This window comes from Coregonus clupeaformis, unplaced genomic scaffold (genome assembly GCF_020615455.1).
Source record: "Coregonus clupeaformis isolate EN_2021a unplaced genomic scaffold, ASM2061545v1 scaf0014, whole genome shotgun sequence".
NCBI lineage: Eukaryota > Metazoa > Chordata > Actinopteri > Salmoniformes > Salmonidae > Coregonus > Coregonus clupeaformis.
The window spans coordinates 436,647-508,735 of record NW_025533469.1 but is presented as its reverse complement, the minus strand read 5'-3'; the positions used below and the strand labels follow the sequence as shown (position 1 = coordinate 508,735).

The window sequence follows — 72,089 nt, the reverse complement described above, 5'->3', positions numbered from 1 at the left end:
GTCTTGAAGAGACATTAGACTGTCTGACTGATATCTAACCGAGCCCAGAGGCTTGAAGAGACATTAGACTGTCTGACCTGCACTGCCTCCTCCTGACTGATATCTAACCAGCCCAGAGGCTTGAAGAGACATTAGACTGTCTGACTGATATCTAACCAGCCCAGAGGCTTGAAGAGACATTAGACTGTCTGACTGATATCTAACCAGCCCAGAGGCTTGAAGAGACATTAGACTGTCTGACTGATATCTAACCAGCTCAGAGGCTTGAAGAGACATTAGACTGTCTGACTGATATCTAACCAGCCCAGAGGCTTGAAGAGACATTAGACTGTTTGACCTGCACTGCCTCCTCCTGACTGATATCTAACAAGCCCAGAGGCTTGAAGAGACATTAGACTGTCTGACTGATATCTATCCAGCCCAGAGGCTTGAAGAGACATTAGACTGTCTGACTGATATCTAACCAGCCCAGAGGCTTGAAGAGACATTAGACTGTCTGACTGATATCTAACCAGCCCAGAGGCTTGAAGAGACATTAGACTGTTTGAGCTACACTGCCTCCCCTCCTGTGAGAGCCACGTCAGGGCGACACTACACCGTCCCAACAATGCAAACACACATCCTGGTCGAGGTCACTGGAGACGGGGGACACAAAGGCCACCATGGCAACGCTGGAAAGACAAAGATAACTCGAGGTAATTTTCTGTTATTTAACGTTCCTGAATGCCATTGACAATACCCCAATTTGATAAATACTCCTATTTGATAAACCATTTCTTTGTTTTTCAGTTAGAGAAACTAAACTGTGAACTGTGTGTGTCATGCTTAGGAAAGTGACACTGAGGAGGAGGAGGAGGAGGAGGAACGGGGGAGCTTCTGTAAAAAGATGAAGATGCAAGTTATTAAAGTGGAAGAAGATTCTGCTGAGGAGAATTCTGACAAACTATTGAGGAGGATATATGAGCTAGAGCAACAGAACAGAAACATCGATATAGACTTGAAGCAGGAGAACTCTGAATTACATAAAACTTCTAAGGACTTGAAGCAGAAGAACTCTGAGCTAGAGAACAGTTCTGTAGACTTAAAGCAGAAGAACTCTGAGCTAGAGAAAACTTCTGAAGACTTGAAGCAGAAGAACTCTGAGCTAGAGAAAACTTATGAAGACTTAAAGCAGAATAACTCTGAACTAGAGAAAGACTTGGAGCAGAAGAATCAACAGGAAAAGTCATGTTCTATAAATTAAGCTCAGACTACACTAAAAGAAGGCACTACCTAGAACCATAATGGTTCTTCAATTATCTTCGTAGGAGAACCCTCTGAAAATAAACATTTGTTGTTACAAGTGGAACCCTTTCACCACTAAAAGGTTCTAAGTATAACCTTTTTCACCACCCAAGGGTTCTACCTGAAACAAAAAAGGGTTTTCCTATGGGGACAAAACGAAGAACCCCTTTGCGCGTAGTATCAAAATAACTATAAATGGGAATTCTCTTCTTGGAGATAAGTGTCAGAATCTGGGCACTAAACTCGCTGTTTTTGTGTTTTAATCACTGTTTATATCCATTTCTACTCGGAACAGACTAATAATACCCACCCAGTCCTGTAGATGAATACCTCTCTGAGTGGTTTTACAGTGTCCCAGTCGTGTAGATGAATACCTCTCTGAATGGTTTTACAGTGTCTCAGTCCTGTAGATGAATACCTCTCTGAGTGGTTCTACAGTGTCCCAGTCCTGTAGATGAATACCTCTCTGAGTGGTTTTACAGTGTCCCAGTCCTGTAGATGAATACCTCTCTGAGTGGTTTTACAGTGTCTCAGTCCTGTAGATGAATACCTCTCTGAGTGGTTCTACAGTGTCTCAGTCCTGTAGATGAATACCTCTCTGAGTGGTTCTCCAGTGTCCCAGTCCTGTAGATGAATACCTCTCTGAGTGGTTTTACAGTGTCCCAGTCCTGTAGATGAATACTCTCTCTGGAGTGGTTTTACAGTGTCCCGAGTCCTGTAGATGAATACCTCTCTGAGTGGTTTTACAGTGTCTCAGTCCTGTAGATGAATACCTCTCTGAGTGGTTCTACAGTGTCCCAGTCCTATAGATGAATACCTCTCTGAGTGGTTCTACAGTGTCTCAGTCCTGTAGATGAATACCTCTCTGAGTGGTTTTACAGTGTCTCCGTCCTGTAGATTAATACCTCTCTGAGTGGTTTTACAGTGTCTCAGTCCTGTAGATGAATACCTCTCTGAGTGGTTCTAGAGTGTCCCAGTCCTGTAGATGAATACCTCTCTGAGTGGTTTTACAGTGTCTCAGTCCTGTAGATGAATACCTCTCTGAGTGGTTTTACAGTGTCCCAGTCCTGTAGATGAATACCTCTCTGATTGGTTCTCCAGTGTCCCAGTCCTGTAGATGAATACCTCTCTGAGTGGTTTTACAGTGTCCCAGTCCTGTAGATGAATACCTCTCTGAGTGGTTTTACAGTGTCTCAGTCCTGTAGATGAATACCTCTCAGAGTGGTTTTACAGTGTCTCCGTCCTGTAGATGATTACCTCTCTGAGTGGTTTTACAGTGTCTCAGTCCTGTAGATGAATACCTCTCTGAGTGGTTTTACAGTGTATCAGTCCTGTAGATGAATACCTCTCTGAGTGGTTTTACAGTGTATCAGTCCTGTAGATGAATACCTCTCTGAGTGGTTCTACAGTGTCTCAGTCCTGTAGATGAATACCTCTCTGAGTGGTTCTACAGTGTCTCAGTCCTGTAGATGAATACCTCTCAGAGTGGTTTTACAGTGTCTCCGTCCTGTAGATGAATTCCTCTCTGAGTGGTTTTACAGTGTCCCAGTTCTGTAGATGAATACCTCTCTGAGTGGTTCTACAATATTTCTCCACTGTGTTTAATCTACATGATATATCAGCTTGTCTTATTTCTTGTTTGTTTCACAATAAAACATATTTTTCATCTTCAAAGTGGTAGGCATGTTGTGTAGATCAAATAATACAAACCCTAAAAAAATCAATTTTAATTCCAGGTTGTAAGGCAACAAAATAGGAAAAATGCCAAGGGGAGTGAATACTTTCGCAAACCACTTATATATATATACATTTATAATTAAAATTAATATGTTTTGTTTAACTGATTGAACAAGCGTTTTTTTTTTTTACTTTTATTTGTGGTGTGGTTTTCATATCAGCCCTTTTGAGCAACCCATCCTCACCTGAACACCGTATTTACCTGTTTATTTATCTGCAGTGTTTTGTCTTTCACTTCTTTTCTTTGGTGTGAATAAAACCTAAAACCTAATTGAGAAATGGTTTCACTTGCAATGACTTGTTATGTTTAAACCGTGATTTAAACTGAGACTCGGTGATATGACATGTCAAATCAAATCAAATCAAATTTTATTGGTCACATGCGCCGAATACAACAGGTGCAGAGCATTACAGTGAAATGCTTACCTACAGCCCTTAACCAACAGTGCATTTATTTTAAAACAAAAAGTAAGAATAAAAACAACAACAAAAAGTGTTGAGAAAAAAAGAGCAGAAGTAAAAATAAAGTGACAGTAGGGAGGCTATATATACAATAGAATAAAGTGACAGTAGGGAGGCTATATATACAGGGGGTACCGTTGCATAGTCAATGTGCGGGGCACCGGCTAGTTGAGGTAGTTGAGGTAATATGTACATGTGGGTAGAGTTAAAGTGACTATGCATAAATACTTAACAGAGTAGCAGCAGCGTAAAAGGATGGGGGTGGGGGCAGTGCAAATAGTCCGGGTAGCCATGATTAGCTGTTCAGGAGTCTTATGGCTTGGGGGTAGAAGCTGTTGAGAAGTCTTTTGGACCTAGACTTGGCACTCCGGTACCGCTTTGCCGTGCGGTAGCAGAGAGAACAGTCTATGACTAGGGTGACTGGAGTCTTTGACAATTTTGAGGGCCTTCCTCTGACACCGCCTGGTATTGAGGTCCTGGATGGAAGGGAGCTTTGCCCCAGTGATGTACTGGGCCGTACGCACTACCCTCTGTAGTGCCTTGCGGTCAGAGGCCAAGCAATTGCCATACCAGGCGGTGATGCAACCAGTCAGGATGCTCTCGATGGTGCAGCTGTAGAATTTTTTGAGGATCTGAGGACCCATGCCAAATCTTTTTAGTCTCCTGAGGGGGAATAGGCTTTGTCGTGCCTTCTTCACGACTGTCTTGGTGTGTTTGGACCATGATAGTTCGTTGGTGATGTGGACACCAAGGAACTTGAAGCTCTCAACCTGTTCCACTACAGCCCCGATGAGAATGGGGCGTGCTCAGTCCTCTTTTTTTTCCTGCAGTCCACAATCATCTCCTTTGTCTTGGTCACGTTGAGGGAGAGGTTGTTTCCTGGCACCACACGGCCAGATCTCTGACCTCCTCCCCGGCTGTCTCATCGTTGTCGGTGATCAGGCCTACCACTGTTGTGTCGTCGGCAAACTTAATGATGGTGTTGGAGTCGTGCCTGGCCATGCAGTCATGGGTGAACAGAGAGTACAGGAGGGGACTGAGCACGCACCTGAGGCCGTGTTGAGGATCAGTGTGGCAGATGTGTTGTTACCTACCCACCACCTGGGGGGCGGCTCCGTCAGGAAGTCCAGGATCCAGTTGCAGAGGGAGGTGTTTAGTCCCAGGATCCTTAGCTTAGTGATGAGCTTTGAGGGCACTATGGTGTTGAATGCTGAGATGTAGTCAATGAATAGCATTCTCACGTAGGTGTTCCTCTTGTCCAGGTGGGAAAGGGCAGTGTGGAGTGCGATAGGAGATTGCATCATCTGTGGATCTGTTGGGGCGGTATGCAAATTGGAGTGGGTCTAGGGTTTCTGGGATTATGCTGTTGATGTGAGCCATGACCAGTCTTTCAAAGCACTTCATGGCTACAGACGTCAGTGCTACGGGTCGGTAGTCATTTAGGCAGGTTATCTTAGAGTTCTTGGGCACGGGGACTATGGTGGTCTGCTTGAAACATGTTGGTATTACAGACTCAGTCAGGGACATGTTGAAAATGTCAGTGAAGACACTTGCCAGTTGGTCAGCACATGCTCGGAGTACAGTCCTGGTAATCCGTCTGGCCCTGCGGCCTTGTGAATGTTGACCTGCTTAAAAGTCTTACTCACATCGCTACGGAGAGCGTGATCACATAGTCGTCCGGAACAGCTGGTGCTCTCATGCATGCTTCAGTGTTGCTTGCTTCAACGAAGCATAGAAGTGGTTTAGCTCGTCTGGTAGGCTTGTGTCACTGGGCAGCTCGCGGCTGTGCTTCCCTTTGTAGTCTGTAATAGTTTTCAAGCCCTGCCACATCCGACGAAGCGCCAGAGCCAGTGTAGTATGATTCAATCTTAGACCTGTATTGACTCTTTGCCTGTTTGATGGTTCGTCGGAGGTCATAGCGGGATTTCTTATAAGCGTCCGGGTTAGAGTCCGTCCTTGAAAGCGGCAGCTCTACCCTTTAGCTCAGTGCGCGATGTTTCCTGTAATCCATGGCTTCTGGTTGGGGTATGTACGCACGGTCACTGTGGGGACGACATCATCGATGCACTTATTGATGAAGCCAGTGACTGATGTGGTGTACTCCTCAATGCTGTCTGAAGAATCCCGAACATGTTCCAGTCTGTGCTAGCAAAACAGTCCTGTAGCTTAGCATCTGCGTCATCTGACCACTTTTTATTAGCCAATCACTGGTGCTTCCTGCTTCAGTTTTTGCTTATAAGCAGGAATCAGGAGGATAGAGTTATGGTCAGATTTGCCAAATGGAGGGCGAGGGAGAGCTTTGTATGCGGTCTCTGTGTGTGAGTAAAGGTGGTCTAGAGTTTTTCCCCTCTGGTTGCACATTTAACATGCTGGTAGAAATGAGGTAGAACGGATTTAAGTTTCCCTGCATTAAAGTCCCTGCTAATAGGAGGCTGCATCTGGATGAGCGTTTTCCTGTTGATTAATGGCCTTGTACAACTCATTCAGTGCAATCTTAACGCCAGCATTGGTTTGTGGTGGTAAATAGACAGCTATGAAAAATATAGATGAAAACTCTCTTGGTAAATAGTGTGGTCTACAGCTTATCATAAGATACTCTACCTCAGGCGCAGCAAAACCTTGAGACTTCCTTAGTATTTGATTTTGTGCACCAGCTGTTGTTTACAAATATACACACCACCACCCCTCGTCTTACCCGAGTCTGCAGTTCTGTCCTGCCGATGTAGCGTATAGCCCGCTAGCTGTATGTTATCCATGTCGTCGCTCAGCCACGACTCCGTGGAAACATAAGATATTACAGTTTTTAATGTCCCGTTGGTAGGATAACCGTAATCTTAAATCGGCCCATTTTATTCTCCAAAGCTTGAACGTTGGCTAATAGGGATTGATGGGAGAGGCAGTTTACTCGTTCGCGTCGGATCCTTACAAGGCACCCGGATCTGCGCCCACGATATCTCGTCTCTTCCTCACGCGAATGACGGGATCTGGGCCTTGTCGAGTCTGTAGAATATCCTTCGCGAACGCCTCGTTGAAGAAAAAAGTGTTCGTCCAACGCGAGGTGAGTAATCGCTGTCCTGATATCCAGAAGCTCTCTTTGGTTATAAGAGACGATGGCAGAAACATTATGTACAAAATAAATTACAAATAACGCGGAAAAACACACATAATAGTACAATTGGTTAGAGGGCTGTAAAACGGCAGCCATCTTCTTCCGGCGCTGTTTTCACAACATGTAAGGCTGTGTGTCTGCTTAATTTCATATATGGACCTGATTTCCATTCAGACTGCTTTGTCCAGCCAAGTGGCACTTTGTGGGATACATTGAATGTAATGGAGTTGAAGTTGTGTTCCCAGCTGTCCACAGGATGGCGCCAGAGCAGCATAACTGGACTGGTGGGACCTGAGTAATATACCAGGGAAATACACTAGATGTCAAATCAAATCAAATCAAATTGTATTGGCCACATGCGCCGAATACAACAGGTGCAGACATTACAGTGAAATGCTTAATTACAGCCCTTAACCAACAGTGCATTTATTTTTTAATAAAAAAGTAAAAGAAAACATCAACAAAAAATGTTGAGAAAAAAAGAGCAGAAGTAAAATAAAATAACAGTAGGGAGGCTATATACAGGGGGTACCGGTGCAGAGTCAATGTGCGGGGCACCGAGCTAGTTGAGGTAATATGTACATGTGGGTAGAGTTAAAGTGACTATGCATAAATAATTAACATAATATACACAAGTATGTGGACACTCTTCAAATGAGTGGATTCTGCTATTTCAGCCACACCCGTTACAGACAGGTGTATACAATCGAGCAAATATAGTTACACAGTGCTTTCGGAAAGTATTCAGACCCCTTGACTTTTTCCACATTTTCAGGCTTATTCTAAAATTGATTAAATTGTTTTTTTTTACTCATAAATCTACACACAACATCCCATAATGACAAAGTTATGGGTTTTTAGAACTCCTGTGTTGTCTTGGTTGTGTGCTTAGGCTCCTTGTCTTGTTGGAAGGTGAACCTTCACCCCAGTCTGAGGTCCAGAGCGCTCTGGAGCAGGTTTTCATCAAGGATCTCTCTGTACTTTGCTCTGTTCATCTTTCCCTCGATTCTGACTAGTCTCCCAGTCTCAGCCACTGAAAAACATCCCCACAGCATGCTGCCACCACCATGCTTCACCGTAGGGATGGTGCCAGGTTTCCTCCAGACGTGACGCTTGGCATTCAAGCCAAAGAGTTCATTCTTGGTTTCATCAGACCAGAGAATCTTGTTTCTCATGGTCTGAGAGTCTTTAGGTGCCTTTGGGCAAACTCCAAGCGGGCTGTCATGTGCCTTTTACTGAGGAGTGGCTTCCGTCTGGCCACTCTACCATAAAGGCCTGATTGGTGGAGTGCTGCAGAGATGTCCTTCTGGAAGGTTCTCCCATATCCACAGAGGTACTCTGGAGCTCTGTCAGAGTGACCATCGGGTTCTTCGCGGGTTCTTCGTCACCTCCCTGACCAAGGCCCTTCTCCCCCGATTGCTCAGTTTGGCCAGGCGGCCAGCTCTAGGAAGAATCTAGGGGTGGTTCCAAACTTCTTCCATTTAAGAATGATGGAGGCCACTGTGTTCTTGGGGACCTTCAATGCTGCAGAAATTTTTTTGGTACCCTTCCCCCAGATCTGTGTCTCGAGCACAATCTTGTCTCGGAGCTCTCACGGACAATTCCTTCGACCTCATGGCTTGGTTTTTGCTCTGACATGCACTGTCAACTGTGGGACCTATGTAGACAGGTGAGTGCCTTTCCAAATCATGTCCAATCAATTGAATTTACCACAGGTGGACTCCAATCAAGTTGTAGGAAACATCTCAGGGATGATCAACGGAAACAGGATGCACATGAGCTCAATTTCGAATCTCATAGCAAAGGGTCTGAAAACTTCTGTAAATAAGGTATTTCTATATATTTGCAAACATGTCTAAAAACCTGTTTTCACTTTGTCATTATGGGGTATTGTGTGTAAATTGATGAGGAAAAATAACTAATTTAATATATTTTAGAATAAGGCTGTAACTTAACAAAATGTGGAAAAAGTCAAGGGGTCTGAATACTTTTTGAATGCACTGTAGATATGGTGTGGACTGTATACTCAATACAATCTAAATATGATACCTCACTGTCTGTCTTGGACTGATACTGCTTTTTAAACTGCTCTGGTCAGTCTACTCAAATATTTGGACTATACATTTTTCTCTCTACAAGCAATACTTTGATAATTTGTCATTTCTAATAATGAAACATCCATTTATGAATAGATAGAGCAGGTTTCAGGACACTGATTTAACTGAAAATGTTGAAAAATATACTGTCAATATCTTCCCCACCAAAGAATAGCAGTGTGGTTTTTAATATGATTTGACTCTCTTGCAGGCTGTCAGGCTGTCTAGTCACAGAGGAAGGCTGTGCTTCTCTGATCTCAGCTCTGAGGTCAAACCCCTCACACCTGAGAGAACTGGACCTGAGCTACAATCACCCAGGAGACTCAGGAGTCAGACTGCTCTCTGCTGGACTGGAGGATCCACACTGCAGACTGGAGAAACTCAAGCATGTAAGAGGGCTTATGTCAAAGTTCATATCAGACATGTTGAGTTATCAGGCTAGTTAAGACAAACATTCTGACCACCACTTGGACTAAGTTATGCGATGTCCGTCTCCAGTCCTTTTCTGCCGTCCATGACGATGTTAACTCCAGTGGTGGAAAAAGTACCCAATTGTCATACTTGAGTAAAAGTAAAGATACCTTAACAGAAAATGACTCAACTAAAAGTGAAAGTCACCCAGTAAAATACTACTTGAGTAAAAGTCTAAAAGTATTTGGTTTTAAATATACTTAAGTATCAAAAGTAAATGTGATTGCTAAAATATACTAAAGTATCAAAAGTAAAAGTACGAGTATAAATCATTTCAAATTCCTTACATAAAGCAAACCAGACGATTTTCTTGTTTTTAAAATGTACGTTCAGCCAGAGGCAAACTCCAACACTCAGACAATTTACAAACAAAGCATTTGTGTTTAGTGAGTCTGCCAGATCAGAGGCAGTAGGGATGATCTCTTGATAAGTGCGTGAATTGGACCATTTTTTGTCCTGCTAAGCATTCAAAATGTAACGAGTACTTTTGGGTGTCAGGGAAAATGTATGGAGTAAAAGTACATTATTTTCTTTAGGAATGTAGTGAAGTGAAAGTAGAAGTAGTCAAAAATATAAATAGTAAAGTCAAGTGCATATACCCCAAAAAACTACTTAAGTAGTACTTTAAAGTATTTTTACTTAAGTACTTTACACCACTGGTTAACTCTCTTTCTTAGCTAGCTAGACTATGCACTTGCCTCTGCTATCAATACACTGTGCTAACATTAGCCTATTCTGTACCACAGAAAATAACAGTTTTAAACAGTTGTAAAAACCCACTTCTTCCAGACAGAATAGTTCCTGTAGATTCAGACTTACTCATCACCAATCTTTTGTTATGTCTCGTGGGTTTCATAACCAAGTCTGTATAACAATTCAATAATGATGAGACAGGAGACAGGAATCAGTTCAACCATTTATCTGAACGTGATCATCTCAACACATACAAACCCCCCATGATGCTCTGCAGCACAACCCCAATATACAACAAATACATACATAAGTAAATGGACACGAAACAAAACTCATAGAGGAATTTAAATATTCAGTTGTAGAAAGTAGGGCCATGGGATAGGGTCAGAAAGGTCAGTATGTTTGATAACTGGTTCCAGAGGTGACATAACAAGCATAAGGTCCATTATAACACAGTGAAGTAGAGGTGGGAGCTAAAAGCAGACATGGACAGTGAGACGGTGTGAGGAGGTCAGGGTGAAACACTAGATCAGGACAGGTAAATGGCAGGGCTGGAAATAGACACAGCAGACACATTCTGATCATGGCTCAGACCTGACCTGAGACACCCAAACAGAAGATGCCATAGCAAAGTCCTGTCCAGTAGGCTATATGGGATTTCCTTTCATCAAAATCCAACACATGGAAATGTGTCCAGTGTGTGTGTGTGTGTGTGTCCAGTGTGTGTCCAGTGTGTGTGATGTGTGTGTCCAGTGTGTGTGTTTGTGTCAGTGTGTGTGTGTGTGTGTGTGTGTGTCCAGTGTGTGTGTCCTGTGTGTGTGTGTGTCAGGTGTGTGTGTCCAGTGTGTATGTGTGTGTCGTGGTGTGTGTGTGTGTCCAGTGTGTATGTGTGTGGGTCCAGTGTGAGTGTGTGTGTGTGTCCAGTGTGTGTGTGTCCATCGTATGTGTTTTTGTCTAGTGTGTGCGTCCAGTGTGTGTAGTGTGTTTGTGTGTGTCCAGTGTGTGTGAGTGTGTGTGTCCAGTGTGTGTGTGTGTGTGTGTTTAAGTGTGTGTGTGAGTGTGTCCAGTGTGTGTGTGTGTGTCCAGTGTGTGTGTGTGTGTCCTGTGTGTGAGTCCTATGTGTGTGTGTGTCAGGTGTGTGTGTGTCCAGCGTATGTGTGTGTGTCCAGTGTGTGGGAGTGTGTGTTTCCAGTGTGTGTGTGTCCAGTGTGTGTGTGTGTCCAGTGTGTGTGAGTGTGTGTGTGTGTGTGTGTAATGTGTTGTGTGTGTGTGTCAGTGTGTGTGTGTGTGTCCAGTGTGTGTGTGTGTGTGTGTGTGTGTGTGTGTGTGTGTGTGTGTGTCCATTGTGTTTGTGTGTGTCCTGTGTGTGTGTGTGTGTGTGTGTGTTCAGTGTGTGTGTGTGTGTCCAGTGTGTGTGTGTGTCCAGTGTGTATGTGTGTGGGTTCATGTGTGAGTGTGTGTGTGTCCAGCGTATATGTGTGTGTCCAGTGTGTGTGTCCAGTGTTTGTGTGTGTCCAGTGTGTGTGTCCAGTGTGTGTGTGTGTGTGTGTCTAGTGTGTGTGTCCATGTGTGTGTGTGTGTGTGTCCCTGTGTGTGTGTCAGGTGTGTGTGTGTTTGTCCAGTGTATGTGAGTTTGTGTGTCCAGTGTGTGTGTGTGTGTGTCCAGGGTGTGTGTGTGTCCTGTGTGTGTGTGTGTGTGTGTGTGTGTGTGTCAGGTGTGTGTCCAGTGTGTGTGAGTGTGTGTGTCCAGTGTGTGTGTGTGTGTGTGTGTGTGTCCTGTGTGTGTCAGGTGTGTGTGTGTGTCCAGTGTGTATGTGTGTGTCCTGTGTGTGTTTCCAGTGTGTATGTGTGTGTGTCCAGTGTGTATGAGTGTGTGTCCAGTGTGTATGAGTATGTGTCCTGTGTGTGTGTGTGTGTGTTTGTCCAGTGTGTGTGTGTGTGTGTATGTGTGTGTGTATGTGTCCAGTGTGTGTGTCCAGTGTGTGTGTGTCCAGTGTGTGTGTGTTCAGTGTGTGTGTGTGTGTGTGTCAGTGTGTGTGTGTGTTCCAGAGTGTGTGTGTCCATTGTGTGTGTGTGTCCAGTGTGTGGGTGTGTTTGTCCTGTGTGTGTCCAGTGTGTGTGTGTGTGTGATCAGTGTGTGTGTGTCCTGTGTGTGTGTGTGTGTTCCAGTGTGTGTTTGTCCCGGGTGTGTGTGTGTTCAGTGTGTGTGTAGTGTGTACAGTGTGTGTGTATCAAGTGTGTTTGTGTTTCCAGTGTGTGTCTTGTGTGTCCAGTGTGTGTGTGTTCAGTATGTGTGTGTGTGTCCAGTGTGTGTGTGTGTGTGTGTGTGTGTGTGTGTGTGTGTGTGTGTCCAGTGTTTGTGTGTGTCCAGTGTGTGTGTTGTCCAGTGTGTGTGTGTGTGTGAATCTAGTGTTTTTGTGTGTGTGTGTGTGTGTCCAATGTGTGTGTGTCCAGTGTGTGTGTGTCCAGTGTGTGTGTGTGTGTGTGTGTGTTTCAGTGTGTGTGTGTGTCCAGTGTGTGTGTGTCCAGTGTGTGTATGTGTCCAGTGTGTGTGTGTGTGTGTCCAGTGTGTGTGTGTGTGTGTGTCCAGTGTGTGTGTGTCCAGTGTGTGTGTCCAGTGTGTGTGTGTGTCCAGTGTGTGTGTGTGTGTGTGGCCAGTGTGTGTGTGTGTCCAGTGTGTGTGTGTCCAGTGTGTGTGTGTGTGTGCAGTGTGTGTGTGTCCAGTGTGTGTGTCCAGTGTGTGTGTGTGTCCAGTGTATGTGTGTGTGTGGCCAGTGTGTGTGTGTGTGTCAGTGTTACCATGGTTATTATTTACAGGGACACTGAGGAGTCATAACAAACCCAAAACCTTGGATAGAGGGACTCAGTGAATGTGGAGTGGAATGTGTTCAAGCGGGTCAGTGTGTCAGAGGGAGACTCTGTAGAAGGACAGGAGTGCGGCTGGCCAGTCCAGATACACTCCTACTCTGGGAGCTGGAGGAGGGGACGTCTATGGTAGTGGACTTATTATTGTGACAGGCAGAGTAACTGTTGTCAGAGCAGAACAGACTCCAGGACTTGTCATTCCATCCAATCCCAAAGTCAGTCACCCCTCCTCTCCCTGCTGATTCCTTTATATGTCACTCCTATATCAGCCCCTTCTCCCCTCCACTCTACCTCCCAGTAACAGCGCCCAGTCAGACCCTCTCACACAGCACCTGTCCACAGTCCTCAAATCTCTCTGGGTGATCAGGATACGGCTGCTTCTCTCTCCTCCATGTCACCTTTCTGTTCTCCTCAGATCAGTTCTGATCATATGTTATACTGTATGGTAAAATAAAACACACTTATTCCCATTAATTACACACACACACACATTGAACACACACACATCCTGAACACACACACACACACACACACACACACTGAACACACACAGACACAAACACACACATCCTGAACACACACACACACACACACACAATGGACATGCATACACTTTCAGAATACACACACACACACATTTCTAACTTAAGATGAACATGCCACACACAAACACAGACACACACATTGTCAAAGCAACTCTTTGTAAACTTTCCTGATTTGTGCTTCTGTAGAACTACAGCTGATATTTAATGTGTGACTTCACTTGAATTAAGACTTATTCTTAGTCATATTCTTCACAGCAGTCAACACTCACATTTTCTAAGTCCAGGTTTCATTGTGTTCTCTCCACCATGTTCCACACTGTAGCGGTAAGCAGAAGAACAGACAGTCATTGAGGGGAAACACCTGAACTCACACACACACACACACACACGACACACACATTGACTACACACACACACACTCAGCATATAACTTTTGTCCAAGCGGTGGTAAGAATGCTTGTCTGTGTGTGTGTCCAGTGTGTGTGTGTCCAGTACGTGTGTGTGTGTGTCGAGTGTGTGTGTGTGTGTGTGTCTAGTCTGTGTGTGACTTGTGTGTGTGTGTGTTTGTTTGAGTGTCCAGTGTGTGTGTGTGTGTCTGTGTGTGTGTTCCAGTGTGTGTGTGTGTGTCCAGTGTGTGTGTGTGTGTGTGCCAGTATGTGTGTGTGTGTCCAGTGCAGTGGCTCCTGAAAAAATTCTCAGGAGGGCAATTGTTCTGATGATTTAGGTGACTCTACACATTTTAAAAAAGATATGTCCAGCAACAACATGAAGACAGGGGCAGCATATGTGTCAATACCAGAAGCGTTTATTGACTGATCTGGGGAGATGGATTCCAGTTTCTGTGACAGATTATAAATCATCTCTGATGCCTTTGTTATATTAGCTTTTGGTTGAATGTACTGTCGTAGTAAGATATATAATGTTATAGCTTGGTCTGACTAAAATCTTGTGCATGACCCATTTTGTGTTGGGCCTTTGTACTTCAATACAATGAACAAGAGTCCTATCTTGTCAGCCTTGTCAGCAGGTGGCTAAGGATAACACCCCATAGGTCTCTCAGTTCTTCCAACTCCGAGTTCTTGCCCTGAGGACACACACACACACACACTCCACACACACACACACACACACACATCATCACTGATAAACACACACACACACACACACACACACACACACACACATCATCACTGATAACAAACACACACACACACACACACACACACACACACACACACTGATAACAAAACACACACACACACACAAAATCCTCTTCTCTTAGGCTGAACATCTGAAGACAGAGAACCCGACTCAGAGCCAATGCAACAGTGACACTAGCCTGGAGGTGACCTCGCCCAACTCATCAGGACCAATCAGAAGATCAGAACTACTAGATTCAACCTACTTCATTTTATTGTATAAAATGTCAGCACACATGTTTAGGGGCTCTTCTGATAAACTCCTACGAGTTTGACTGAACGGGTCCGTGCATGCGATTCCAGATATCTTTACCTCTGAATAAACTGCCTTATATTATACAATTATCCACCCTGTCCAAAAGTCTCTACTTGGTCTCCGTTCTCCAGTAAACTTGTTTTATCAACAGTAGTAAGGTTCAATGACACAGAAAGCAGTTCAATGTCGGGGTACAGAGTCGCTCTCTTACCAGGATCGCGGTCCGCTCTGACCAGGGTGAAGCCGACCGCTCCACCTCTCTGTCCGGGGACTCTGTCATCCAGCCAAGTCTCCCCAACTGTATTGGGATTCCGCTGCTAGCAGCGTTTTGCATTATTTAGTCCGTTTAGTAGCGGTATGTACACGATCAACAAGATCAGTCCAAAACCGAAAGATCAGTCCAAAGCAGAATGTTTGCAGAATGTTTGTAAACTAAGTCTACAAATTAAAAACATAAAATAACGCCACACTGCAGGTCGTCACATAGACGGCTGTTAGCCGCCATTGTCTTGAGTTCGTTCAACGTTACGTCACGTATGATGAAGCGCGTAAGTGCATGCCCACAGACACCCTAGAGAATGTATTGAAAGCTTTGAAATTTGAAAAAAATAGATTTTGCATGACAGGCTATGAGAGACTTCTGGGCGATTTTCAACCTGACTGAAATCGCCAAAAAAAAAGCGGAGCGGGGCCATTTGAAGCACGACTTTAGCCTGATTTGACATTTAGTGGCTGGCAGATCAGGACGTGAACACTGATAACTGCTGTTGCCGTGATATAATTGATTAGAAAAAAAATCCCTTCCTTTTCCCGTTTGGCAGTGCGTCGCCCATATCGCCCTATTGAACAAGCCGTCCCTGGTCCAGTGTGTGTGTGTGTGTGTGTGTGTCTGTGTGTCCAGTGCCTGTGTGTGTGTCCTGTGTGTGTGTGTGTGTCCTGTGTGTCCACTGTGTGTGTCCAGTTTGTGTGTGTGTGTCCAGTTTGTGTGTGTGTCCAGTGTGTGTGTGTATGTCCAGTGTGTGTGTGTGTGTGTGTCATGTGTGTGTGTGTGTGTGTGTCTTGTGTGTGTGTGTGTGTGTGTCTTGTGTGTGTGTGTGTGTGTGTGTGTGTTTCTGTGTGTGTGTGTGTCCAGTGTGTGTGTGACCTGTGTGTGTGTGTGTCCTGTGTGTGTCCAGTGTGTTCCAGTGTGTGTGTGTGTGTGTGTGTGTGTGTCTCTGGTGTGTGTGTATGTGTGTGTGTGTGTGCAGTGTGTGTGTGCAGTGTGTGTGTCCAGTGTGTGTGTCTAGTGTGTGAGTGTGTCCTTTGTGTGTGTCCAGTGTGTTTGTGTGTGTGTACAGTGTGTGTGTGTGTGTCCAGTGTGTGTGTATATGTGTGTTTGTCCGGTGTGTGTGTGTGTTGTAATAGTGTCCAGTGTGTGTGTGTGTCCAGTGTGTGTGTGTGTGTGTTTGTGTTTCCACAAACTGAAACACACACTCACCCTGGACACACACGCCTGTTACACACACTAGACACACACACACACACACACACACACACACACACACACACACACACACGCACATGGCTCATATACACACACACTGGACACACACACACTACACACTGGACACACACACACACACCCACACATACTGGACACACACACACACTGACACACACACACACACACACACACTGGACACACACACACATCACACACACAGGACACAAACACGACACACACACTGGACACACACACTGCACACACACACACACACACCTGGACACATACACTGGACACACACACACATACACACAGGATACACACACACAAACACAACGGACACACACACATACACACACTGGACACACACACACACAGGACACACACTGGAGCACACACACACACACACACACTGACACACACACACACACACACACACACACACACACACACACACACACACACACACACAAACCACTGGATCCACAGCAACTCAAAAAGCTTTTTTCTGGGAGTGTGAGTGAGGAAGGATCTTTGGGTTCTCTGCCTCTCCTAGCAGCCTGTCATTCATCACTCCAAGCTGTTTGCTAACTCTGCTTCATGCGTTGCCAAAATAAGTAGCTCTGTTTGTGCTCAGACAATCCTACATTTCACACATACACACACGCACACCATTCACCTGCACTGCACAGGCCCCAGAAGCACTGAGAATACTGGGCCTCAATTGGCTCTCAGTCACTGCAGCAAATAGCTATCGCCATAATGAAAGGTATTTAATACGAGTAGCTGTTTTCCCCTGATGTGTCTTTGTCAAACTGTGGAAGTTTATTTAGTGGTGAAAGTCATTCTCAATCATTTTAACGTTCAACTGTCTCGGTAATTAGCAGGTTCAATGCAGCGAAGGGGGTATTTTGGAATGACACCCTCCATTATATGGTGTGCAAGGACTGAACACTCGTTGGTGCAACACAGAATGTACCGAGATAGAAGGAGAGATTGTGGGTGTCTTTATGCCAACAAAGTGTGATTCCAGAGTTTCTACAGTGTTAAGTAGCCTTAGTTATGTTATTTTAAGGACCTATCTTGTGCCTCCTCGCCACAGCGCTACCGTGTCCTCAAGCAACTCAGCGAGAAGAAGCTGAAGGGTTTTTAAAGTGGACAACTTAAACGAAAACCATTCTCTTTTTTCATGAGTGTTCCAGAAGACAGACCTTCATTGCCAGGACAAATAGTGATGTTGTTTCCAAACCAAACTTCAAGGTCTTTAAGTGAGTGTGTGTGTGTGTGTGTGTGGGGGGTCGGTCACATATTAACAGAGCTCTCTGCCTAGGCTTCCTCACGGCACCATGACAACCAATACTTACAAAGTAATCCTTATTTTGAATATTTTTGAAATAGACCAAATTTATTTTGGGCTGAGAATATAAGACTTATAACTCTGAGAGAGCATCCAAGGGCTAGAATGATGTATATAGAATGTATGACAAACAATAATTTTTTAATATAATTCTAAAATCTTCAGAATTCTGAGATTTTTGTCCATAATACAGAATTCAAGCCAACATTCCAATCTCATTATGACTCAACAATTAAGCTAGGCTACAACCATAGCATTTGGAATTAGAACTTGGCTACAACAAGTTCCAAACCAAAGAAAACAACCAGCATATCCATTCACCACACCATAACTACTCAAGTGTATATCTTTTTAAATCTTCAGAAGTGGACAGACATCGCGGAGGAGAGGTGAGTTAGAACATAATAATGTGAAAAAGTGTTTGACTTCTAAGGAAATCAGTGAAGGTAGGCCTACTTATTACCATTTAATAAATTATACCAGTTAGCCTGAAGGTAACTGAAGTTGGAAAACTGGCATGGCCAGACAGTTTTAAGAAAATGACATGGAAAAGATTCACACAAAATAAAAATAAATAAGGAATACATGTTTCTCCATACATATTGATGCAGAGAGAAGTCATTGAGATGGAGAAAGAGATGACTGAAAGTGAGGAGATGGAGAAAGGCAACAAGATGAGGGGGAAACGAGAGATAGAAAGACAAAGAGAAATGGAGGGGCTGCTGAGAATGAGAAAGGAGATTGAGACTTGTAACAAGGTAGACCACTACCGGTGGAAGCTGCAGAGAGAGGTGTTGGAGGAAGTCAACAAGGTGAGGGTGGAACCAGAGCAAGAAAGAGAAAGGCTAATTGAAGAGTTGCTGAGACAGATAAGGGAGACTGAGGCTTCTATTGAGGTAAACTGCTACCAATGGAAGCTGGAGAGAGAGTTGTTTGAGAAACAGAGAGAAAGTGCAGTGTCAGACAGAAAAAATATGGAGCTCAAGATGGCAAAGCTGAAGGTGCAGAACATACTGCACTTGGCCAAGATAGGGAAGTTGACCGTGGAGAACACGAGGCTGTTAGCTGAGAATGAAAGGCATCAAGAGGTGATGGACAAACAGAGAGAAAGCGCAGCGACCGACAAACAAACAATGGTGGACAAGATATCAAAGGTGAAGATGTCCTTGGCCAAGTTATGGAAGGTGACAGTGGAGAACAAGAAGAGACTGTTAGCTGAGAATGAAAGGGTGGGGAAGGAGAGGGTGAGAGAGAGGAATGGATGGAACCTCATAAGAAATGGTTTGGAGACAGCTTTGGCCAAAGCAGACCAGGAGAGGAATCAGACCCTAGTAGCCTGGAAGGAGGACAGGGGAGATGGGCCAAGGCCAAGGCTGGCCTACGAAGCCTCTTGGATCAACGGGGAAAGATGGATGAAGGAGAAGGAGGAGATTAAGAGGAGGAGCACGCAGGCAGCAGAGGAGTGGATAATTGAGCTGAGAGAGAAGGAGAGAGCGATAGAGGCTCTGGAAAGAGAAAAGATGAGGATTCTGTGCCTGAATGGACAAGAGAAGAAGGGATGGGAGATGGAAAGAGAGAGATGGAGAAGGAGAACTGGAAGATTACAGAGGAGCGGGAGAGAAAGAGTAGTGAAATTGAGAAAATGCAAAGGGACAAAGAGAGATGGGCAATAGAGAAGAGGGATGTGGTGGAGAGGATGAAGGAGGCGTACATAAAGCTGTACCAGATGCAGACTGTCCTGAGGTTCAGAGAGCAAGAGCAGGCACAGGTACAGTACTCCATTTAACCAGTCACAGTTCAGGGAGGTCATAAGTCACCTCCTAATGGTTATACTATCAGATTCAACAGATTAAGTTGACTGCATGCTAGAGAAGGAGTAATAATAATATTTCAGATCACTGACCAACATGTATGGACTTTCTCTTTCAGATGGAAACTAAACGCGCCCAGAGAGTCAGGGCAAAGCAGGAGAAAAAGGAGAGGAAAGAAAGAGACTTGTTGGAGAAGAACAAAGTAAAAGAACTGCTCAGAGCTAGAAAAGCAGAGAGTAAGGAAGAAGTGAGGAAGAATAAGGAGAGGGTGAAAGCCCACCTGGACGAGGTGGCAAGGAACTATAACGAAAAGAAACAGAGGGAGAAAGAAAGAGAAAAGCTGTTGAAAAAGGCATATGGCAAAGAAAATCACATGGTGTACATCCCAGACCTCATACTGAAGAAGATGTAAGAACACAACGCATATGGAAGAGTAAATATTATCAGCTAGCATTGGTCAAAAGTTCATTTCTATCATCTTTCATTTAGTGGAATACTTCATCAATAAAATAATATGAGCATTTATTTGTCAGCATTCATTCCCATATGGAAGAAAGAACACACAAAATATGAGAAAAGTATAAGATGTGGATTAAAGGTTGATGTGGTTACTGGATAATGCAATGTGAAGGGCTAGATTCTATCAAATCGGAGGTGGAACTGCGTTAGAGATGGCAAATCCACAAGCAGCTCCCTTGCGTTAGCTTATCGCGTACACTGCCATTGGATGCAACGAGAGAGAGAGAGAGGCATCAACAGAATACCCTTAGGTGCATGAATGCCTAGTGTGTTTATGTATACGTGTGTGTCAGAGGAGGCTGGTGGGAGGAGGCTGGTGGGAAGAGTTTCCATATGTTTGATGTGTTTGATACCGTTCCATTTATTCCATTCCAGCCATTCCAATATGCCCATCCTCCTATAGCTCCTCCTACCAGCCTCCTCTGGTGTGTGTGTGTATGTGTCAGTGGTACACGCCTCCGATGAGCAACACTGCTCTTACCCCCTCATCCCCCATCAGTGGCTGTCTCCTGCCCCCTCTCCTCCATCCGTCTCTGGCCACCTCTCCTGCTCCCACTCCTCCATCCCTCTCTGGCACACTCTCCTGCCCCCCTCTCCTCCATCCCTCTCTGGCCCACTCTCCTGGCCCCTCTCCTCCATCCCTCTCTGGCCACCTCTCCTGCTCCCACTCCTCCATCCCTCTCCTCCATCCCTCTCTGGCCTATTCTCCTGCCCCTCTCCTCCCATCCCTCTCTGGCCCACTCTCCTGCCCCCTCTCATCCATCCCTCTCTGGACACCTCTCTGGCCACCTCTCCTGCTCCCACTCCTCCATCAATTATTACACTGAGTCTGGCCTTGACCTGGGCCTCCCGGTACCTCTCTGTCATCTCACCAGTTTGTAGTGGCAAATACAAAAAATTATTGATGCCACTTACTAGTGACCTGGGGATAATTCCATTGCACACAATCCAATAAAAGAGAGAAATCCAATAAAATTTTGTCCATTTATTTTCGTTATTTTCTTAAATCATTGTCACTAACAGAAAGAGTACGATATGAAACGGTTGAAAATTGTCTGTGCTCTCAGGCACACTAGTTCCCACCCACACAATTTTAATGTATTTTTTATTTGACCCTTATTTTACCAGGTAAGTTGACTGAGAACACATTCTAATTTACAGCAACGACTTGGGGAATAGTTACAGGGGAGAGGAGGCGGGATGAATGAGCCAATTGGAAGCAGGGGATGTGGTCCTCTGTAGCTCAGCTGGTAGAGCACGGCGCTTGTAACGCCAAGGTAGTGGGTTCGATCCCGGGACCACCCATACACAAAAAATGTATGCACGCATGACTGTAAGTCGCTTTGGATAAAAGCATCTGCTAAATGGCATATTATTATTATTAATATTAATTAGGTGTCCATGATTGTATGAGGGTCCAGATTGGGAATTTAGCCAGTACACCGGGGTTAACACCCCTACTCTTACAATAAGTGCCATGGGATCTTTAGTGACCACAGAGAGTCAGGACACCCATTTAACATCCCATCCGAAAGACGCCACCCTACACAGGGCAATGTCCCCAATCACTGCCCTGGGGGCATTGCGATATTTATTTTAGACCAGAGGAAAAAATGCCGGCACTTGCAGTCTAGGTAGGGCTTCATGTGCGAGATCTCTAATAGCGTCATTCTAGTGGAATCCAGAAAGAACAAAACCCTGTCCTCAAACATTTACATTTGATGTATTTAGTCTTCATAATCATCGTCCTTCATCAATTGTGTCTTTTTATTTTTATTTTTGCAAATTTAAAAGACCTAGCTAGCTAAAAGACAAAGTCAACCGGTTCCTTTAAAAATTGCAGCTAATTTTCTCATTCACCTGGCAGCCTTTTATATATTCAATGGGGGTTAAATGTAAATCAGCGGGGCAGTCAGGTGCTAAACAGGTAAATATAGGGATTAAATCAATAGAACACAAACATGATGAATAGCTCCTACAACCCCCTAGTCTCTATATAATGCACTGGTCAAAAGTAGTTCAATGTGAATAGGGTGCCACGTGCTCCGTCATCTCGCTGAGTCTGGCCTTGGACTCCCGGGTACCTCTGTCATCTTACCTGTTTGAAGAAGCCATTCGTAGTATTTACCGTCTGACCATTTTCAACAGTGCAGCTTTGCTAAGGACTGATCTGAAGTCATGGTCCATATGGAAGTAGATTCTCCCAGGGCTTGCCAGGAATTGTGGCCAGGTATTTCCTCACTCCTCGGCACTTGCACCGATTAAAGAAGAAAGTTGTCCACTGAAAATGTATCTTCTAAAACTCGCTTTACGCCACAAGCTTGAATGATGGGGTTCACTTCCAAAAAGGCATTTCCTATATAGCCATACTATAATTTAAAGGCAGACATCAGCGGGCAAACAATTATTTAAGATGAATTCAAATTGAAGGATGATTTAAGCGACGAGGGATAGAAGTTGGAAAACCTCATGATGTCATCACGTCAGACATCACTCTTAAACTTGCTGGAACTGTAATTGAGACTGAGAGTTGAGGTTCAGTTTTATAACTTGTATATAGATAGATAGGATGGAAAACATTATTAACCCCCAGGGACAAATTGATTGAATTTGTTCGAGGGAGCCAATGTGGGGGTCACAGGTCAGGATCAGACCACCTCCCTAAAAGCATGACAGGGGAAAGGTCAGGGGGCAGATTCCCAGCCAGTAAAACACCCTGAGTGGAAATGTGTGTGTATGTGTCCTCATCTCCTCTACCACTCAGCAGGTTAATGTCTATCCATCCTGTGAGGTCATGCAGACAGTGTTTTATCAGGCCTTCAGGGAGCCAGTAAATCAGTTCTGTCTGTGTGTGTGCGTGTGTGTGTGCGTGCGTGCATATGTACATGTGCAGTCAGGGTATACGGTGCATGACTCCAAAGGGTAAATCACGCTCTATGTGTGTACTCTCTGTATGAGAGTGTGGGCCTCTCTTAGCAGCAGAGATCTGTCAGTTATGCGGGAGTATGTGGGAGTCCTCTACTGTTCTACAGTGAATTATCTTGGCACCTCAGCAAACTCATCATCGTCTCCCAAAGTACCAGCAGCTTCCCCTTCTCTTTTCCTCTCTGTTTGTCTTTCCCTCCGTTGTCTTCTCTCTTCTTTCATTAAGAGCTAAATAAACCAGTGAAGAAGCCTAGCACCACTAGGACTGTGTTCCAGAGCTAGGCATGTCCAGTTGCTCTCTATCCCTCAGTGTTCTGTTGACACATCCTATCATTACTCACTGCTAGTTGTTCAGCAGGATCCATTCTGAGTTTTCGGTCTATGTATAGTCTTCCAGAGGCTAAACATGAACAAATCTGATGTTTTCCACTTAAAGGAAAATATAAGAGCATACTTGGAGGCTGCTCGGAGGCTTTCTTCCCCACCCCAAGGCCGGTATAGCTCTACCAGTGTTGCCAGATTCTATTGCCACTTTCTAGCACAATCAGAACCAAAATCCTGCCCAATCCACTAAAAGTAGCCACATTTTAACAGATTTCTCTGTGAGCTGGGTGGGCGGGATTTGTATGTTTCTTGCATCGCATTTCTTTTAGGTGTGAAACTACCCAATCTGGCAACACTGAGCTCTACCTCCAGGACCACCAGTGGTAATGAGGGGATAGTAGAGAGGGCCAGGGAGGAAGCAGAGGGGTTGTGGTTGTAGTTACTGGTGCTTCTTCATTTTAACAGAGGTGTGGTCTCCTTGATGGCTTTCTCACACTCCTCTCTCTGGACTGTTAAGCACTTCCCAGGCCCTGATCTCTCCCCCTACCTTCCTTTTCACTCCTCTCTCTCTCAGACCAACAGCCCTCTTCCTCTGTGTTATTCTTCAGCTGTGACAGACGCACAGAAGGGTGTCTCCCCCCTCCTCTAAAAGCTCAGACACACCGGTTGGATTGTCAACACGTTTGCCTGCCGACAGTTTTTTATTTATTTTTATTTCACCTTTATTTAGTACTTAGCACCTCTGAACAGTGTCGGCAGTCAATCTCTTATGTGTTCATTTACATTTACATTTTGAGTCATTTAGCAGACGCTCTTATCCAGAAGCGACTTACAGTTAGTGAATACATATTTTGTGTATTCACTAATGTATTCACACTGTATTTGTTCACACAGCAAAGACCTTGGAAGTCGTCAGCCACTCAGCCTTGTTAAAATACTCCAAACCAGAAGGTGGTAGTAGCGTTGTTTGGCAATGCATATATGTGCGTATTGCTTATGGTCTAGATTCCAAGTTATCTGCGCTAATGTCGTTATTTTGTACAAAGCCCTTGTTGATACTAGCCAGATGGCCACTACTAGATAACTACCTAGCAAGATGATGAAGAAACAATTTAAGGCACTCTCCATAATCCCATATTGCCAGTGCCAGCCCATAGCCAAATGTTTAGCTAACTAGTTAATGTTAGCATATTCACTAGCTAGCACAACATAGCTAGCTAGCTAAGGACATTGCACTAACTAGGCAGCTAACACAGGCAGCTGTTTAATGGAAACTATCTAATCCATTGTGATTTAATTATAATGGCAATACTAACTACAGTGGTTAGCTGTCTTGGAGGAAGTATTTAGTGTTGTGTGCATTGCGTCTGTGCACTTATCTAGCTACCATCCCATAGCCTACATTGCATATGAAGTGTGACTGGCTCATCTGTGGATGTACGCAGAAAATGCCCTCTTTAAAAATAAATAATTGCTGGCTCCCCCACATGGGGTTTCGTGCTCTCTGACTGGCTCAAAGTCAAGTTATTCCACTGACAAGCATTGCTATTCTACAAGTAGAATCGGTGGTTCGTTGCTACTGGTCGACACGCCAGCAGGTACCATTTTTTTGTTCTAGCAAGAGAAGGAACGGCCTCCCTCTGTCATGGCCCAGTACTAAATGACTTTTGTAGGATGGTGTGATGAATCACACTTGGTCCTCAATACCAACAAGATCAAAGAGATGTGCATAGATAGACTTCAGGAGCGAACAACACCCACCTCTGCAACATCTATCAGAGGTCAGAACATAGAGATTGTAGAGGAATACAAATATCTGACTGTCCACTTAGACAATAAGCTTCAGTAGAGTAAATCTACAGACCTGATTTTACAAAAAGAGTCAACAGAGACTGTACTTTCTCAAAAAGCTGGGATCTTTTAATGTTAACTGTACTATACTGACTGTGTTTTACAAATCTTAGTATTTAAACTTTTTGCATTGTTTGTTGGTTTGGCAATGCCACTGTCAGGAACAGAAAAATATGCTGAGAAGGATTATCACCACAGCAAGCAAGGTGATGAGATCTTTTAAGTTCAGAGCCCTCAGCAAGGCTCACAAAAACATTTTAGACCCAAGCCACCCCCGTACCTGAACTTTGAACTACTCCCCTCTGGGTGCAGGGTATAGGGCACCCCCGGCAGGAAAAACAGAACTAGACAAACATTTGTGCCAGGTGTGATATCCCTCCTAAACAGCTTGGGCTAATGTTCCTATCCACCAGTAAGGCCAGCAGGCTAGTCTCTTTCATTGATATATACTGTATGTAACTGTTATGAATTTTTTTATTGTCAATTTGTTGTCTACTGTATAAACGCCACTTTAAAATGTGCATGATAGTGCAACAAAATGTCCCCATGGGGACAATAAAGTCAGTAATGTAAAGTAAGTACTCATTGGCAGTATATCGACAGTGAGATTCTCAGTGTGTTTCATGCTTAACAGCCCCCACCATAGTCACAGTGTCAACACTGCTGTTTGACCACTGTGCTTCATCTCTGTAGAAAACTCATTCAGATGTAGAAAGCTCAGTGATGTGGCAGTAACCGGTAAAGACACATTCCTGTATTTCATTACAAACTGTAGTTTATTGTCCAATTTCAGATGAGTGTTTTCTAGTCTGGCTGGGCTAGAGGCTGGACACACAAACACACTGGACACACACACACACACACACTGGACACACACACACACTGGACAAACACACACACTGGACAAACACACACTGGACACACTGGACACACACACACACTGGACACACACACACACTGGACAAACACACACTGGACACACACACACTGGACACACTCACACTGGACACACACACACACACTCGAAAAACACACACACACACTGTACACACACACACACTGAACACACACACACTGGACACGCACACTGGACACACACAAACACACACACACACTGGACACACACACACACACACACACTGGACACACACACACATACACACACACACAGGACACACAAACGCAGGACAAACACACACACACACCGGGGACACACACACACACATACACTGGAAACACACACACACACACAAACACACTGGGGACACACACACACACACACTAGACACACACACACTGAACTTACACACACACACACACTAGACACACACACTGCACACACACACACACTGAACACACACACGCTGAACACACACACACACACAGTGGACACACACAAAGTGTGTGTGTGTCATTTACTTATGTATGTATTTGTTGTATATTGGGGTTGTGCTGCAGAGCATCATGGGGGTTTGTATGTGTTGAGATGATCACGTTCCAGATAAATGGTTGAACTGATTCCTGTCTCCTGTCTCCTGTCTCATCATTATTGAATTGTTATACAGACGTGGTTATGAAACCCACGAGACATAACAACAGATTGGTGATGAGTAAGTCTGAATCTACAGGAACTATTCTGTCTGGAAGAAGTGGGTTTTTACAACTGTTTAAAACTGTTATTTTCTGTGGTCCAGAATAGGCTAATGTTATCACAGTGTATTGCTAGCAGAGGCAAGTGCATAGTCGAGCTAGCTAAGAAAGAGCGTTAACCAGTGATGTAAAGTACTTAAGTAAAAATACTTTAAAGTACTACTTAAGTCAGTTTTTGGGGGATTTGTACTTTACTATTTATATTTTGACTACTTTTACTTTTACTTTCACTACATTCCCTAAAGAAAAAAATGTACTTTTTACTCCATACATTTTCCCTGACACCCAAAAGTACTCGTTACATTTTGAATGCTTAGCAGGACAGAAAATGGTCCAATTCACACACTGATCAAGAGAACATCCCTACTGCCTCTGATCTGGCAGACTCACTAAACACAAATGCTTTGTTTGTAAATTGTCTGAGTGTTGGAGTGTGCCTTTTGCTGAATGTAAATGTTAAAAACAAGAAAATCGTCTGGTTTGCTTTATGTAAGGAATTTGAAATGATTTATACTTGTACTTTTACTTTTGATACTTAAGTATATTTTAGCAATTACATTTACTTTTGATACTTAAGTATATTTAAAAACAAATTCTTTTAGACTTTTACTCAAGTAGTATTTTACTGGGTGACTTTCACTTTTAGTTGAGTCATTTTCTATTAAGGTATCTTTACTTTTACTCAAGTATGACAATTGGGTACTTTTTTCCCACCACTGGAGTTAACATCATCACGGCAGAAAAGGACTCGAGACGGACATCGGAGTGGGAAAACAACGTGATTAAAAAGGGAGGAATATACAGTGATTAAAGGATAGGACATTTATTCAGCTGTGAAGACAAACCTTTATTTAAAACTGCTAAATTAGCGAACTTAGGAGGAAACATCAGTGAGTGAAGTGAATGAAGATCACGTGACTGAGGAAAATATTGCTTTGGTTGAGGACAATATTGAAGTGAGTGACAATCAGAGCTTATTGAGAAACAAACAATTATTGGAATTGTTGGGAAACATTGGACAGTTTGATGAAAGTATTGAGCAGTGGAGCTCATATACAGAACGGTTTGAATATTTTGTTCTTGTAAATGACATGGATGAGGACAACATTGTGCCTACATGTTTTAGTGTAATGGGGCCAAAGACATTTCAATTTACTAGGCAGCCTGCTACAGCCAGTCAGAACAGGTAATAAGACGTATGGGGATATTGTGAGATACTTAAAGGACATTTTTCACCAGAACCACCAGTTAATGCTGAAAGGTTCAGGTTCCACAGGAACATCAGGAAGAGGGAGAATCAGTAACAATGTTTGCTGCTGCATTAAAGAAACTACCAGAACACTGTGAGTTTAATGCTGTTCTAAATGACATCATTAGAGACAGACTAGTATGTGGGCTACGGAGTGAAGCTACACAAAAGAGACTGTTGACTGAAAGTCATCTGACCTTGGCAAAGGACATTGAAATCAGTGTGTCCATGGAACTAGCTGCTAAAGAGGCTCACCAGTTGAGTTCATCAGGAACTTAGTGAGTTCATCTAACAATCCTAATTACCAGCTGATACATTTTAATCTCATACACTGGGTAAACCTTCCACCTAGAAAATATCATTTAATAAAGTTGTGTATTTTTCCCCAGTGGGAGCTGTGGTGCTTGGGGAAGAGGGAGAAAAGGACCTGCTGTCTTGACATTGTGTCTTTTTCCCCAGTGGGAGCTGTGGTGCTTGGGGAAGAGGGAGAAAAGGACCTGCTGTCTTGACATTGTGTATTTTTCCCCAGTGGGAGCTGTGGTGCTTGGGGAAGAGGGAGAACAGGACCTGCTGTCTTGACATTGTGTATTTTTCCCCAGTGGGAGCTGTGGTTCTTGGGGAAGAGGGAGAACAGGGCCTGCTGTCTTGGCGGCCTGCTTGGTGACTGTAGCTTCTTTCTCTGCGTTCATGTGGTTCTCACCAAGCTCACATGCCAGATCCATGATGAAATGTCTCCTGCTGACTGTCTTGTCAAGGCATCTAATAGTAATAATATGAATGTAATATAATAAAAGGGGATCCTATTTGGTGTTTGGCAGATGGGAAGGCTATCTGTATATGGTAGAGATACTGTATATACCTTTGTGTGATTGTAGTCTGTCACTGTCTCCGGTTTCTTCTTCTGGTCACTGCCGGTGGCAACAGTGGGGTGCATGGTGCTGAGGAAGCTAACACTTATTTATTTAACATCTGTACATCGTGAGTGTTGCTTTACCACTCTCCATCCACCGTGAGTGTTGCTACCACTCTCCATCACACCGTGAGTGTTGCTTTACCACTCTCCATCACACCGTGAGTGTTGCTTTACCACTCTCCATCACACCGTGAGTGTTGCTTCTACCACTCTCCATCACACCGCGAGTGTTCTTTACCACTCTCCATCACACCGTGAGTGTTTGCTTTACCACTCTCCATCACACCGTGAGTGTTGCTTCCACTCTCCATCACACCGTGAGTGTTACTTTACCACTCTCCATCACACCGTGAGTGTTGCTTTTTACCACTCTCCATCACACCGTGAGTGTTGCTACCACTCTCCATCACACCGTGAGTGTTTGCTTCTACCTCCCATCACACCGTGGGAGTGTTTGCTTCTACCACTCTCCATCACACTGTGAGTGTTACTTTTCCACTCTCCATCACACTGTGAGTGTTGCTTTACCACTCTCCATCACACCGTGAGTGTTGCTTTACCAATCTTCATCACACAGTGAGTGTTGCTTTACCACTCTCCATCACACCGTGAGTGTTGCTTTACCACTTTCCATCACACCGTGAGTGTTGCTTTACCAGCAGCTTATGCCTTTGTTTGTTCACTGTTCCGAGCAGGATAGTCTTCTTTATGTTCTGTTTCAGCTCAACCGTCTCCCCACCCTGATAATCAAGTGTTTTATTGGTATCTTCCACTAGATGGCAGTAAACACCTGCTGTAAATAGACTTTTCAACAGTACGTGTTCGGTTTCTTGGTCCTGGTGACTCCTGGGCCCTTATTCATACAGGCAGTTTCCCAGAGGAGGAGTGCTGATCTAGGATCAGGTCCCCCCTGTCCATCTAATCTGTTTCATTATGATCTAAAAGGCTAAACTGATCCCAGATCAGCATTCATATGACTGCTGTCGCAGGTGACTCTTCAAGATGAGGCTCATGATTTATAAATTATATATATATTTTTTTATCTTTACAGAAATTGTATTTAAACCAAGGCAGTTTGAGTTAGTAGTGATGAATTTGCATCTGTCAGCTGCTGTAAACCTATGTGATTGGATGTTATAGACCCCCATCTGAACAGTTTCTTTCCCCATGCTGTAGCCCTCACCAACTGGCCATCTGGTCCATAGAGACTAAAGGACTATACACTCTATGCTGCTCACCACATCAAGCCATCTCTGAACTGTACACTACCATCTGGCCCATAGAGACTAAAGGACTATACACTCTATGCTGCACACCACATCAAGCCATCTCTGAACTGTACACTACCATCTGGTCCATAGAGACTAAAGGACTATACACTCTATGCTGCTCACCACATCAAGCCATCTCTGAACTGTACACTACCATCTGGCCCATAGAGACTAAAGGACTATACACTCTATGCTGCACACCACATCAAGCCATCTCTGAACTTTATACTACCATCTGGTCCATAGAGACTAAAGGACTATACACATCTATGCTGCTCACCACATCAAGCCATCTCTGAACTGTACACTACCATCTGGCCCATAGAGACTAAAGGACTATACACTCTGTCGCTGCACACCCACATCCAAGCCATCTCTGAACTGTACACTACCATCTGGTCCATAGAGACTAAAGGACTATACACTCTATGCTGCTCACCACATCAAGCCATCTCTGAACTGTACACTACCATCTGGTCCATAGAGACTAAAGGACTATACACTCTATGCTGCTCACCACACAATTCATCTCTGAACTGTACACTACCATCTGGTCCATAGAGACTAAAGGACTATACACTCTATGCTGCTCACCACACAATTCATCTCTGAACTGTACACTACCATCTGGTCCATAGAGACTAAAGGACTATGCCCTCTATGCTGCTCACCACATCAACAGGGTTGTAGTGGAGGTAAACTCTCTTACACACCTTTTCTTTGCAAAAATAGCATTTACTCAACTTTGTATTTTGTTCAGTCTCGTTTCCCACTTTTTTATGCGTACCCAGCATTAAGCCTAAATCCACCTCAGGAAACCAGGCCCAGGTTGGTCAGCATGATAAAGAATCATATCTCAGAGCCTGCTCTGTCTATTGAATGTCTGACTGACGACTTAACTTTATAATAGTTCTGTGTAGCCTAGACTTACCAGAGTCTGCCCGTCTTTCCTTCAAATCAACACATTTATCCTACGTCTAATGTTGCCGAGAAATGTGCGTACACAGTTTCAACAGCCATATTGTAACTGCGTAGGCTACAAACTTACTTTTCACTTTCATATGAGGAAAAGCGCACAACTTCTGACTGCACTGGTGTAGGATAATAATATGACAGAACCCGGTGAGTTTGTGATCCTTCTACTAAGTAGTAATACTGTCATTCAAGTATTTATTATCTTACTCTGTCCTTTAGAATAGATTATTGTTCAGAAATACTACATATTTTTTTATCTCTCCATATAGTGTTTTCTCCTCTGTCATCTCCTTTTATATAACAACAGTAACCAGAGGGTGGCGCTAACAGTCAGTTGCATGCGACAGCAGTAACTCATCACATTGTTTTGAATCTTGTACTTCTTCTTGTTACATTATTTTAGCTAAACATATAATTTACTTGAAACCAAATGTAGTTTAGCTTTTTTCCTTTAATGTGAATTCCTGTATGCCTATAATAAAGTGTAAACAGGCCTACAAATCCAAAAGGTTTTTAATTTGAGAATGTTCATTTGTATGCCTCAAATAATAAACTGTCTTAAATTATCTGATGATTAGTTGAATCAGGTGTGTAAATGCTGGGCAAGAACAAAAGGATTGAGAAACCCCTGAGATAAACATAAAACCCTATCATTTAAAAAAGCTCCTCCACCATCTTTACCAGACGTTTGACTGATAACATGTGATAACACTTTGAAAACTGCTGTCTGTCAGCAACTAAGCTCAAGTAGCAGTTCTACTAACTAGTAATATCTCATTCCAGGTATTCATTCTCTTACTCTGTCCATTAGAATAGACTATTGTTCAGAGAATACTTACTTTATTTTGTACTTCTCTCCAGACAGTGTTTTCTGCTCTGTCGTCTCAAAATGGATCCTGTACAAAAGAACAACTTTACTTTCTGTTTCAGCTCAACGGTCTCCCACCCTGATAATAAAGTGTTTTTTATTGGTATCTTCCACTAGATGGCAGTAAACACCTGCTGGTACTTTTCGTCCCATTGTCTGAAGAAGCCTATTGTGGTGAAACGTCAGGAGTAAATGTAAATGTATACCAACAGTGGACAATTCCCAGCAAAAGCATGGAGCTCCAACTCTCTAGTGGAGAATAGAGGAATTTTCCCCTTGGAGAATCAGAGTGGCTCACTGAAGAAAAACATATTGGAGAATAACAACAATCTCAATCTGAAGCTATAAAGAAAAAAGGGGGAATTCTTCTGAAAATCAGGAACACCATTCTTCCTCCTGCCCCACCTATTGTCCCTGTATGAATATTAGTTGGCATCTAATTGAAGAACATACTGCTTTATAGATCCCAGCCTGACAAACAATTGTTTGGGCCTTACTTTGAGCACTTTGCACTGTGCCTCCATTGAGTCTCCATGTGTCAAGCAGTACAGAGAAACGCCCTCTAGATGACAGCAGAGGCCTGCTCTTGGATCTACCCTGTCTAACCACCAGTTTAGTGATCGTGAATATGTCCATAGTACTTCACAACCGATTTGAGGCCTTGTCCAGCAATGTCCCATTGGGCTCAACCAAGCCGAGAGTGAGGTTCTAGAAAGAGGACTGACTTTCATACCAACTCCTAAACAGGTGGACTGCGGGTACTCCAGGAGGAATCTACACATTCTATCATAGAAGATTGAAGTTATTAGATCATTTTGATTATGAAACAGATTTTCCTCATATACTATTTCCAAACCCCTCACATTGGGAACCTCAGTTGGAGTCAGTGTCAGAAACTATACAGACTGTTATCACGTAGGGATGTGGCTTCCTTTTCACAATTCAGAATCCGACCTGTATATCAGCTTACTGTGGTCCTCTGTAGCTCAATTGGTAGAGCATGGCGCTTGTAACGCCAGGGTAGTGGGTTCGATCCCGGGACCACCCATACGTAAAAAATGTATGCGCACATGACTGTGTCGCTTTGGATAAAAGCGTCTGCTAAATGGCATATTATATATTTATTATTTAATCTTACAATACCTACTACCATACCCCGTTCAAAGGCACTTAAATATTTTGTCTTGCCTATTCACCATCTGAATGGCACATTTACACAATCCATGTCTCAATGCTAAAAAATCATTCATTAACCTCTCTCCTCCCCTTCATCTACACTGATTGAAGTTGATTTAACAACTTACATAAATAAGAGATCATAGCTTTCACCTGGATTCACCTTATCAATCTATGTCATGGAAAAAGCAGGTGTTCATAATGTTTTGTACACTCAGTGTATTAAAATATATGACATAAACAATTAAAAATAAGCAGATGCTTTACAGTATATTCTCAGATACACAAAATACATCTGGTTTCAGATCTAGAAGATTCTCATCTTCAATAGTAATATGATACATTTTTACCTGGGGTCAAAGGTCCCTGAACCATCACTAAAATGTATACGACGATCCATAGAGAAGTCACTCTTCATGGACAGATGACTGGGTACTGGAGAGACTGATCTCCGAATTTGGTTGGAGATTCTGGAAAACATAATAAATCCCCATGAAACTACATTTTAAAATATTTCAAAACTATATTCCAATAGATAAAATACATTACATGAAGCAATAAAATATATGCCATTACATAAAGCAAAAAACATACACTGAGTATACAAAACATTAAGAACACCTTCCTAATATTGAGTTGCACCTCCCTCTCTTTTGCCCTCAGAACAGCCTCAATTCGTCGGGCATGGACTCTACAAGGTGTCGGCGTCCCACAGGGGATGCTGGCCCATGTTGACTGCAATGCGTCCCACAGTTGTGTCAAAATGGCTGGATGTCCTTTGGGTAGTGGACCATTCTTGATACACACAGGAAACTTTTGAGCGTGATAAACCCAGCAGCGTTGCAGTTCTTGACAAAAACCTGTGTGCCTGGTACCTACTACCATACCCCGTTCAAAGGCACTTAAATCTTTTGTCTTACCTATTCACCATCTGAATGGCACATTTACACAATCCATGTCTCAATTGTTTCAAGGCTTAAAAATCATTCATTAACCTGTCTCCTCCCCTTCATCGACACTGATTGAAGTTGATTTAACAACTTACATGAGTTAGAGATCATATCTTTCACCTGGATTCACCTCATCAATCTATGTCACAGAAAAAGCTGGTGTTCCTAATGTTTTGTACACTCAGTGTACATAACGCATTAAAATATATGCCATTACATAAAGCATTAAATTATGTGACATTACACAAAGCATTTAAATATATGCCATTACATAAAGCAACAAACAAACAGTGTAAAAAACATTAAGAACACCCTCCTAATATTGAGTTGCAACCCCCCCTACCAGTCTCCTCCCCTGCATCTACACTGACTGAAGTGGATTTAACAAGTGTAACTTACTTGTAACATTGTCACATTGGCCTACTGATTCACTTCCTCATCTCAGTTCCACTTTAATCCTTAAGAGTCTATTCATACACATACTTTATAATATGTCCATATATAGTTATAATCTGTTCTAGGAACATCTACCCAAAATATTACACCTTCTTTATTACTTCACCAAACAGACACTACATGATCAAAAGTATGTGGACAACATCTCATTACACCTGCTGGTCCAACATCTCATTACACCTGCTGGTCCAACATATCATTACACCTGCTGGCCAACATCTCATTACACCTACTGGTCTAACATCTCATTACACCTGCTCGGTCAACATCTCATTACACCTGCTGGTCCAATATCTCATTACACCTGCTGCTCCAACATCTCATTACACCTGCTGGTCCAACATCTCATTACACCTGCTGGTTCAACATCTCATTACACCTGCTGGTCCAACATCTCATTACACCTGACTGGTCCAACATCTCATTACACCTGCTGGTCCAACATCTCATTACACCTACTGGTCCAACATCTCATTACACTTACTGCTCCAACATCTCATTACACCTGCTGGTCCAACATCTCATTACACCTGCTGGTCCAACATCTCATTACACATGCTGGTGCAACATCTCATTCCAAAAATCATGGCCATTAATATGGAGTTGGTTCCCCCTTTGCTGCTATAACAGCCTCCACTCTTCTGGGAAGGCTTTCCACTAGATGTTGGAACATTGCTGTGAGGACTTGCTTCCATTCAGCAACAAGATAATTAGTGAGGTTGGGCACTGATGTTGGGCGATTAGGGGCTCTGCTCGCAGTAGGCATTCCAAAGGTGTTCGATGGGGTTGAGGTCAGGCTCTGTGCAGGCCAGTCAAGTTCTTCCCGTTCAAACCATTTCTGTATGGACCTTACTTTGTGCACAGAATCGTCTAGAATGTCATTGTATGCGGTAGCGTCACAAATGGGTCTTCCAAATGGACAATGACTCCAAGCATACTTCCAAAGTTGTGGCAAAAATGGCTTAAGGACAACAAAGTCAAGGTATTGGAGTGGCCATCACAAAGCCCCTGACCTCAATCCTATAGAAAATGTGTGGGCAGAACTGAAAATGCGTGTGCGGGCACAGAGGCCTACAAACCTGACTCAGTTACACCAGCTCTGCTCAGGAGAATGGGCCAAAATTCACCCAACTTACTGTGGGAATCGTGTGGAAGGCTACCCGAAACGTTTGACCCAAGTTAAACAATTTAAAGGCAATGCTACCAAATACTAATTGAGTGTATGTAAACTTTTGACCCACTGGGAATGTGATGAAAGACATTTCACATTCTTAAATAAAGTAGTGATCCTAACTGACCTAAGACAGGGAATTCTTACTAGGATTAAATGTCAGGAATTGTGAAAAACTGAGTTTAAATGTATTTGGCTAAGGTGTATGTAAACTTCCGACTTCAACTGTAGATTGTAATATGTATTTTTCTGGCTTGTCTTCCCCAGTGATTTGACCCACGCCTCCTACTGCTTCATTATGTGACTTGTTGCGCATTTCTACTCCTGAAACTATTCAGGCTTGCCATAACAAAGGGGTTGAATACTTACTGATTCAAGACATTTCAGCTTTTCATTTTTAATTACATTTGTAAGACTTCGTAAACATAATTCCATTTTGACATTATGGGGTGTTGTGTGTAGGCCAGTGACCAAATAAAATCTGAATTTTATGCATTTTAAATTCAGGCTTTAACATAACAAAATGTGGAAAAAGTCAAGGGTGTGAATACTTTCTGAAGGCACATTTATATACCTAAAATCCGGCAAATTGAGAGCTCTCCACTAAAGTTTTACAAACAATAAAAACCTTGGGGCGCCCGAAAATATTATGAAAAAGTTTGGTCCTTGGACACAGAGGGGTTAAACACTAAGTTACCGTCCATCTAGTGAAGAGAGGAGAACCGGACAGAGGGAGCGTAGGCCAGCATCCGTCAACGAGAGGAGAAGCCCTCCACCGGTATTTAACAGGTGGAAGAAACAACCCGGGAGCTCCATCGGTCCACAAGAAATGCAGGCAGCCGGTGATGATGTAGTGGTAGCTAGGATAACTAGGATGCTGCTGGTAGAGTAGTTAGCTTGCTGGGCTGTACCGACCAAGCTTGGCTAACTAGGCAGGTCGTTCGTCTGTCCCTCGAGGATGATGACGAATCCGGTGAACCACACAATTAAACAAGGATAGCGAGTGAAAAGGATCTGTAGCTACACTCATAAAATAAATAAATCCAGTAATATGAGATCTGTATGTAAAACATTTACCTTTGAATTTAGCAGATGTTTTTGTCCAGGGCCTGTATCCCAAGGTCATCTTAAGGCCTAAGTTAATCGTTAGAACCTTCGTAGGCGCATTGTTAAATCTCTGAGCTGTTTCCCAAAACCATCGTTATTAACGTTGCACTTGAAAACAGCTCATATTCTAACTCCCCTGCCTCAGACCACTTGTAGAACAGCCAAGTGCGTCGTTAGATGCTTTGCCCTCCCGTACACTTTATACACAGAATATCTCCGCTAAACATAGAATCACATGGTTTATCCATCTCTCTGTGACCGCAGATGAATTCAGAACAAAGTTGACTACAAATACAAAGTTGCAAAACAAGGGACTTATACAAATTTGCTTCAAATGAAAACAGAGATGACTGCATTAAAATATAAACAGTAGGCTATAGGCCTATTTCAATCATATTGGAATATATTCAATGTTCAATATATTTAGTTTTATTTTGCTACTTGTAGGCTACTGTCTGTAATTTGTCTCAATATATTTCATGATGTGTAGCCTAACATGTGCGTAATGATGTGCCAAATCTGTGATTTAGTGCATTTTTATTGTGTAAGCACTAGAATAAACTACCTCAATATTTTCGGCCCCGTAGCTAGTAATATCTTTCTAGAAGCTGATCCGTGGTCAGTATTGTGAAATAATTATAATGTTAAGGAAAGATTTTAATGGAGAAAACTGATCGCAGAGCAGCGCTCCCCTTCTTCGATCCTATCAGATACCGATACATGCTCCACCGGACGTGATACCTTGTCATGCTGCTGATCCAGTTTCTGCTGGTCTGCCTGCGGATCTGGAACTCTGACCTGTTCACCGAACGTGCGACCTTGTCCCAAACCTGCTGTTTCGAACCCTCTCTCTCTCTCCCTCTCCTTCTCTCTCCTACCACACCTGCTGTCTTGACCTCTGAATGCTTGGCTATGAAAAGCCAACTGACATTTTCTCCTGAGGTGCTGACGTGTTGCACCCTCTATAACCACAGTGATTATTATTTGACCCTGTTGGTCATCTATGAACATTTGAAAATGTTGAAGAACGATCTGGCCTTAATGGCCATGTGCTGTATATAATCTCCCCCAGCACAGCCAGAAGAGGACTGGCCACCCCTCAGAGCCTGGTTCCTCTCTAGGTTTCTTCCTAGGTTCCTGCCTTTCCAGGGAGTTTTTCCTAGCCACCGTGCTTCTACATCTGCATTGCTTGCTCTTTGTGTTTTTTTTTTTTACTGTGGTCCTCTGTAGCTCAATTGGTAGAGCATGGCGCTTGTAACACCAGGGTAGTGGGTTCGATCCCTGGGACCACCCATACATAAAAATGTATGCTCACATGACTGTAAGTCGCTTTGGATAAAAGCATCTGCTAAATGGCATATTATTATTATTATTATTATTATTATTATATAATTACAACCCCAAGAACACCATCCCAACCGTGAAGCATGGAGGTGGAAACATCATTCTTTGGGGATGCTTTTCTGCAAAGGGGACAGGACGACCTGCACCGTATTGAGGGAGAATGGATGGGGCCATGTATCGCGAGATCTTGGCCAACAACCTCCTTCCCTCAGTAAGAGCATTGAAGATGGGTCATGGCTGGGTCTTCCAGCATGATCCGAAACACACAACCAGGGCAACTAAGGAATGGCTCCGTAAGAAGCATCTCAAGGTCCTGGAGTGGCCTAGCCAGTCTCCAGACCTGAACCCAATAGAAAATCTTTGGAGGGAGCTGAAAGTCCGTATTGCCCAGCGACAGCCCCGAAACCTGAAGGATCTGGAGAAGGTCTGTATTTTTTTATTTTATTTTTATTTCACCTTTATTTAACCAGGTAAGCCAGTTGAGAACAAGTTCTCATTTATAACTGCGACCTGGCCAAGATAAAGCAAAGCGATGCGATAAAAACAACAACAACACGAGTTACATATGGGGTAAAAACAAAACATAAAGTCAAAATGCAACAGAAAATATATATACAGTGTGTGCAAATGTAGTAAGTTATGGAGGTAAGGCAATAAATAGGCCATAGTGCAAAATAATTACAATTAGTATTAACACTGGAATGATAGATGTGCAAGAGATGATGTGCAAATAGAGACACTGGGGTGCAAATGAGCAAAATAAATAACAATATGGGGATGAGGTAGTTGGGTGGGCTAATTTCAGATGGGCTGTGTACAGGTGCAGTGGTTGACGTAAGCTGCTCTGACAACTGATGCTTAAAGTTAGTGAGGGAGATAAGAGTCTCAGCTTCAGAGATTTTTGCAGTTCGTTCCAGTCATTGGCAGCAGAGAACTTAACCCTAATTGCTCCTGTAAGTCGCTCTGGATAAGAGCGTCTGCTAAATGACTAAAATGTAAATGTAAGCTCAAAAGTATTGTGGAGCTCCTGCTCCTTAATATAAACAGTACCGGCACCCAAAATGAGTATTGGCACCTATTTCAGTCCAAGTAAAGCACTGAATTAGATAATTGAACAAGAAAAAAAATATTTTTTGAGAATAAAGATATTGCCAGAACTGTCAACACTAACTTTTGTGTCTGTGCTCTATATTACTACTAGCAGATTCAGGAAAGTTTGAGGCCGGTAACATCAACAGTGAGGAGAAACCCAGCCTGCCTCTCTCCTTCCACACTGAGTCCAAACATACAGTCACTGGGTCCTGATTGTGACAGTGGAGCCCAGTTTGCATCCGCAATATCCAGAGACTGGCATCAGTGAAGCTGGAAGATTGCAGTCAAACACTGGAGCTTAATGTCAACATTAAAGATGAAGAAGAGGAGGAGAAGATTGGGAAATCTGTTTCTCAGGGTAAGAGCAGATTCTATCTAATTAAGTTTGTTGGACATGATTTGGAAAGGCACAAACCTGTCTATGTACAGTGCATTCGGAAAGTATTCAGACCCCTTGACTTTTTTGAGATTTTGTTACGTTACAGCCTTATTGTAAAATGGATTAAATAGTTGTTTTCCCTCATCAATCTACTCACAATACCCCCATAATGATAAAGCCCAAACTGGTTTTTGTTCAATTGTTGCAAAAACAACATCTGAACGATCACATTTACAAAATGTCTTTCTACTCTGCGAGTGTCTAGACCAGGGTTCTTCAATTCCGGTTCTGGAGGCCGAAACACCTCTGTTTTTCATCCTCTCCTTCTAATCAGGGGCTAATTCAGACCTTGGACACCAGGTGAGTGCAATTAACTACCAAGTAGAAATAAAAACAGAAGTGTTTGGACCCTCCAGGACCGGAATTGAAGAACCCTGGTCTAAACCATGATCACCTTGATCTCATTCATCTCAGTCTCATTGCAAAGGGTGTTTATTATAATACTTCTGTAAACAATATATTTTTGTAGTTTTTAATACATTTGCAAAAATGTCTAAGAACTTCTTTTCACTTTTTCATTATGGGGTATTGTGTGTAGATTGATGAGGAATTGTTTTATTTGATTCATTTCGGAAGAGGGCTGTAACGTAACAAATTGTGGAAAGAATCAAGGGGTCTGAGTACTTTCCTAATGCACTGTACATATCCAAAAGTGGACCTAGAAGTTTGTCCTTAAATATCTATTGGGAGCCCATCTGGACCTTCCGCTTAACCTCCCCTTCATATCGAAAATAGCATCAGATTTTTCAACACCATCCAATTCCTTTTCCAGATCCAATTTAGTGTCTTCTGAAGTAGAGGGAAAATCAAGACCTGACTAGTTCAGTTCTCCAGGAGATTCAGAGTTGTAAAGTGTGTTGTAGTAGGAAGCAAATGTTTGGTTTATTTCACAGGATCCATTGATAATTGTCCTTGTAAATTATGAATTGCATTAAAGGCTGAATTTGACTTCTTAATGTGCCAGGCCAGCAATTTACCAGGTTTTTCACCTTGATCATAGGACTGTTTCCAGCCTAGTTAAGCTGTTTGCAGCCTTAGAGGTGGGAAGTTCTTCATACTGAGCTTTAAGACCAAATCATTCCTTGTTTACTTCTACTGAGTTATCCAATTCTCTGATTTTGCTGTCCATCTCTCATTTTCTGATTTTTATTTGATTTTAAACTGGTAAACTCCTGAGTGGCGCAGTGGTCTAAGGCACTGCATCGCAGTGCTAACTGTGCCACTAGAGATCCTGGTTCGAATCCAGGCTCTGCTGTAGCCGGCCGCAACCGGGAGACCAATGGGGCGGCGCACAATTGGCCCAGGGTAGGGGAGGGAATGGCTGGCAGGGATGTAGCGTTGATAGAGCATGGCGTTTGCAATGCCAGGGTTGTGGGTTCGATTCCCACGGGGGGCCAGTATAAAAAAATATGTATTCACTAACTGTAAGTCGCTCTGGATAAGAGCGTCTGCTAAATGACTAAAATGTAAATGTAACTGGAAGGAATGGCGGCCAAAGGAGGTGTTGGCTTTGGGGATGTCCAGTGAGATATACCCGCTGGAGCACATACTACGGGTGGGTGTTGCTATGGTGACCAATGAGCTAAGATAAGGCGGGGATTTGCGTAGCAGTGATTTATAGATGGCCTGGAACCAGTGGGTTTGGCGACGAATATGTAGTGAGGACCAGCCAACAAGAGCGTACAGGTCACAGTGGTGGGTAGTGTATGGGGCTTTGGTGACAAAACGGATGGCACTGTGATAGACTACATCCAATTTGCTGAGTAGAGTGTTGGAGGCTATTTTGTAAATGACATCGCCGAAGTCAAGGATCGGTAGGATAGTCAGTTTTACGAGGGCATGTTTGGCAGCATGAGTGAAGGAGGCTTTGTTGCAAAATAGGATGGAGGTTTGGGCCAAAATCCCTGCTGCAGTGTGTGCAAACCAGGTCAAGACCTACAGGAAACGTATGATCTCTGTAATTGCAAACAAAGGTTTCTGTACAAAATATTAAGTTCTGCTTTTCTGATGTATCAAATACTTGTGTCATGCAATAAAATGCAATTAATTACTTAAAAATCATACAATGTGATTTTTGGATTTTGTTTTAGATTCCGTCTCTCACAGTTGAAGTGTACCTATGATAAAAATTACAGACCTCTACATGCTTTGTAAGTAGGAAAACCTGCAAAATCGGCATTGTATCAAATACTTGTTCTCCCCACTGTATATATATATATATATATATATATATATATATATATAGTTAACTAAATGTGTGGTGTTTTTGGTTTATGTCAGTTTCATTGTTTGTTATGCTATAAATTGTTATGTTATGGTTGTAAGTGGTAAAATGAACTAGAAAATGTCATATTTTGAAATTCTGAGTAATTACTACTTTAGTAAGGATATACTTTATTCAGTACTACTGCAGTTACTAAATAATTCCAATAGAGAGCAGCGTAAGACCACGAATGACATTTCAGAAGGTTAGTTTAGTTTTCTCCTGGATACACCACCACTACCCCTCACAGGAAAACTCCTGCACACGCTTTTACTGTCCCTTTCACACTGCTAACGCCAAGAGGAGCGACTGAAAAAAGCATTTAACAGATTACTGTGAAATAATATAATGATGATTCATGTTTATTATTACCTGTTTTTATGCTCATGTTTTGAAATTATACTTCATTACTATAACAATTATCAATAAGCCTGAACATTAATTTAGTCACCTCTGGTTGAGAAAACGTATTTTCCTGGTACATTCATTGTCAGATTCATCAACCAGCAGCAAGAACTCTGCCTTCTAGCACAAGCGAGGGGCATGTTGAGGTACATTTGCTAACCGCGAGGGTTGCATGATGTAATTTATTGGCGGATGGAAGATGCACTCTTGTCTTATCTATTCCGAGGTTGTTTAATCGCAATATTAGATATTTAAAAATGCATGTATACTAGGGTTGAGGTTGGAGCATCTGACTAGTGATTATTTACCCGGGTTCAACACCTGCTATAGTCACTATTTAATTGCTCTTCCAAAAGCATCAAAGGCCTAATACGAGATATATAGCTAGCTAAAGTAATGAGTGACCATTTTAGAAAATCATGGGACATATAGTATTTGGTTGCATGCTATTTTATGTCAATCATATTGCTGCTTGTAGCCTATAACTGATGCTTCGTGGTCTTATTGGAAATATTTAGCAATTAAAAGTTATTAATTCACGTACAGACGTTGAGGCAGCTGAGAAATAAAGTGTATTAGATCAGTCTCAAACCTGCCCCACGCCAATTGCTGGACTTTCACACAGAGGTTACTAGGTCACCCAATTCAAACCACATTTGAAAAAATAAAACAAATGTCTTATTTATCAAGTGTTCTGTCTTGCAATTATACATATAATAAAATAACAACAAAATAATCAAAACGCTATTTAATACTACATTTGTATTTACTAAGATAATATTATTACTAAAATAGTTTCTAAAAAGTGTTCTAGGCTACCCTACCCTAGAATTAGGGGGTTAGGGGTTACGGCTAAAACAGGATATACAGTGAGGGAAAAAGTATTTGATCCCCTGCTGATTTTGTACGTTTGCCCACTGACAAAGACATGATCAGTCCATAATTTTAATGGTAGGTTTATTTGAACAGTGAGAGACAGAATAACAACAAAAAAATCCAGCAAAACGCATGTCATAAATGTTATAAATTAATTTGCATTTTAATGAGGGAAATAAGTATTTGACCCCGTCTCAATCAGAAAGATTTCTGGCTCCCAGGTGTCTTTTATACAGGTAACGAGCTGAGATTAGGAGCACACTCTTAAAGGGAGTGCTCCTAATCTCAGTTTGTTACCTGTATAAAAGACACCTGTCCACAGAAGCAATCAATCAATCAGATTCCAAACTCTCCACCATGGCCAAGACCAAAGAGCTCTCCAAGGATGTCAGGGACAAGATTGTAGACCTACACAAGGCTGGAATGGGCTACAAGACCATCACCAAGCAGCTTGGTGAGAAGGTGACAACAGTTGGTGTGATTATTCGCAAATGGAAGAAACACAAAAGCACTGTCAATCTCCCTCGGCCTGGGGGCTCCATGCAAGATCTCACCTCGTGGAGTTGCATTGATCATGAGAACGGTGAGGAATCAGCCCAGAACTGCATGGGAGGATCTTGTCAATGATCTCAAGGCATCTGGGACCATAGTCACCAAGAAAACAATTGGTAACACACTACGCCGTGAAGGACTGAAATCCTGCAGCGCCCGCAAGGTCCCCTGCTCAAGAAAGCACATATACAGGCCCGTCTGAAGTTTGCCAATGAACATCTGAATGATTCAGAGGAGAACTGGGTGAAAGTGTTGTGGTCAGATGAGACCAAAATCGAGCTCTTTGCCATCAACTCAACTTGCCGTGTTTGGAGGAGGAGGAATGCTGCCTATGACCTCTAGAACACCATCCCCACCGTCCAAACTTTGAGGTGGAAACATTATGCTTTGGGGGTGTTTTTTCTGCTAAGGGGACAGGACAACTTCACCGCATCAAAGGGACGATGGACGGGGCCATGTACTGTCAAATCTTGGGTGAGAACCTCCTTCCCTCAGCCAGGGGTGTTGAAAATGTGTTGTGGATGTGTATTCCAGCATGACAATGATCCAAAACACACGGCCAAGGCAACAAAGGAGTGGCTCAAGAAGAAGCACATTAAGGTCCTGGAGTGGCCTAGCCAGTCTCCAGACCTTAATCCCATAGAAAATCTGTGGAGGGGAGCTGAAGGTTCAAGTTGCAAAACGTCATCCTCGAAACCTTAATGACTTGGAGAAGATCTGCAAAGAGGAGTTGGACAAAAAATGTGTGCAAACCTGGTGGCCAAGTACAAGAAATGTCTGACCTCTGTGATTGCCAACAAGGGTTTTACCACCAAGTACTAAGTCATGTTTTGCAGAGGGGTCAAATATTATTTCCCTCATTAAAATGCAAATCAATTTATAACATTTTTGACATGCGTTTTTCTGGATTTTTTTGTTGTTATTCTGTCTCTCACTGTTCAAATAAACCTACCATTAAAATTATAGACTGATCATGTCTTTGTCAGTGGGCAAACGTACAAAATCAACAGGGGATCAAATACTTTTTTCCCTCACTGTAAGTAGGGTAAGAGTTTCTGTATAGCACTTTGTGACATCTGCTGGTGTAAAAAGAGCTTTATAAATACATTTGATTGATTGTTAGGTTTAGGGTTTATATGGCAAAAAACAGTATGGGTTTATGGCACTCTTGCTCCTCCCTGTGGCCGTATGTGGGTACTACATAACTCATTCATGACACTTGCTAGGCTCATAATCTGAGGTAGCAACTGAGGTAGTCTTCTGGCTGTTTAAAACGGCCACATCTTGAAAAAGAGGACAGGGACATGCGTTTTGTTTAGATTGTACACTTTTTTCATTAAACAAATATGGTTAACCATGACCAGAACATTTTTAATGATTGATAGCTATCCGCCAGCCATCGCCTCTTAAACGGTGTCTCACCTCACTGTTGGTGCCCACAACATGTACTCAGGTGAACAGTGTATGCGCTCACCAAGTAGCCATAACCTTGTTAATAATAAGTTACCTGAGGTAAACCTACAGGGTTAACGCTCACCAAGTAGCCGTAACCTTGTTAATAATAAGTTACCTGAGGTTAACCTACAGGGTTAACGCAGGCAGGTCTCATTGATAACAATAGTGAAGCTGGCATTGTGACGCAGAACAATGGGCTGGGAATAGAACGTTCTGAAGGCGAGTCGGGTGTCACGGAGCTCAATAGAACTAATAGGAGCTGGTAGGGTGAAAAATGCCCTAAAATAAGGCCTGTTTTTTTCGATTGACTTCATAACCAGGGACAGAGAAGGTAATATTATGAAACTGGGCTCCATGGCGGATGCAATGAACAAATTTTTTCTGAAATAAACGTTGTAAAAAATGTCACTTGAGGCGCCCCGAAAATAATATTCAAAAGTTCAGTCCTTGGACACAGAGGGGTTAAACGGTAAAGTTACCGTCCATCTAGTGAAGAGAGGAGAACCGGACAGAGGGAGCATAGGTAGCCAGCATCCGTCAACGAGAGAGGGAGAAGCCCTCCACGGTATTTAACAGGTGGTAGAAACAACCCGGGAGCTCCATCGGTCCACAAGAAATGCAGGCAGCCGGTGATGATGTAGTGGTAGCTAGGATAACTAGGATGCTGCTGGTAGAGTAGCTAGCTTAGCTAGCTGTACCGACTAGCTTGGCTAGCTAGCAGGTCGTTCGTCTGTCCGTCAAGGATGATGACGAATCCGGTGAACCACAAGATGAAACAAGTATAGTGAGTGAAAAGGATCTGGCTACACTCATACTGTCACTGACCATTACGCAAAAAAGCAAATTGAACAATAAACTTCGGTGTCTCAACACTGTAACGAACTCCGTCGTTGTTCCCCAAGATCACCTCAGCCCACTCTGCGCGTAACTGGACAATATGCTTGGCGCCAAACCGTACGTGGACGCGGACTGTTCTGTACGGGACGCGGACAGTTCCAGAACGCGGACATGAGCAGAGCAACACAATAAACTAAACCCAGTCTTTACAGTCGGGTACATTAGTAATATTCTTTTTTATTATGTCAAACTAAAATTATTCGTTTTTAAAACAATATTTTAAGATCTGGGCACGTATCCAAAAAGCGTCTCAGAGTAGAAAATTGGTCCTCTCTCTCCCCAGACAGACTCATTTAATACTGGATCGTTACAATATTTTGAGATCTGGGCCCATATCCAAAAGCGTCTCAGAGTAGAAAATGTGTCGTATAAGTTCTGAGAATAAAGCCATTTTAGTCCTACTCTTATGGGTATAAATTAAAGCTATGCATGAAGCCTCTTTATTCATAAGTGTCCCACCTAGTTGGCAGATATTTAGGAATCCTCATGAGCTGTACTAACCAGTTAAGAGGTACCAGCAGGTGTCTTGATAATAGAAACATGCAGCGAGTCAGTGGTTTCTGTGCCACATGTAATTGCTTTGGAGCAGAGCCCCACCTGTTTAGCTTTTTGTTGTTGTCTGTTTTGCATGTTATTTTGACATTAATAGGTGTCACACATCAGTTTGCAAACAATGTCAAAAAACAAATCATTGAGTTAATAAAGCCGCATACAAACATGGTCTCTTTTTTGCTTTCTTGAGTAAGGCAGCTCCAAAATGCAGGTGTTTCAGCCTAGCTCAGTGCTTTCTGTGGTGGTGGGGCGCCAGCGGAAAATACAGAGCGGAGGGGGTTGGTAATGTTCTCTAGTTGCGCCGTGATTGGCTCAGTATTCTGTCACTCATGGAGACTCTATGTCACCGTAAAATCTACATGGAGAGCTCGAACATTCAAGCTTCTTGGGTGCTGCCATAGAGTTACATTAGAAGTGCCCATCCAAAAGGCTCAAGGTCATTGGCCATTGGCCATATCAATGTTAAGAAAAGTATGTTCAGTGGTTTCATCCCAAATTACACAGGAAGCAGGAGCTCATTGTAATTTTGAAAACAAAAATTTTTCCGATATTCTGAAAGACAATTTATGACGAACTATGATACATAAAAAAATATACAAATTGTAAAATAACCACAATATACGAATATATGAACAACATGTTTTTGAATTTGACTTGCCTACGCCCAGTTAGTGCCATTTTGTATGATTGAACTGTCACGTAGCTTTCCCGGTGAAATGGACTGTTAGATTTGAGTTTTTTACTTCCATTCACTATACTAAAATGACACAGTAGTGTAAAGTACTTAAGTAAAAATACTTTAAAGTACTACTTAAGTCGTTTTTTGGGGGTATCTATACTTTACTATTCATAGTTTTGACTACTTTTACTTTTACTTCACTACATTCCTAATGAAAATAATGTACTTTTTACTCCATACATTTTCCTGACACCCAAAAAGAACTCGTTATATTTTGAATGCTTAGCAGGACAAGAAAATGGTCTAATTCACACATTTACCAAGAGAACATCCCTGGTCATCCCTACTGCCTCTGATCTGGGGGACTCACTAAACACATGCTTCGTTTGTACATTTGATAAATAAATGTTTTACTTTTGATACTTAAGTACATTTTAGCAATCACATTTACTTTTGATACTTAAGTGTATTTAAAACCAAATACTTTTAGACTTTTACTCAAGTAGTATTTTACTTGGTGACGTTCACTTTTACTTGAGTCATTTTCTATTAAGGTATCTTTACTTTTACTCAAGTATGACAATTGGGTACTTTTTCTACCACTGAAATTACACCATATATTTAATTTCCCTACACACTTTACAATAATCCCTTGGAAGAGTCTTACCTTGTAGCCTGTATTCACAAACAGAACATGTCAAGTCATTGAGATATTTTCCGTTCTGCTGAGAGAGCACCTTCCTGATGACAAGTGGCACTCCCTTTCAATAACTCCCTTGCGAGGATAACGGCACTGAGCCTTTTCTAAAATGTTTTCTGAGTTGGAGTGATCTTAGACCATTCCTCCATACAGAAATCCTTCCAAATGGCCAACTACAGGAAGGTAAAGGTACAACTAAACACACAATAAAGAAACAAATCTCCTAACTGACGGGAGGCTTGAATCTTAGTCATTTACCCACCGACCTCTTACTACTATCCCAATGTATACATTCTACCAACATCATACATAAATAATCCCTGGTAGGATCCTTACTACTATCCCAATGTATACATTCTACCAACATCATACATAAATAATCCCTGGTAGGATCCTTACTACTATCCCAATGTATACATTCTACCAACATCATACATAAATAATCCCTGGTAGGATCCTTACTACCATCCCAATGTATACATTCTACCAACATCATACATAAATAATCCCTGGTAGGATCCTTACCTTGCAGTCTGAATTCAAAACCAGAACAAGTCAAATCATTGAGATTTTCCTTTGTGCTGAGAAAGAAACCTTGGGAAAAGTTTATTCACCTCCCCAATGTCAAGTGACTGTGTAATTTTTGTTACTGATTAATTTAACATCTGCTAAAGTCCAGTGACATTGACCCCATGTAAGCATAATCAGTAAACCAGTTGAACCTGTTTAGGAGAAAAGCCATGGGTTTACAACATGGCTGTGTAGCTACTGCTAGAGGTCTCATGGATGGAATGTCATTTATATTTTTAATAATTTCATAATTAATAAAAGTTTTGTTACATTTCAGTCTTCTGTCATGTATATAAAGTGTAATATTGGGATGTAAACTCAACATGGAATACATTTCTACTCTATATCTGACATGGTACAGGTGTCTTCTTTTTATTAAGCCCATAACCATGTGTGTGAGGTGTGTACTTTTGTTTCAAAGTAGATTTGTTTAAGAATACCAAGAAACACTGTGTGACCCTGATTTAGGCCACTGCAGGACAAGGTTAATCATTAAAAACAATTCGGAATGAACAACTTGCAGTGTCCAGGACCAGTGATTCAAGTCTGATGCACCGTCCCAAATGACACCCTGTTCCCTCCAAAGTGCACTACTTTAGACCAGGACCAATAGGGCTGTAGTAGTGCACTATATAGGGTGCCATTTGAGGAGGCAGACTGAGTGTTATCCAGTCTTATCCCTCTCTCTCTCTCTCTCTCTCTCTCTCTCTCATCTCTCCATCTCTCCATCTCTCTCTCTCTCTCTCTCTCTCTCTCTCTCTCTCTCTCTCTCTCTCTCTCTCTCTCTCTCTCTCTCTCTCTCTCCCCCTCCCTCTCTCTCTCTCTCGCTCTCTCTCTCTCTCCATCCCTCCCTCCCTCCCTTCCAGGCTGTTAGGTTAATGGACTATGGAAACCTACTGAGAATCTGCCATACAGAGAGAGCTACAAATTAACATGACTAAACTATTTTAGTAAAAGGAAATTGCATTAAACTGTGTTAAACACATTTCCATGTGTGTTGTTTCTCTCTCTGTTTGCAGGACTAGAAATTGGGTTTAAATCAGGTCAGTACAGCCAGAGAATGAATTATATATCCTCAAACCGTAGACTCATGTCCGTCCACATGCTGGCTCAAACCTAACCCTAACCCTAGCCCAACCCTGTCCCTAACCCTAACCCTATCCCTAACCCTAACCCAACCCTGTCCCTAACCCTAACCCTAACCCTAACCCAAGCCTGTCCCTAACCCTAACCCTAACCCTAACCCTAACCCAACCCTGTCCCTAACCCTATCCCTAGCTCCAAGCAGCAGCACTGTGGAAAGGACTTATGCCAAGTTGTTTGGATGAATTGTGATCTGTATGATTTTTAACAAGCAACTCCACTCTACTACAAAGTTAATATTCAATGTGATAAAAAACAACTTGTTCCTTACTTTTTATTTTGTTTTTAGAAACCACTTTTCAGACCTTGTTTTTCCACACATGACCACATTTAAATGTACCCCTTGATTTCTGTTGAAATATTTAGTGTTTGTGTGTGTATCTTGTTGCCTAGTTTCCAGCAGAAGGGATCCAGGTGGGTATCTGAAGTTCAATTGATCCTGATTGTTTACAGGTTTGATGCCAGGAACAACTAGAGAAGATATCGACACACAATAGCTTTCATTGGTTCAACTAGATATGTAGTCTGTACCTCATTATAGATCCATCTGTGGTTGGTTCAGCTAGATATGTATTCTGTACCTCATTATAGATCCATCTGTGGTTGGTTCAGCTAGATATGTATTCTGTACCTCATTATAGATCCATCTGTGGTTGGTTCAGCTAGATATGTATTCTGTACCTCATTATAGATCCATCTGTGGTTGGTTCAACTAGATATGTATTCTGTACCTCATTATAGATCCATCTGTCAGCATCGTAAACAATGTCACGTCTAGAGTGTAACACACACACACACAAATCTGTAGGAATGTCACACACACACACACTTTATGGAACCACGACTGTCTCACAAAAGTTCCTCTGCATTACAGCCCCCCCTGGTGGTCAGGATCAGTACTGCAGATGTGTCATTCAGGACAGTTTGGAGTGAACGAATGAATTATTATTTCAAGGTTTTTTATTTATCTAAACATTCTTTTTGTTTTTTTTTGCCGCAAAATTGTCTTTGTACGGAAAGTGCACACGTACAAGACCCACGTAACTAGTATTGTTAAAATCATTTAATAACACATCACTAACAACCCGGCTATACAGTAGAAGAACAGCAGAGACAAAACACCATTTACATTTCAGAATCCTAGTAGACAATACAGTAGTTGCTATTTGGTGTATCACAAAGATTTAAAACATTTACATTTACATTACATTTACGTCATTTAGCAGACACTCTTATCCAGAGCGACTTACAAATTGGTGCATTAACCTTATAGCCAGTGGGAAAACCACTTTACAATATTTTACAGTAATGCTCATTCGTTCATTAACACAATTATAATTAGTTGGATCCTAAACATATCCCCATTTTCCTTCATCAAGAAAACTGTTGTTGTTTATGAATTAACTTTGTCTGAAGGAGATGACTAGCCTGATGGCCAGTCTGTTCTTGCTTTCTTGCCAACTCTTTATGGAATTGTCATGTTTGACTTGACAATGACAAGCTAGGAGTTGACACTACTCTATAGTAAAGCAAAATAAACATTTAAAAGGTTTTTAAGATGTTGGCTTTTTCCCTAAACGCTGATATCACAGCTTTATCTCTTTGGCACAGAGGAGAAATTATATACATTTAAAAAAGCACTCTAACAATGAACTGAGCTCAACAAAGCAACTCAACCCCACTATGTACTAAAGGTGCTGTAACAATGAACTGAGCTCAACAAAGCCACTCAACCCCACTATGTACTAAAGGTGCTCTAACAATGAACTGAGCTCAACAAAGCAACTCAACCCCACTATGTACTAAAGGTGCTTTAACAATGAACTGAGCTCAACAAAGCAACTCAACCCCACTATGTACTAAAGGTATGTAGAACTGTAATAAACATTCAACAGCAAACACTATGTACATATTTACACTGGAACATGGATAGTCTGTTCTTCTCTGTAGTTTACTAACGCATGGGTATGTATAATGTAGACCTGGGTTCAAATAGGATTTGTTTTCTTACAAATGCCTAAGCTGGGCTTGATTGAGCTTGCCTGGCACAATGAAACCAATGGAATAATCCCAAAAGTGCAAACACTCAAAATGTAATCAAATGCTCAAAGTGTTTGACGGAAAACAAATACTATTTGAACCCAGGTTGGGTATGTGGTCCTATTAGTTTCCTGATTCAGATCTGTGTGGGTCAAACCAACTATTAGTTTCCTGATTCAGATCTGTTGAAACCAACTCTTAGTTTCCTGATTCAGATCTGTTGAAACCAACTCTTAGTTTCCTGATTCAGATCTGTTGAAACCAACTCTTAGTTTCCTGATTCAGATCTGTTGAAACCAACTCTTAGTTTCCTGATTCAGATCTGTTGAAACCAACACTTAGTTTCCTGATTCAGATCTGTGTGGTTCAAACCAACACTTAGTTTCCTGATTCAGATCTGTTGAAACCAACTCTTAGTATCCTGATTCAGATCTGTTTAAACCAACTCTTAGTTTCCTGATTCAGATCTGTGTGGTTCAAACCAACTATTAGTTTCCTGATTCAGATCTGTTGAAACCAACTCTTAGTTTCCTGATACAGATCTGTTTAAACCAACTCTTAGTTTCCTGATTCAGATGTGTTGAAACCAACTCTTAGTTTCCTGATTCAGATCTGTTTAAACCAACTCTTAGTTTCCTGATTCAGATCTGTTTAAACCAAGTCTTAGTTTCCTGATTCAGATCTGTTTAAACCAACTCTTAGTTTCCAGATTCAGATCTGTTTAAACCAACTCTTAGTTTCCTGATTCAGATCTGTTTAAACCAACTCTTAGTTTCCTGATTCAGATCTGTGTGGTTCAAACCAACTCTTAGTTTCCTGATTCAGATCTGTTGAAACCAACTCTTAGTTTCCTGATTCAGATCTGTTTAAACCAACTCTTAGTTTCCTGATTCAGATCTGTGTGGTTCAAACCAACTATTAGTTTCCTGATTCAGATCTGTGTGGTTCAAACCAACTCTTAGTTTCCTGATTCAGATCTGTGTGGTTCAAACCAACTCTTAGTTTCCTGATTCAGATCTGTTGAAACCAACTCTTAGTTTCCTGATTCAGATCTGTTGAAACCAACTCTTAGTTTCCTGATTCAGATCTGTTGAAACCGACTCTTAGTGTCCTGATTCAGATCTGTTTAAACCAACTCTTCTGATTCATTGTCATGCCCTGTATATCTAAAGGAGTTGGCTAAAGCACACACAGATCTGGGACCAGACTAATGTATCCGTGGGTTGCCAGTTAGACTGTTTGTTTGGTCTCTGGTCTGTGGTCAGCAGTGGTGGCTGGTGGCATGGAGGACAGGCTCATAATAATGTCTGGAATAAAATTAATGGAATGGTATCAAACGCATCAAACACATACGTACAATTCCATTCACTTCATTCCAGTCCTTATTATGAGCCGTTCATCCTCCCCTCACCAGCCTCCTCTGGTGGTCAGTGAGGGCACAGCATGGTTGGGCTCAATTCCATTTAAATTTCAATAAATTCAGAAGGTAAACCTCATTAAGAAGCATTGAAGAGAATTGTAACGTTAGTGTACTTCCCTGAATTGACTCCAACCCTGGGGCAAAGTGCTGTGTTCTTCTGGTGGTGGTGGTGTGAGGCCTTAACCTTAGCCTCCCCTCCCTCTCTCATTCCCTCTTCCTCAGTACCATGTAGATGAGACCACTGACCAGACACAGAGGGGAAGGACACCCCAGGCCAGGACGTGAGCAAAGCCCAACGCAGCATCCACCTCCCCATCCGGACACATCACAGTGTAGATTATTGAGCCACACATCACAAAGACCTGGAGAGAGGGGGAGGAAGAGAGAGGAAGGGGGAGGAAAGGAGAGAGAGACAGAGAAGAGAGAGAGACAGAGAAGAGACAGAGAAGAGAGAGAGACAGAGAAGAGACAGAGAAGAGAGAGAGACAGAGAAGAGAGAGAGAAGAGAGAGAGAGACAGAGAAGAGAGAGAGACAGAGAAGAGAGAGAGACAGAGAAGAGAGAGAGAGACAGAGAAGAGAGAGAGAGACAGAGAAGAGAGAGAGAGACAGAGAGAGAGAGAGACAGAGACAGAGAGAGACAGAGACAGAGAGACAGAGACAGAGAGAGAGACAGAGAGAGACACACGTGCCTTGAGTGCCTGTTTGGTCAAATATATATTAAAATATATCCGGCTATAAACTTAAATAAATAAAGTAAATAAGTTAAGCAAGAGAAGAAATGCTTTCTCATTAACACATTAATTAATGATTGACAGATCAACTTTACTTGAGGTAAACAAAAACAAATGTACATCTGTTTGATGACTCTGGGAAGACTGACCACTGAACATCTCTGACTCTGATCTCTCCTGTTGGTTTCTGTGGACAAAACATCCAAGGATTGCACACAAACACAAACACACACTAAAATGAGGGAAGTGTGTGTTTTAGGACTATGAAAATGGAAAAATTATTAGCCTATGGATTATGAAAACAACAAAAATAAATGGGAAAATGGGAGAGGAGAAATGACTAGAGACAGTGTTGTTTAACTCACTGACCGTGACCCATGAGTTCTTCTTACCTTTGTTCACTAGAAAAGTCTCCCTCTCTCTAGGTTGAACCATAGACCAGTCACTCTTTATTGACACACAGATGGGTACAGGGGAGGCTGGTCTCTCCTGCTTGATTGGACTTCAACACAACAGAGACAAACATTAAGTCTCTCATCTACTCTGAGCTCAGATGGGGAAACATAAGAAGAGTTTCATTCCAAAACGCTATTTAACCATTTTCAGAAATGTTGGTAAATTAGCTTTTATAGTTTAAAGAAATTCTGAAAGAGATTGGTGTGTTTTTTCACCATCTAGTCATGGCATGGGGTTGTTCAATGACAGACATGTATTTGATTAAAATCTATCACTTGATGGTTTCATTTCAGATAGACAAATAATCTATTTTTTTTCTCCAAAATGCTATATATCTGCCTCACTCTCAGAGAAATAAGTAGTACTGCTAGGTTTTACACAGTAATAATATATCTGCCTCACTCTCAGAGAAATAAGTAGTACTGCTAGGTTTTACATTGTCAAATGTAACAAACTCATGTAACGACATAAAAAATCAGTACAAATGATACATTTGTGACATCAATATTTAAAAAAAAAAAATGAAAACTAATTATATACAGTCCAATTTTATGAGATTTTCATCTCCAGGCCATCAGACTAGCTGGCCTCCGCCCAGTACACTGCCCTGAACTTAGTCACTGTTTCTAGCTGGCTATCACCCAGTACTCTACCCTGCACCTTAGTGACTGCTGCCCTATGTACCTAGTCATTGAACACGGTTCACTTTAATAGTGTTTACATACTGCTTACCCTCTTTATATGTATATACTGTATTCTAGTCAAGGCATTGTTTTTTCCTGATATTTCTTAATTTCTTATTTTTATTTTGGGGATTTGTGGGTATTGTTTTTCAAATATGTGTATATGACCAATACAATTTGATTGATTTTTGGTATAAAACATTTACCTTTAACATTTTAGTAATTTAGCAGTTGCTCTTATCCAGGGCCCGGCTTCCGCTGTCACTTATCACACAGAAGATCTCCGCTAAGCCTAGAATTACATGATCTATCCGTATCTCTGTGACTTCCAATAACTTCAGAACAAAGTTGACTACAAACACATAGTTGCCAATGTCTTCGCAGTCGATACAAAGAAGTGATTTATACAATTATGTGTCACGATTTAACTGGATATGAACCCAAATGCAGACAACTACACCGAGCCAGAGAAGGTTTAACAGGTTTATTTACAAAGTTAAATTGTCCAGGTTTCCAAAAATAGGGGAAGAGCAAGTCCAGGTCTACAGGGAGGGTAACAGATCTAGGTTCTGAGCAGGAGTGGTACCGTTAACGTCCTAGTGTCCGTGGTGAGTCCAAAAGGAGGTCCAGTAGTGGAAAGCAGGATGGTGGTGGCAGGAGTGAAGCGGAGGCAGGAGTCAGGTTCCAATAATCTGTGGCACAGGAGAAATGTAAATAGAACAGGCCAAAAACACAAAGAGCGAAAAACAAGCAGGTTGAGTCAGCAGCGAGACTAACATGGTCGTCTTGACTATGATCTGACTCGATGAGTGGCAAGTTTGACCGGGTCTTTAAGGCTGAGGTGATTATGGTGAATGAGCTGCAGCTGGAACCCTGACTCCCGCACACCAGACTTCACTCCTGCAATCAAGAACAGACAGAGGGAGGGGGAGAGCAGAGAGAGAGCTACCTAGCAGCAGTAGGCCTAACAGTACCCCCTCGCGGACGCCACCCGGCGGCCGACAGGGTTTATCAGGATGTAACCTGAAAATCACGGACCAGAGCAGGATCCACAATGAAGCTCCTGGGAACCCAGGAACGTTCCTCAGGACCATAACCCTCCCAATCCACCAGGTACTGAAACCCACGACCCGGCGGCGAACATCCAGAAGTCGCCGGACAGTGTAGACAGGACCCCCACCCCACGATCCTGGGCGGAGGAGGGGGACGAGAGGGCGGGCACAGAGGGCTAACAGACACAGGCTTAATCTGGGACACATGAAAAGTGGAATGAACCTGTAGGGAGGCAGGAAGCTGTAGCTTAACCGCGCAGGGGTTAACAATAGATGATATTTTGAACGGTCCTATAAAACGCGCGCCATCTTCTTAGATTCCACTTTCAATGGAAGATCACGACTTAAGCCATACCTCTTGACCAGGAGAGTAACCGGGAGCCTGGGACCGTGAGTTGGCTTGCCTCTGCATGTCGACGAGCTCGGGACAGAGCTACCCTGGCCTTCCTCCAGACCTTGAAGCAGCGGCGCATATGGGACTGCACCGAGGGTACATCGCCAGTTCCCTCTCTTGAGAAGGGAAAACAGGGAGGTTAATAACCAAGAGCACACAGAAAGGGAGACAAACCAGAGGAAGCGTTAGTCAAGGTGTTATGAGACATATTCCACCCAGGGGAGCATGGAGCTCCATGACCCAGGGTTAGACCCTGTGACACAGCGGAGAGCGGTCTCCATCTCCTGGTTCGCTCCTCTCGGCTGCCCGTTGGTCTGGGGGTGATATCCAGAGGACAGGCTGGATGTGGGATGCCTAAGCTTTACAGAAAGCTTTCCATACCTGGGAGACAAACTGGGGACCCCTGTCAGAGACAATATCAGTGGGTAGACCATGAGAGCGGAACACATGTTCAACCAAAATATCAGCAGTTTCTCTGGCAGTGGGCAGTTTAGGTAGGGCCAAAAAACGAGCAAACTTAGAAAACGATCAATTACAGTAAGAATGACAGTCTTTCCAGACGAGGGGTAAGTCCAGTGACAAAATCCAATGCAATGTGCGACCAGGGCCGGCTGGGTATTGGCAGAGGTCGTAGATGACCAGCGCTGGCCTGGGTAGAGTTCTTACGTGCACATACCGTACAAGCAGCAATGAAGGCTCAGTGTCCGCCTCCATCCTGGGCCACCAGAACTTCCGCTGCAAAAGTCAAGGGTCCGAGTAACTCCAGGGTGACAGGTAAGGGGGAGACGAGTGAGCCCACTGAAGTACCTGGGAGCCGAACAGACTCAGGGACAAACAACCAGTTAGGAGGACCGTTCCCCAGGGTCAACTTGTAGATGTTGAGCCTGTCTAACAATCCCTTGATGTCACATGTAATGGCAGCAATACTGCAGGTAGGAGGCAAGATGGGTTCAGGGTTACTACCAGTATCAACAGCAGAATGAACACGAGACAGGGCGTCAGGCTTGACGTTACGTGACCCAGGACGGTAAGACAGGGAAAAATTGAATCTACCAAAAAAATAGTGCCCACCTGGCTTGACGGGGATTGAGCTGCTCGCTGACTGGATGTGTGCAAGATTTTATGATCCGTCCAAACGATGAAGGGTTGTTCCGCCCACTCCAACCAATGCCGCCACTCCTCGAGAGCCAGCTTAACGGCGAGCAGTTCGACATTGCCAACATCATAAATTCCTCTCTGCCTGAGAAAGTTTCCGTGAAAGAAAAGCACAGAGATGCAGTTTGTTATCTTCAGGTGAACGTTATGACAACACCGCGACCAACCCCAGTGTCGGATGCATCCACCTCCACGACAAACTGGCGGTCGGGGTCAGGCTGCATCAGAATGGGGAGCCGAGGCGGTCGATGTTTCAGCTCCTCGAACGCTGATTCGGCCCCTTCATTCCAAGCGAACGGTAGTGAGATGGAGGTGAGACGGTGAGTGGCGCAGCAATGCGGCTGTAGTCCTTGATGAACCTCCTGTAGAAGTTCGCAAACCCCAGGAATCGTTGAGTTGTTTGCGGGTGGAGGGGGCTGGCCAGTCCGTGACAGCAGAGATCTTAGCTGGGTCCATCCGCAACTCCCCTGAGCTATTATGTAACCCAAAAATAGGTTTCAGACACATGAAATTCACATTTCTCCATCTTCACAAATAATTTGTTCTCCAACAACCTTTGCAACACCTGGCGCACATGCAGTTCATGTTCCTGGAGGACTCTGAGTAAATCAGGATATCATCCAGATAGACAAAAACAAAACGATTCAACATGTCCCGAAGGACATCATTCACTAGTGCCTGAAAAACAGCAGGGGCATTAGACAAACCAAAAGGCATAACCAGATACTCAAAATGTCCCAAGGGTTTGTTGAAGGCAGTCTTCCATTCATCACCTTTACGAATGCGCACCAGGTGATACGCATTTCGTAGATCCAGTTTCGTAAAGATAGTTGCACCATGAAGGAGGGGAAAAGCAGAATTAATTACAGGCAGAGAACAAGTTGCAAGCATCCACTCTGGTTTTGGGGAATTATTCTTAGAAAATAGTGGCAATGTTTTCTGGAAGATCAGTCACATTAGAAGAGTGATCTGGGAGTACAAAAGTACAACATTCATCATCAATGACTGCACAAGTGCGCCCTTGACCTGCCAGAATATAGTCAAGAGCCTCTCTGTTTTGCAGAGCTAACTTAAGCAATTATTTTAGTTCCCCATTCAATTGTTCCAGGGCATTTCTAGTAGCATTGCCAAATTTCTGTGTCTAGAGATGTCACGCATTTGGTCTAGGGCACATGCAACTCCATACCCAGAGAAAAACACCCCAAAGAACTTGGAGGCTGGTGCCTGAGTGTGAGTGTCGTCAGCTAGAGACCTCTTATCTCTCCTCATTCCAGGAAGTTTGTAGTCTCTAAACAGAGCCTTCAGATCCTTTTCATTATCTGGAACGGTTCTCATAGCTGTCACCAAAAACCCAACAGTACAAGTACCTCCCCAGTTTGAAGGGAAGGCTATAGTAAGCCATCTGACCACATAGCCAATAGGTGCCATTCGGGCTCCTTTCAGAGTTGTGCTATGTTTGTCAACCTCAAATTTTAAACGGTTCCTTATCGGCCTGACCATTCTCCTGTATCACTGTTAAATTGCAAGCATTTGATCCATTAAGATTCATAGTACAATTACATTTCAATTCACCCAAATCGTGATCTCCATATCCTCTAATACACCAAGGGGCAGTCATCACCCCAGCCACTGAAATGGGCGGGAGTGAGACATTACCAGGCCTCAGGTAATAGGACACATTGGGTTGATTATATACCTTAACATTGCTGGTCATAGTATAAAAATGAATTTTTCCTGCCAATGCTATAGTAATGTTCACCCCTATTGGGACTCCTATAAGGGGCAAGCCTGCCCATACCTTAACCGGACCCATCCCACACACCCAACAGTCCTTTTCTCTGGATGTATGGTCGGCAACCATTTCTGCTCTAGAAAAGAACAAATTGTCCTCATGGTTGTGAGGGCCCAGCATGGTTCTCCTTCTACAATGACCATCTACTTCTGGGCCACTACTCCAGGCCTGCGTTGGTTCCTTTGGCGCAGGACACCTTCTGTCATTACCATCTACTTCTGGGCCACTACTCCAGGCCTGCGTTGGTTCCTTTGGCTCAGGACACCTTCTGTCATTACCATCTACTTCTGGGCCAATACTCTGGGACTGTGTTGGTTCCTTTGGCTCAGGACACCTTCTGTCATTACCATCTACTTCTGGGCCAATACTTCGGGACTGTGTTGGCCCCTTTGGCTCAGGACTCCTTCTGTCATTACCATCTACTTCTGGGCCACTACTCTGGGACTGCGTTGGCCCCTTTGGCTCGGGACTCTTCTCATCCTCTGTCACATCTCCAACAAGAGGACAACCTACAGTTCTTATTTGCACTACTGTGCTAATACAGAGGAGGGCCACACTGCACCACCGGAACTGGCCAGGCCCCATCTTCTTCTGGATCAGGAACTCGTCTGCAGTGCGACAGGTGGGTCCAGGTATCTCTCTCAGCAACCTTCACCGCAGTGGGGGGTGGTCAGAAGAACTTGGTACGGACCTCTCCACGGGGGTCCTTCCAACTATTTCTCCTGAAGTCTTTCACCACCATGAAATCACCTGGGTTCAAACAGTGTTCAGCTCCATCTGCTAGATTTAGCAAAGACGCCTTCAACCGGGGAAAAGAGTCTCAAGAACACTGTCAAGGGTGACACAACACTCAACCAAGCCTTCCTCCATTTCTTGCAGGGACAACCTGTTCTGGGAAAAAGGTGTATTTGTCATCCGTATGGGACGGCCAGTCAGCACCTCATGTGGAGAGAGACCAGTGACTGTAGGGGATCTGCCTCTCATCGTCATCAGTGACAATGGAAGCACTTTCACCCATGTCAGGCTTGTTTCACCAATTAATTTGGTTAATTTAGTTTTCAAAGATTGGTTCGTCCTTTCGACTGCACCCCCAGATTGGGGATGATAGGCACAATGTGTTCTCAAATCAATCTGCAAAGCCTCTGACAGGGACTGAACAATCTCATTCACAAACTGTCGACCATTGTCAGAATACATTTTTGATGGCAGTCCCCACCTAGGTGTGATCTCTCTCTCGCTGTGGCTCTCCTGCAAGGGAAAGTTTCAATCCATTTAGAAAACATGTCAACAGTCACCAAACAATACTTATTCCCCTCACAAGGGGTCAACTCAATGAACTCCATAATTAACTGCTCAAAAGGTCCTTCAGGCCTTGGATGGGATGCGGGAGATACTGAAATGCCGCGTCCAACATTGTTAGTCATACAAATCAAGCATGTCTTACTGAAATTTCCTGCAAACACAGTAAAACCTACTGCACCCCAATATTTATTTACAAGATCCTCCATCCCTCCTTTTGACACATGGTCTTGACCATGTGACAATTTTGCGAGGAACTGGAATGTACAATGGGGCATGGCAGGTCTGGCTCCACACATCAAGCCATACACACGAGGCGTCCTTATGACAGTACCCCGCCCACTTGAGTTTCTGAAAGCATCAGCCATGGCCTGTAAAGCAATGAGATCATTAACAGAGAAAGGGTTGGTGGGAACTGGAACTGCTGCCATCTGTAGGAAGGGGGAAACAGAAGAAGAAGCAGACAATTTAGCAGCACAGTCAGCCTTGGCATTCCCCAGAGAAATGTTATCTTTAGAGGGAGTATGGGCCTGACACTTTATCACCGAGATTGACGAGGGGAGTTGAACAGCCTCCATACAAGTTTACCATGAGCAATTTGTTTGTGTAGCTTTCCAGTGATGGTCTGCAAGCAAAACCGGTGGCACATTTTATGAAGCGTGAGGGAAATTCCAGTCTGACCAAAAGACGACGAGGACCCACTCAGACCAGACACTGTGAGCTGCCCAGGAGGAGACACATCATCCATAAACAACTGAGGGACACGGCGACAGAATTTCAGTAAGTCAATTTAAAGGAATTTGTATATACAGTGAGGGAAAAAAGTATTTGATCCCCTGCTGATTTTGTACATTTGCCCACTGACAAAGAAATGATCAGTCTATAATTTTAATTGTAGGTTTATTTGAACCGTGAGAGACAGAATAACACGAAAAAAGTCCAGAAAAATGCATGTCAAAAACGTTATAAATTGATTTGCATTTTAATGAGGTAAATAAGTATTTGACCCCCTCTCAATCAGAAAGATTTCTGGCTCCCAGGTGTCTTTTAAATCAAATCAAATTTTATTGGTCACATGTGCCGAATACAACAGGTGCAGACATTAGTGAAATGCTTACTTACAGCCCTTAACCAACAGTGCATTTATTTACAAAAATAAAAATAAAAACAAACAAAAAAAAGTGTTGAGAAAAAAAAGAGCAGAAAGTAAAATAAAATAACAGTAGGGAGGCTATATATACAGGGGGACACCGGTGCAGAGTCAATGTGCGGGGGCACCGGCTAATTGAGGTAATTGAAGTAATATGTACATGTGGGTAGAGTTAAAGTGACTATGCATAAATAATTAACAGAGTAGCAGCAGCGTAAAAGGATGGGGTGGGGGGGCAGTGCAAATAGTCCGGGTAGCCATGATTAGCTGTTAAGGAGTCTTATGGCTTGGGGGTAGAAGCTGTTGAGAAGTCTTTTGGACCTAGACTTAGCACTCCGGTACCGCTTGCCGTGCGGTAGCAGAGAGAACAGTCTATGACTAGGGTGGCTGGAGTCTTTGACAATTTTGAGGGGCCTTCCTCTGACACCGCCTGGTATAGAGGTCCTGGATGGCAGGAAGCTTGGCCCCAGTGATGTACTGGGCCGTACGCACTACCCTCTGTAGTGCCTTGCGGTCTGAGGCCAAGCAGTTGCCATACCAGGCGGTGATGCAACCAGTCAGGATGCTCTCGATGGTGCAGCTGTATAATTTTTGAGGATCTGAGGACCCATGCCAAATCTTTTCAGTCTCCTGAGGGGGAATAGGCTTTGTCGTGCCCTCTTCACGACTGTCTTGGTGTGTTTGGACCATGATAGTTCGTTGGTGATGTGGACACCAAGGAACTTGAAGCTCTCAACCTGTTCCACTACAGCCCCGTCGATGAGAATGGGGCGTGTTCAGTCCTCTTTTTTTTCCTGTAGTCCACAATCATCTCCTTTGTCTTGGTCACGTTGAGGAGAGGTTGTTGTCCTGGCTCCACCACGGCCAGTCTCTGACCTCCTCCCTATAGGCTGTCTCATCGTTGTCGGTGATCAGGCCTACCACTGTTGTGTCGTCGGCAAACTTAATGATGGTGTTGGAGTCGTGCCTGGCCATGCAGTCATGGGTGAACAGAGAGTACAGGAGGGGACTGAGCACGCACCCTGAGGGGGCCCCCGTGTTGAGGATCAGTGTGGCAGATGTGTTTTACCTACCCTTACCACCTGGGGGCGGCCCGTCAGGAAGTCCAGGATCCAGTTGCAGAGGGAGGTGTTTAGTCCCAGGATCCTTAGCTTAGTGATGAGCTTAGAGGGCACTATGGTGTTGAATGCTGAGCTGTAGTCAATGAATAGCATTCTCACGTAGGTGTTCCTCTTGTCCAGGTGGGAAAGGGCAGTGTGGAGTGCAATAGAGATTGCATCATTTGTGGATCTGTTGGGCGGTATGCAAATTGGAGTGGGTCTAGGGTTTCTGGGATAATGCTGTTGATGTGAGCCATGACCAGCCTTTCAAAGCACTTCATGGCTACAGACGTCAGTGCTACGGGTCGGTAGTCATTTAGGCAGGTTATCTTAGAGTCCTTGGGCACGGGGACTATGGTGGTCTGCTTGAAACATGTTGGTATTACAGACTCAGTCAGGGACATGTTGAAAATGTCAGTGAAGACACTTGCCAGTTGGTCAGCACATGCTCGGAGTACACGTCCTGGTATTCCGTCTGGCCCTGCGGCCTTGTGAATGTTGACCTGCTTAAAAGTCTTACTCACATCGCTACGGAGAGCGTGATCACATAGTCATCCGGAACAGCTGGTGCTCTCATGCATGCTTCAGTGTTGCTTGCCTCGAAGCGAGCATAGAAGTGGTTCATCTGGTAGGCTTGTGTCACTGGGCAGTTCGCGCTGTGCTTCCCTTTGTAGTCTGTAATAGTTTTCAAGCCCTGCCACATCCGGCGAGCATCAGAGCCAGTGTAGTACGATTCAATCTTAGTCCTGTATTGACTCTTTTGCCTGTTTGATGGTTCATCGGAGGGCATAGCGGGATTTCTTATAAGCGTCCGGGTTAGAGTCCCGTTCCTTGAAAGTGGCAGCTCTGCCCTTTAGCTCAGTGCGGATGTTTCCTGTAATCCATGGCTTGTGGTTGGGGTATGTACGTACGTCACTGTGGGGGCGACATCATCGATGCACTTATTGATGAAGCCAGTGACTGATGTGGTGTACTCCTCAATGCTGTCTGAAGAATCCCGGAACATGTTCCAGTCTGTGCTAGCAAAACAGTCCTGTAGCTTAGCATCTGCGTCATCTGACCACTTTTTTATTAACCGAAGTCACTGGTGCTTCCTGCTTTAGTTTTTGCTTATAAGCAGGAATCAGGAGGATAGAGTTATGGTCAGATTTGCCAAATGGAGGCGGGAGAGCTTTGTATGCGTCTCTGTGTGTGGAGTAAAGGTGGTCTAGAGTTTTTTCCTCTGGTGCACATTTAACATGCTGGTAGAAATGAGGTAGAACGGATTTAAGTTTCCCTGCATTAAAGTCCCCGGCCACTAGGAGCGCTGCATCTGGATGAGCGTTTTCCTGTTGATTTATGGCCTATACAACTGATTCAGTGCAATCTTAATGCCAGCATTGGTTTGTGGTGGTAAATAGACAGCTATGAAAATATAGATGAAAACTCTCTTGGTAAATAGTGTGGTCTACAGGCTTATCATAAGATACTCTACCTCAGGCGAGCAAAACCTCGAGACTTCCTCAGTATTTGATTTTGTGCACCAGCTGTTGTTTACAAATATACACAGACCGCCACCCCTTGTCTTACCGGAGTCGGCCGTTCTATCCTGCCGATGTGGCGTATAGCTCCGCTAGCTGTATGTTATCCATGTCGTTGTTCAGCCACGACTCGGTGAAACATAAGATATTACAGTTTTTAATGTCCCGTTGGCAGGATAACCGTAATCTTAGGTCATCCAATTTGTTATCCAATGATTGAAGATTGGCTAATAGGATTGATGGAAGAGGCAGTTTACTCGCTCGCCGTCGGATCCTTACAAGGCACCCGATCTACGTCCACGATATCTCCGTCTCTTCCTCCTGCGAATGACGGTGATTTGGGCCTTGTCGGGTGTCTGTATGATATCCTTCGCGGCCGCCTCGTTGAATAAAAATCTTCGTCCAATACGAGGTGAGTAATCGCTGTCCTGATATCCAGAAGCTCTCTTTGGTTATAAGAGACTGATGGCAGAAACATTATGTACAAAATAAATTACAAATAACGCAGGGAAAAACACATAATAGTACAATTGGTTAGAGGGCTGTAAAACGGCAGCCATCTTCTCCAGCGCTGTTCTTCTTAAGAGTCTTTTATACAGGTAACGAGCTGAGATTAGAGCACACTCTTAAGGGGGAGTGCTCCTAATCTCAATGTACCTGTATAACCTTATGTCATGCAATAAAATGCAAATTAATAACTTAAAAATCATACAATGTGATTTTCTGGATTTTTGTTTTAGATTCCGTCTCTCACAGTTGAAGTGTACCTATGATAAAAATTACAGACCTCTACATGCTTTGTAAGTAGGAAAACCTGCAAAATCGGCAGTGTATCAAATACTTGTTCTCCCCACTGTATATGATTGGTTATTCATAGAATCTTATGAAAGTCAGGATAAAAAAAATATATATTCCTAAAATCAGGTCAATATATATGTTTCCCATAGTCAAAAGAGATAATTTGTAAATTAAATGGTGGCGAGAGGAATGCAGAGACTTGTGGTTAAAACGTTTTGGTAAAGCTTGTGAGACAGCAGAAAGAAGGTTTAAAGGTCAGACAGGATGAATAAACATTGAAAAAATGTGATATACTAGAGAGTGTTTAGAAAGTGAATATAAAATGATATTTAAAATACTCAAACAAAAGCGTGAGGTTGATTGCAGCGACAGTTTAGCAAATAAAATTATGGAATTCCTCATTGAAGCAATAGAACAGTACCAAATACAAAAAAAGATTACACTTAACCCAAACTCAGCTTTACAACCAAAAGATATTAAAGGGGTTTTGTCTTGTATTTTAGAAAGAGAAATAGAACATATTTGTAAAAGAGTTGAATGGAGGGTGGATGATTTAGCAAGTAGAGATAGGTGTAGACCAGGGGTGTCAAACGTACGGCCCGCCGGCCGGATCAGGCCCGCAAACGGGTTTAATCCGGCCCGCGAGATGATTTTGAAAAAAAATACAAAATACAAAATAATAATAATAATAATAATTTTGTAAAGTATAAAAATGCGCTGCAATTTTTCAATAAAATAAACTGCTGTTCCAATTGCGTCCACTGGATGGCGCAATAGCAATTGTGTTAAGCAAGCAAACTGTTTATACCGGGGCAGAGCAAGTAGGTCAAGCACGTGCAGCCAATGAGCTACTTTGTTTTGCCCGATATTTATTACGCTTCTACTTTTAACATTATGTGCTTTGGCACCCTCATTGCCCCAATATGTCTCTGTCAAAAAAGAGAAAAGTGGACGAGAGTGCAGAGTGTTCCAAGAAAATGGTCATCCTATTTAATCACGGAATTGAGTGGGAAAGCTGTGTGTTTGGTGTGTTCAAGCATGTTGCAGTGCTGAAAGAATATAACCTTAAGTCCGCCACTATGTGAGTCTTCATGCCCGACAAATATGACAACTTTCAAGGACAGCGGAGATGAGAGAAGGTGAATGAACTGTTGGCGGGTCTGAAGAAACAGCAGTCTGTGTTTACTCACAGCCGAGACATCAGTGACGCTGCAGTGAAAGCTAGCTACCTCATTGCTAATGAAATCGCGGTGGCTTCAAAACCATTTAGTGAGGTGAATTTGTAAAAACATGCATGATGAAGGCAGCGGAGATTGTGTGCCCTGAAAAGCAGCAGGCTTTTTGCAAATATCAGCCTGACAAGAAAACACAGTTGCAGACAGGATTTCCGATCTTTCAGTGGATTTGGACAGCCAGTTGAAGCAAAAGTAAAGTCATTTATTGCGTTTTGGGTTGCAATTGATGAAAGCACAGAGCATTACAGATGTTGCACAACTGGCCATTTTCATCCGCGGAGTTGATGACACATTGACCGTCACCGGGGAGTTCGTGGAGTTGGTGCCGATGACAGATACAACGGCAGCTGATATTTTTACCGCACTCGTCGGGCGTGCTGGACAGGGTCGGAGAGGACTGGTCCCGCGCTGTCAGCCTGGCTACAGATGGTGCGCCCCTCAATGATCGGGAAAAAAGCAGGCGTTGTCGACAAAGTTCAGAGAGAAAGTGCAATCTGCAAATGGAGGACGTGATTTTTTGACTTTTCACCGTATTTTGCACCAGAGGCTTTGTGTTGCAAAGTCATTAAAGATGGATAACGTCATGAAGGTGGTCATCCAAACTGTTAATTTCATCCGATCCAGAAGCCTGAATCACCGTCAGTTTGACAGCCTTCTCAGAGAGAAAGACCACATCTATGGCCTGCCATACCACACTGAGGTAAAATGGTTAAGCCGAGGTGCTGTGCTAGGCGTTTCTTTGATTTACGAGAAGAAATTGAACAGTTCATGGAAGAAAAGGGCAAACCAGTGTTAGAAATTTCATTCCGCAGAATGGATGCAGGACCTTGCATTTATGGTGGATGTTACAGAGCACCTGAATAACTTGAACAAACAGCTGCAAGGGCGCAACAAAGTTGTCACGCAGTATTATGACAGCATACATTCTTTCCAAGTTGAAGCTGTCTTGTGGGAGATGCAACTTGCGGTGGTGATGCAGCTCACTTCCCCTGTCTGAAAAATGTGTGCGCGACCCAACATGTGGCAGACATGAGGCGGTTCAGATAAAATAACGGGACTGTTACGGGAGTTTGAGCAACGCTTTCAGATTTATGTTTATATGTTTTTATGTTGATGTGCTATTGTTTTTAATTGATTTTATTTTATTTGTATATTTAACCTATTCTTGACTCTGTGGTTCTTGCACTTGTTTGGGGAACAGGATTTCATTATTTTTATCTACATTTCTGCCTGAGAAATGACACTCTGATATAGTTCTGTGATCTGTGATATACTTCTGTAAATCACTGAGGCATTGTTTGTTTGTGTGTTCTTTGTCCTCAGAACTTTCAAATAACTTGAGGTGTTTTATGATTAATAGTGATGTTGTGCTTTTGGACACTGTCCTCAGGCTCCAGCTTTATGTTTATATGTTTTTATGTTGATGTGCTATTGTTTTTAATTGATTTTATTTTATTTGTATATTTAACCTATTCTTGACTCTGTGGTTCTTGCACTTGTTTGGGGAACAGGATTTCATTATTTTATCTACATTTCTGCCTGAGAAATGACACACTGATATAGTTATGTGATCTGTGAAACAGTTCTGTTAATCACTGAGGCATTGTGTGTTTGTGTGTTCTTTTTCTTTCGAATTTTCAAATAAACTTGACGTGTTTTATGATTAATAGTGATGTTGTGCTTGTACTATTTTGGAACACTGTCCTCAGGCTCCAGCTTTATGTTGTATGTTGATCGTATTAAAACAAAGAAAACAATCTGAAGTTGTTGTTTTTAAGTTATATATACCATGATTTTTCCGGTCCGGCCCACTTGGGAATAGATTTTCCTCCATGTGGCCCCTGAGCTAAAATGAGTTTGACACCCCTGGTGTAGACAGAAAGAAGAGGATAATAGTCAGGAAGAAATAATGACACCACTTTTAGTAATGGAAGATAGAGTCTTAGATAAGCCACTTACGTTAGCTGACATTTCTCAAGTTATAAAAGATGCGCCGCAACCATTGGTAAATCCATTACGATTTATGAATTGGTGGCGCAGCTGAGCCTGTCATGGGTCGATGAGTGGGAAAGACGTAAGATACCTTCTAAATACTCTAATGCCAAATGTTAACATGGAAGCATTGATAAATTCATGTGAGACTTTATCATATGATAATGATGGACCGGTAGATGGTAATACCCCAGAAAATAGATTTCCGTGGTTGAGTAGGGATCATAAGGAAACACATATAGAGGAAAGAGATGTTTCCCAATTGTTAAATTGTAAGCGTAAACCAAATGAAACAATGTCTGAATACGCGACACGTTTTCAAAAAACATGGAGAGAGGACGCTAAATTGGAAATAAATGATGCGGAGGACACTTTTTTCGTAAGCTTGTTTTTGAATGGCTTGGACCAAGGGTCTACATATACACTTAAACTAGCAACACCTGAAATATACAGAGTAAGACCTTTACAGCTATTAAAACAGATTAGGCAATTAGAGGCGGTAGGATTATTCAATGAGCATAAACCTACAATTCCAGGCAATGCAATTTCCCCAATACAAACCGCAGGATAAACAGGTACCATATCAGCAGCAGGGAATGGGCAATTAGGCCCCTATAATACTAATCAAGGTAGAGGCAGGTCTAATGGTAATTCCAGAGGAGGAATAAGGGAAGTTTAATAGAGATAAGATACTTGTAATTATTGCAAACAATGGGGACTTTGGTGGAAAGATTGTAAGCCCGTCCGATTGATGGATGAGAATGACGGGAATATGGTGATAGAGAGAGGGGGAATTGGAATCCGGATAAACCGCAAACTAATTCCCAAAATAACCCTAGAGTTGAAAATCGGGGAATTAATTGTGGGGACAATGACATAGAACTCCGATAGACAGGAAAGAAGTTAAATACATGATAAATGCACCACAATTGCATATTTCGGACAACCCATTACAAATACCACAGTTAAGTTTATGTGTATCTGGTAAAATAATCCCATTTCTAATTAATACAGGGGCAACTATGTCATGTTTACGGCAACCAGATTTAAAGTGTCCTTTAAGTACTCAGAAGGTCCAGTCTATCGGAATGAGTGGAACTACACAAATTGATCTTATATCTTTACAATTGCAAATTGATTTGGATGATAGTAATTTCCAACATTCATTTACAGTGGGGAAAAAAAGTATTTAGTCAGCCACCAATTGTGCAAGTTCTCCCACTTAAAAAGATGAGAGAGGCCTGTAAATTTCATCATAGGTACATGTCAACTATGACAGACAAAATGAGAAAATAAATTCCAGAAAATCACATTGTCAGGATTTTTATGAATTTATTTTGCAAATTATGGTGGAAAATAAGTATTTGGTCAATAACAAAAGATTCTCAATACTTTGTTATATACCCCCTTGTTGGCAATGACACAGGTCAAACGTTTTCTGTAAGTCTTCACAAGGTTTTCACACACTGTTGCTGGTATTTTGGCCCATTCCTCCATGCAGATCTCCTCTAGAGCAGTGATGTTTTGGGGCTGTCGCTGGGCAACACGGACTTTCAACTCCCTCCAAAGATTTTCTATGGGGTTGAGATCTGGAGACTGGCTAGGCCACTCCAGGACCTTGAAATGCTTCTTACGAAGCCACTCCTTCGTTGCCCGGGAGGTGTGTTTGGGATCATTGTCATGCTAAAAGACCCAGCCAAGTTTCATCTTCAATGCCCTTGCTGATGGAAGGAGGTTTTCACTCAAAATCTCACGCATACATGGCCCCATTCATTCTTTCCTTTACACGGATCAGTCGTCCTGGTCCCTTTGCAGAAAAACAACCCCAAAGCATGAAGTTTCCACCCCCATGCTTCACAGTAGGTATAGTGTTCTTTGGATGCAACTCAGCATTCTTTGTCCTCCAAACACGATGAGTTGAGTTTTTACCAAAAAAGTTATATTTTGGTTTCATCTGACCATATGACATTCTCCCAATCCTCTTCTGAATCATCCAAATGCACTCTAGCAAACTTCAGACGGGCCTGGACATGTACTGGCTTAAGCAGGGGGACAACGTCTGGCAATGCAGGATTTGAGTCCCTGGCGGAGTAGTGTGTTACTGATGGTAGGCTTTGTTACTTTGGTCCCAGCTCTCTGCAGGTCATTCACTAGGTCCCCCCGTGTGGTTCTGGGATTTTTGCTCACCGTTCTTGTGATCATTTTGACCCCACGGGGGTGAGATCTTGCGTGGAGCCCCAGATCGAGGGAGATTATCAGTGGTCTTGTATGTCTTCCATTTCCTAATAATTGCTCCCACAGTTGATTTCTTCAAACCAAGCTGCTTACCTATTGCAGATTCAGTCTTCCCAGCCTGGTGCAGGTCTACAATTTTGTTTCTGGTGTCCTTTGACAGCTCTTTGGTCTTGACCATAGTGGAGTTTGGAGTGTGACTGTTTGAGGTTGTGGACAGGTGTCTTTTATACTGATAACAAGTTCAAACAGGTGCCATTAATACAGGTAGCAGTGGAGGACACAGGAGCCTCTTAAAGAAGAAGTTACAGGTCTGTGACAGCCAGAAATCTTGCTTGTTTGTAGGTGACCAAATACTTATTTTCCACCATAATTTGCAAATAGATTCATTAAAAATCCTACAATGTGATTTTCTGGATTTTTTTTCTCAATTTGTCTGTCATAGTTGACGTGTACCTATGATGAAAATGACAGGCCTCTCTCATCTTTTTAAGTGGGAGAACTTGCACAATTGGTGGCTGACTAAATACTTTTTTTCCCCACTGTATAGTCAGCGCTACATCTCCGATGGCGTTAATGGGAAGAGACCTTCTTAGTAAACTTTAATGCAACCATTTTTTGCTCACAAGAGGGCATGGAGGTACACATTCCGCCAAGTTCTGCATATCAATTATTCTCTAATAGCACTCAATGTACATACTTGGCGAAAACCACATTGATTAAGGCAGAGTTTGTGTTCAAATTATTTACTATGGAAGGGATAAAAGATTAGCTTCTGGCCATGCAGCAGCGGCTGCAATTATAATTTCAATTGAAGATTGTAAATATGCCTTTTTCGGATAAAGTAATTGAAGTGGATGCAATGCAGGAAATTCCACAACGTTTTTTCATATCACCACACGGACTGTTATTATTATGGAAAGATACTTCTAATGATATTGTTACTTTTGTATGTGCAGTAAGAAATGATTTTAGCGATGTTAGTGCGTTGGTTAATTCGTTTAATGAATATATTACTTTGTCTCCGACAGGGGAGGAGAGAAACAAGGGTTATATTATTTGGTCTTATGGTTTGGAGCCAAAGCATTTTTTTGTTAAAGATTTACAGATAGGCGTTAAACCATTGATTAGTATGGATGAGGAAAATGTCATAACTTTATGTCCTCCATGCATGTTGAGTGGGGTACCATCTTCGTTATGGGCTTTGCATGCTAATCATGTGGGGTTAATTGATGTTCCGCCTTATGAGGCAAAGATTGATCCAAATAAATTGTTAATGTTTTAAGTGGAACCAGAGAG

General features: G+C 42.9%; 1 long non-coding RNA gene across 1 annotated transcript; it reads right to left on the bottom strand.

The window, feature by feature from the left end:
- Positions 1 to 13,539: 13,539 nt before the first annotated feature.
- LOC123483041 lies at positions 13,540 to 48,639 on the bottom strand. The gene is made up of 4 exons (XR_006658039.1): positions 48,553 to 48,639; positions 33,440 to 33,559; positions 31,885 to 31,941; positions 13,540 to 13,578 (listed from the first exon to the last, which is right to left on the bottom strand). It is a non-coding gene; the product is annotated as an uncharacterized LOC123483041 (long non-coding RNA).
- Positions 48,640 to 72,089: the final 23,450 nt, after the last annotated feature.